The sequence below is a fragment of the Rhipicephalus sanguineus genome, chromosome 6 (genome assembly GCF_013339695.2).
Source record: "Rhipicephalus sanguineus isolate Rsan-2018 chromosome 6, BIME_Rsan_1.4, whole genome shotgun sequence".
NCBI lineage: Eukaryota > Metazoa > Arthropoda > Arachnida > Ixodida > Ixodidae > Rhipicephalus > Rhipicephalus sanguineus.
The window spans coordinates 62100900-62172988 of record NC_051181.1 but is presented as its reverse complement, the minus strand read 5'-3'; the positions used below and the strand labels follow the sequence as shown (position 1 = coordinate 62172988).

The 72089-nt window shown below is 47.3% G+C and overlaps 1 protein-coding gene across 1 annotated transcript; it reads left to right on the top strand.

The window, feature by feature from the left end:
- The first annotated feature begins 16334 nt into the window (after window positions 1–16334).
- LOC119395830 (sal-like protein 3) lies at window positions 16335–62786 on the top strand. The gene is made up of 10 exons (XM_037662840.2): window positions 16335–16697; window positions 31854–32167; window positions 33970–35905; window positions 41499–41651; window positions 45148–45195; window positions 45332–45835; window positions 48896–49080; window positions 49563–50718; window positions 52916–53284; window positions 54567–62786. Exons 1-10 carry the CDS (start codon window positions 16470–16472, stop codon window positions 54741–54743), a joined length of 5070 nt encoding a protein of 1689 aa, XP_037518768.1. The 5' UTR covers window positions 16335–16469; the 3' UTR covers window positions 54744–62786.
- The last annotated feature ends 9303 nt before the right edge of the window (window positions 62787–72089 follow it).

Below are 72089 nucleotides of genomic sequence, written 5' to 3'. Positions count from 1 at the left end.
GCTAATACATTTTCATTTCGAGGGAGTGGGGGCATTTGACCTTAATATTAATATCGATGATGATGATTACTGCGCGGATGTTTAAGGTCTGTAAATATTGATAGTAATAATATCGCTTGCATGCTAGTCAGCGTTTCCTTGTCCTTTCAGGACAAAACGCACTACTGGGAAGCATGACGTGGTACGCCGGCGCTGCAGTCGCGATTCGCTCTCACCGTCACCTTTCCAGGTACGCGGATCTGCGCACGGTTATTCGCGGCGTTGTAGTCTGTACAGGTAGTCGGAGGGAGGTGGTGTCACCCTTTATAGAGTGACGTCACGCATTTATTTATGAAGTCACACGTGACGTGACTGCGCTGCGAAGTGAACAGCATATGTCCTCTCACGCGAGCACATGGAACACTTTGTTATCTTTAACACTTGCTGCGCAGTGTATCTTTACGGTTGACGCGTTGCTCTCACCACGGAGACGATATATAGTGCTTTCGTGAATGCTTCGAATAATCTCGGTCCTGAAGATCCATTCTGCGCCGATGTATGCAGCGCACTGATAAGGGGGATCGATTCAAGTTGCGCGTGTGCATCAGTGATAGCGATGCAAAAGCGTGCCGCGGGTTTCCGGTTCCCGGAGGCCTTAGCTGTCATCGCTTACCGCGTTTTCTTTCATAACCTTGACGTTAATCATGACGTTAATCGGGCAACCTTTCACAAATGCGAAGCTATACAGCGAAGACACGTGTGGGTGATTCCCCTCCATTGGGCGCACATGCGTCGTGCTAATAATATCTTGGGTTTTACGTGTCAAAATCACGTTATGATTATGAGCCACGGTGTAATGGAGGGCTCCCTAAGATTTGGACCACCTGGTGTCCTTTAAGCCTGTCAGACGTCACCTATGAAGAACTGGCTGTCTGTAAACGCGTCAAGTCGATACCTTATTTCGAGACACTCGATATTCTATTGTAAGGAAAATAATGTCACAATAGGCTAATTTATGTGTGTTATAGTAATTATTCCTAATTAAATTGTAATTGAATATTTGTTTATTCTGAAGTCATTCACGCCTTGTTTTCGCATAAATAGAATCGAAGAAATAGCGAATTCGTTTTCGGTTATGTCAGTCTTGAGAAAAGAAAAAGTACACGTGCCTCGCGGGATGCGGCACGTCGAACGGCTCGTCGAACGTGGTCGTGCCTTCAGCAAAGTAATCGTATGCAACGGTACACTGCAAAATGAAGTTAAATGAAAACGAGTTTATTACGCAGAAGGTTCAGTTCATCCAACGGTCAATGTATCTGCCTCTTTCTTAGCCACTAGCCGATACAACTAACAAAAACAAGTGGTCTACTCAATTGCGTACATAGCGTGTCGAAGGATTAACGTGCACTGACATCGTACATTGTACGTGCCTTTAATACTTGGCCTTCATCGAAATGTGACCGCCGCGGCCGGAATGGAACCCGCGACCTTCGGATGAGTAGCCGAGTACCGTCACCACTGTACCACCGATTCTCACGCATATCGTGCTGTCCTGCTCATCCAAATCCGGCTTATTTTCGTTGTTTCGCCCTCGCCGATATGGCCTGCAGAGTGACCGGTATAGGCCTCCGGGCATGCATGCGCGTTTCCAATACTCTAGAATGAAGTACGCGCGTCTTTGCGCCAGTTGTACACACACACATACGCGTGTCTGCGTCCTCTAAGACCCCTTCTGGGGTCGCGTATTTGTGGTCGTGTGTGTGTGTGTTGACGGGCCGATTGGAGAAGCGTGCCTCGAACGGCCTTGCTCGCCGCCGCATCGTGCTTCGCATCACATATACAAATAAACACGCGCACTTTTAACGCATCAAATCAGGGTTGCGTCGTGCCGGCGGAGCGAGCTTACAGTTGGCTCCCTCCAGGGACGGAAGAAAAATTATAACATAATCGCCGGCGCTTATAGAGAGAGAGAGAGAGAGGATTTATGAGAGCAAGGCGGAGAGGCCGGCCTGAAGCTATATGGTGCGGCGCTTATATCTCTGTATACACTTTAAGGCAAACGGGAGCAGTTGGGGCGTCTTTATGCAACACAATGATAATCGTCACCTGCCTCGCTGGCGTTTCCGTTCTCGATAACTGTGCGCTCGATACTTTCCTATCACGAGTGCTATGTCACGTTGATAGCCGCTCGCCGTTCGTGTCCGGGAAGCGAAGGGCGCGCGGCGATAACGCAAGGAGAAAAGGCGCAATAGATGACAGTGATCGTTGCGTGGCAAACTGTCGCCTGAAATAAGCTCTTCTTTTGTCTTAGAGAGTAAGACAAAAAAAAGGCGTATTCAGGGCGTCTTTCTATTGCACAAAAATAATTGTCATCTACCTTGCTAAGACGACGAAACGGGTCGTCTCTGTGTAGAAATTCCAGCAAGGCACGTTGCACCTGCTGCCTTCTTTTTAACACGAAAGCGTTTCATGCTGGGGTCCACCAAGAATTTACGCACGTCATTTCCGTCACGGATCTGGCGTCAGTAAAAGGGCACGCGTGCAGCTCTGCAAGGAATTAAAAAAGAAGTTTGAGTTACCTACACCGGGGAATCAAGCCCCTACTTTACAGTTGAAGAGCACAGAAGCCCGATGCGCAGAGAGAGAGAGAGAGAGAGAGAGAGCTCTTTATTGAAATGCAGAGAATTTAGCCGGCGTGTGTAAATTCGCTGACTTGCTACTCTGCGTGGGGAGGGAAATTGGGGACTGAAAGACACAAAGAGAGAGAGATAGATAGAAAATATATATATATATATATATATATATATATATATATATATATATATATATATATATATATATAAAGTTAAAATAGAATAAAAAAGAGGTAAAAACACAGACTGAGTTTTTTGTATCTTGGGCGACAGAGGCAAGCGATGAAACTACTCTTCAGATATTTAGAGAGCATCGGTCAGCTCGACAAACTTTAATGACACCTTGAGAGCACGTAATGTCACTGTCAGCACACGTCCCCGATGTGCAGACCACTGCGCTACAAACGCAGAACAGGTACCCTAGCGCGAACGCGTCATGTATGCTTCCCGATTGAACATGGGTGGCGCCGCCATTTATGAGCGGTGCGGCAAAGTACTACGCCGAAGCGCTGCGGGAGCGTCTCGGCGCGGCGTAGTCATGAATGCGTTGGACCAGCGAGACGCACGTGAGCGAGAAGTGCTACGCGTTCGTGCGTCCGTGGCTTACACTGCGAACGGTGCCTCTCGCATTCGTGAATTTAGGCGCTGTCAATGACACCAAATGCTCCCCCGATTTATGTAGCAACGGGTGTCAACATGGGTGCATCCGCATCGAAGTCCTGTCATGCCGACCCAATAGCACTACTTCAGGCTGTGCAAATTGTGTTTCTTCACGGTACAGCTGCAGCAATTTGTATACGGAGACGTTTCACTTTCGTGTTATAAATGATTCCTATGAAGGAAGTATTAACAGTATTTTTTGCTAGTCGCGTTCTCTGCTGTCTCAAAACTAAGCTAACCCTTTGTATCCCACGGCCAGTCCACTTGCGTAAGTAAACATTTTTTTGTTTGCGTATATGAACTTGCAATACATACGAAAGTGGGAATAAACCAAAAACCGGGAAATTTTAGCTTTAGTTCTAGAAGAAAACAAGTGTCCACATATGTGGACGCTGGGAACACCCGTTACACTGCGTCCATCATCCTTTTTCATCGTACATGGGGAGTTTGCTTGCCGACGGTTCTGTTCCACTGCTTAATCATTATCATCATCACTGCTTATAACCAACGCCTTCATCATCAGTTCAGCCGTTCATTATTAGTATGATAATCGTCATCATCAGAAACGCTCACGTGGCCGCTTCCTAACGGCTCTGATTGAACACTTTCATCATCATCATCGTTGATTATCGCCATCGTCAACGCGTTAATGCTCATGTTCAACGATTTCATCAGCGCCATCATAAACGCCATTCAAGGCCCATTGCTTGCCCTCAGCTCTCCTTCAACGTGTTCGTCATCATCTTGATGGCCGTTGATCATTATTACGAATGCTTTCATGCTTACGTTCAAACTTAATGCTTTCATCATCAGCAGTAGTATTGTTCGAGAGGCATTTGTTTGTTGATGGCTCTGCTTCAACGCGCTAATTATCGGTGCTCTCCAAATCGGAACATTCGCTTCCGCTAGTCAGCTGGATAATTATGGCGCGTATGTCTTCGTCACTTAATCCACATCCCGAATAAATCAAATGAATTCTAAATGACTTCTAAAAGGCGTATTTAGCTGTATTACAGATAATGTTTTGTGCACAACTGCCCGGCAACGAAGCGGCCGTCCCACTACCGTGCGCCGTTCTACACGAACTCGATATGCCTGGCGTCCACAAACGTGGTAAAAAGTAATGAACGCGGTTAAACCAAGTTTGTCGAGCAAAAACTCGGTTTTGCTTGCGTCGGGAACGGACGAGACGATTGGTTTGCAGGGACTGAACTTTGTGGCATGTCTTGGCTTTTAGGCTAGGACGGCGAGAACTGCACACGCTTCGGCTACACGTCGCGACGAGGGGGCCAACGTGTTCCACTGCACTACACAAGACCAACGCTGAACAGACAGACGCTGCTCTGCGCCGTCGACGCTCTCTGCGGAAACGCGCAGTGAACATGCATGTTCGCAGCCAGCGCCTCTGGCGGCGAACGTGCGATAAGGACAGGCCTGAGGCTAAACGTGTTTGTTCAATATGCGACGAAAAATGCTGGTCTGCGTAAAACGTGGCCGCGAATTTGTAACCAGCCTGTATACCTAATATAGTGCGGTATACGGTGCATGGGATCTCCACATTCATGGTGCGATATCTGCGGCACCCTTCTCGGCCACTCAGGCCGCCGAGGCTTTTGCAGGACATGCATGCATGCTCGTCACGTCGTACGTATTTCGCTGCCATGCAGTGCTGCCAGGAACTGTCGCCTGTTACACAACGAGGTGCCGGGTCGGTTTCGCAAGCCACGCGTGCATGCTGGACAAGGGAAATGGCGTGAGATGGGCGTCGTTCTCGGTGTAGCATTTCTTTTACGCACCAGGCGAGGAGCAGCGGCATGTAGTACCTGCATGTGTGCCGGCTCCGCATGCCCGCTGCGAACTAATTCAGTGTCACTGTGTGAGCGCTGTGCGCCGCCCGCGCGTCTAAATATACCGCGGCGCTGTTTTGGTGTAGTTATAGATAGCGACGACGGTTGGCGGCACCAAGGAACTTTCAGGCGAGTGGGTTTGTTGTTTTCGGTATAGTAGTGGTTCGCTGTCCTTATCGAAATACCGCTTTATTGGATCCGTGAACGGACGGCGCCTCGGACGTCTGGCGAATCTTGCTTTCTCCCGCCAAATCGCCTTGAAGAAATTAGGGCTGTGTGAATCGCGATTTTGAGACAGGATACAAATCGAACATCAAATATTTTTCCAACGTGACCAGCCGTTTTCTGCAGTTCATATCAAACGATGTTCACATTGTTTCTATTCACTAACTGTTGAGGTTATCCGTGCCAAAACCACGATATATGCTTATGAGTAACGCACCTAGTGGAGGGACTCCGGACCGATTTCGACCACCTGTGTTCCTTAACGCGCACCCAATTTCTTTCATCCGCCGTGGTATAGTTTAGCAGGTAGGGTGTCGCTCTGCTAAGCCCGCGGGTGCGGGTTCGACTCCCGGTCACGGCGGTCTCATTTAAATCAGGGCGAAATGCAAGAACACCCGTGTGCTTAGATTGAGGTGCGCGTTAAGGAACTCCAGGTAATGGAAATCAATCCGAAGTGCTTCACCACGGCGTGCCTCTTAATCACATCGTTGTTTTGGCACATAAGACCCCCTAAATTAGGGTAATGCAATAAATAAATAAATAAATAAATACAGGGACTACGAATGAGATATCGCGGTGTAATCTATTTGGTATGCTCGGGGGCATGTCTCTGCGGCTTTTTCCAACAATCCACCCCTCATACAACATAGAATGTCGAAAGGGCTTTGATGTGCTGCGTGACACTGGCCGCGTGCTTGGGGAGCTAACGCGCGGTGAGAGAGAAAGAGAGTGAGGGGTGAGGGGGTGAGGTGAACGTCAGTCTTATCGTGAACGGTCGCGACAGCGTCGCTCGCTTCTTTTTCGGCTGTGACGAAAGCTTAGCAGCAGCAACACAAATCTCCTATCCGCGCCGTGTGCATATCCGCTGCTGTGCTGTTGTCCCGTTCTCGATAAACAACGTGCGTTGGTCAGTGCACTGACTCTTCCCCCCCTTTCCGACGTCTCCGCGGTGCGCGCGCATCCCTTGTACAACCCGCGCAGTGTTTATCGCTCTTGCGCGGCAGCGTCCTTTATCTGGGCGAGTTGGCGCAACTAAATCGGGGTTATCGTCCACGGCAAACAGGGCAGCACGCGTGATTCGGACAAACTCTTCTTCTTCTTCTTTTTTTTTTTTTTTCTGGAGTGCGTGCGTTGCCGCGAACGCTGCCAGCTGCTACTTCCAGCAACTCGCCGTGCTGCCGGAGCAATGGGTTGCAGCAGCGAGCGTCATTTCTTGCCAATGTGTGTGTGCCAGATAACGTTAGCCGAGGCGTTTGTTTTATTTTTTTTCGGTAGCTTTTCTTTCTTCTAATTAGCTTACCCACTTACGCAAGTACAGCACTGTTGGAGAAAGTGGACAGGTAACGAAATAGTGTGCAAGTCTGACAACCACATATCAGACTCGACGTTGCCTGCACCAGAGGAGGCGTTGCTTACACAAACTAAGATTGAACAGTCGGACTCTCCGATGTGCGTACCTTTGGGAGGGCCTAAAACACGTCCTGTGTCAATGTTCCCGATATTACTCACAACGACAGATTACGAAGACAGCCATACATTGTGTGTGTGTGTGTGTGTGTGTGTGTGTGTGTGTGTGTGTGTGTGTGTGTGTGTGCGCGCGCGCGCGTGTGTGTGTGTGTGTGTGTGTGTGTGTGTGTGTGTGTGTGTGTGTGTGTGTGTGTGTGTGTGTGTGTGTGTGTGTGTGTGTGTGTGTGTGTGTGTGTGAGAGATAGTGATTGAGTGAGTGAGTGATCATTGTATACATACCCATAGTCATGACCCGACACCTGGAGTAGCAAGCCAGGCGATAAACCAGGCTAGCATCTCCGAGGATTTATTTATTTATTTATTTATTTATTTATTTATTTATTTATTTATTTATTTATTTATTTATTGCTATCTGTCTATATATCGATATTGTACGTGTTTTTGTTCGTCTTCTCTTTAATCACGGATAAAGTTATCCGGGACAGTCCCTGTGCAGCTGATTCTGTACGCGCTCCAAAAAGCCATGCCGTTCGGCGTTCTGTATACGGTGCATGCGTTCGGCTATAGCTCCTCTGCGCTCCAGCTCGGACCACAACAGTGTCCAGACTGCATGTTCGCAGCAGGCTATTAATGCTCTACCAAGTTTAAAGTCCTTTCACTGGTCGTTTTAACGATCAGAAATAGTGCACGCGTTGCGTGTTAAACGACAAATCATAGCAGCGTGTAAGTGGAGCGCCGTTCACGTACACACTATAGCACACGCAGTCATTCAAGGAACTTAGAGGCGCTCTGACTGAGTGCGTGTGGGCTTACCACATAAACAAGACCACACTAAGTACGTGCGTAGCTTTCGAAGCGTCGTCTACTAAATTACGAAACGCTCAGCCGCTCTCTATAGAGCAGTCGGCGGAGGCCGGAAGCTGTAATCCGTCAGCCCTTTTGTTGTCAACAAGATATGTAAATACAGCCAGACAAACAAGACGCCCATCCACCGCTATCGCGACGACAGACAGCGCGTTAGCATGTGTCAACTACGGTGGCAGCGTGACCAAAATCGTGGCGGATCTTTGCCGCGCTTTCAGGTTCAAGGTGAAAGCGCCTCGGGGCTTTTCCGAAAGAACAACGCGGATGTGTGCGTGGGAACTCTCGATTTCGATCAGCCGATCGTAACGTGAGGCGTAGGGGCGCCGTGAAACCACCAGCAGACTGCATGATGTCGTTGAAATGCTGCGGACTCGAAGTTATGAAATGGGCAGGATATATAGTGTGGTTTCGAGGACGAAAGGTTAGTAGCCGGTATTCTATAGTCGATACTCAGATATATATAGCTGGGCGGACCATGTAATTGCGTTGGGCAGAAAAACCGTTCGTCTTTCGAATAGCGTCAAGGTGGGAGCCGACGGATGGAAACACAAAGTGCGCATAGCTTCAACGAGTAGGAGGAAGTGCCTCAGGCAGCAAGGCCGACGTTTCGATAGGAGGACATATCATAGGTCCACCTATCGAAACGTCGGCCAGCCTGTCCGAGGCATTTCTTCCAGGTCATTCACCTTATCCACGCTTTCATATAGTGTAACATAAAGGTATACCGCTGTGGAACGGAAAGCCAGACGAGCGTGGCGGAGGAATTAGGTGTGATGAAATCGGGAAGTTTGCAGGCAGAGTCAAAGAGATGCGTTCTTTAATAAGTATTGGAGAGGTCGAGAAAAGCTGTAAAAAACACATCAAGCAAGACGGGGGTAACAGGAAATCGCTGGTAGGAGGCGGGGAGGTTATCCAGGGGTTGAACACGATTGGCTGCCGGGGAAGAAGAAAAAACTAACAAACAAAAAAAAAACGTTTAGAGGAGAAGAGAAAGGTCAGTATTGTTGCCGCCGACGTATAGTTCCGTGGTTGACGGGACGGACGGTCAGTGAATAATAATAATAATAATAATAATAATAATAATAATAATAATAATAATAATAATAATAATCCAGCGGTAACACCATTGAACGAGTCCAGAAAAAATTCCTCAGCATATATAACCATCGCTTTGCTAAAAATGACTCTGGATCTCGTTCAAGTACTGCTGAATTATTATCACTGCCATCACTTCACTGCCGACGAAATCGCTCTGATCTCTTATTTCTTTACAAGCTAGTCCACGGTATCATATCCTGCCCTGTACTTCTCAATTGTGTTAATTTTCGAATTCCGCGTAAGTTAACCAGAGAGAACAGGCCGTTTCATGTACCCGCCTGCTTCTTCCAACACTCTACCGTTCACAGAATACAAAGTCTTTATAATATTAATTTTCTTGATCTTGACGTTTTTCATAGCCCACAATCATTGTTTTTATCCGAGCTTTGCACTGTTTTGACATAGTGTGGCACAATGTACAAAGTCTTCCCTTCTCCGTCTTTCCACATAGTTGTATATATGCAATCTAATTTTTTATGCCCCGTCAATATTTCTCGTGTTGTCTTATTTTACTCCTCCCCTTTTGTGTTCATTTCTCTTTGTCTACGTGTTTTTGCTCTTTTTATTTCTGAAAACTGTCTGTATTGTATTGTTTATTTTTATTGTTTTTTTTGCGTGCGCCAGCACAAGGACCTTACGGTTGTTCCTGGGCACGTTAAATAAATCATTGATTGATTGATTGATTGATTGATTGATTGATTGATTGATTGATTGATTGATTGATTATTATATTCAGGGGCTTTACGTGCCGCAAACACGGTGTGATTATGAGGCACGCCGTAGTGGAGGGCTCCGGAAATTTCTGCCACCTGGTGTTCTCTAAACGTGCACTGACATCGCACAGTACACGGGCCTCTAGCATTTCGCCTCCATCGAAATGCGAGCGCCGCAGCCAGACGGTCAGTCAAGACGGTAACCTTCAGAAATTGCAGCAGCGCTTGTTTTTTTTCTTCTCGCAACTGTGACGCGCAGTCCCACGCGTGGTCCAAAGATCTTGTTGACGGTGAAGGCATTTCCGTTTATAAGTGATCTAGAGTTGTTAGGAAGTGAAGTCTTTCGTTTGCAAAAGACCAGCAGCACTGCAGGATATGTTCGCCGCGACGGCGCAGCCGTTGCACTCGGCGCTATCGGCCACTTCAACGTCTTATTATAATGAATATGCGTTGGTGATTGCTACACCCCGGTGCAGACGGCACACTGAGCTGGTTGTGGCCTTCGTCCTGCAGTGGACCTAAACATACGCTGATAGTGATGCTTATCATGATAGGCGTTCGCGCGGGGAGGAGGGGGCGGATCACAAAGTCTGCCCCATAGCGTTACCTGTCCCGTCATTCTTTAAAAAGCAGGGTTACGGCCACGCAGGTTTTTTTTTGGCTATAACGGCGTTCAAAGACCCCCGATGTTGCATTCGAATAACTGTTTGCCCTCAAACCTCATCATGACAAAGTCGCATCTGACACGAAAATAAGTTCGTAATATCCGAAAATTCGTCGTAAAAGTATATTTGTAACACTGTATCCATGACAAGACAATTCTTCATTTACTTCGTTTTAACCGATAATTCGTTATATACGTGTTCGTTATATCGAGGTTTGAGTGTATATACTTCCCATATACGCATTTGCTTCATTTTCATTTTCTTTTTTTTTTCATTCATTGTGAAGCACGTTGTGCTTCACAATGAATTTTTTTCATTCATTGTGAAGCACTTAAGGAGCCTACATGACTGGCCGTTATATAGGCTCCCTAACCCTGCCCACCCTCGGCTCCTAATGGGAAACCCTTCGCACAAAGCTGGGAGCGCGCGCGCCTCGCCTTTGAGACAGCTTTTCCGAGCTCGCTGACCGCTTGGCATATGCGCATGCCGTTGCCTAGCCGTTTCCGAGAAAACCTTTGTCGGACTTGTTTATACCTACCGTTTTTTCGCAGCTGTGTACTGGTCCGCACGGAGGTTTTTCGACGCCGTCGCCATTCAGCCCCGGTGCTGCTGCTGTTGCGCGGTAGTCGCGTTGCACGAAATTCGACCAGGTGGGGAAAACACAATTCTCGCGCACGCAGGAACGGGAAGAACAACAGGCAGCCGAACACGCGAGACAATCAGAAGTGAATGACGTTCTTTTTTTCAACGCGTGCGCGCCGTTGTTTACGCGACTAAGAAGTGCGCTCGATCGCGTGCAGTATTATATACGCGTACTTTTTTTTTTCTTTTTCCAGCGGCTATTCCAACCTGTGCAAACCGTGATGACGTGTACTGCATGACGATTGTGACGTAGACGGCGCTCTCCACTGTCGTCACTGCCGCGGAGCTGATTGGGAATCCTTGTCTCAAAGACAAAGAATCGCTCGCTGTCTAGACCTGTGCTGTTTTTTTTTTCTTGCTATTTCTTTTTGTCTGCCGTCGACGCGGACGATCATCTCGTGTGCTTCGCCAGCGGCGTCGCGTGAAACGTTCGTTGTTATACCTGTTATGACTTGCATTATGTCATCGTATTGTTATCCTGAAAATGGCGTGGTGGGAATTAACGGTATCTCTGTAATTTTTGTTTCTTTATTTCTCCGCTAAAGTAATTTCGCAGCGTCGTCAGCGTATGTCAGTAATTAATCTCTTGTAGGCTGATTTATTATTATTATTATTATTATTATTATTATTATTATTATTATTATTATTATTATTATTATTAGATCTTGCTATGTTGCCGTAAATCGCCAGACCTCCTCTTTGTATACAGTGACTAGTGGGGTCCCTCAAAGGTCGGTATTAGGCCCACTCCTATTTTTAATTTACGTTAATTATGTTTCTTTTGCCATTCGTAATTCTTCTTTCCTCTTGTGTGCCGATGACATCAAGATATTTAAGGAAATTCATTCAGTTAACGACTGTCGCTTGCTGCAGTCAGATTTGTGTTCTTTTTCCGAATGGTGCAACGGCAATAACCTTTCTCTGAATACCTCAAAGACAGAATTCATGTCTATCACTCGCAAAACATCTGGCGTGTCATTTCAGTGCTCTGTCAATTCTGTGCCGTTATGCAAGGTTTATGACATCAGTGATCTTGGTGTTGTTGTTGACAGCTCGTTAAACTTTTCTTCTCACGTTAAGCGTGCTGCTATGCGGGGCCTTCGTTCTCTCGGATGTGTTTGTAGAATATCTCGAGAATTCAGGTCTCCCATGGACCTACACAAATTGTACACGGCAATATGTCTTCCGCAACTTGAGTATGCGTCCGTGATATGGAATGGCATTGCTCATTCCAGCGGTAACACCATTGAACGAGTCCAGGAAAAATTCCTCAGCATATATAACCATCGCTTTGCTAAAAATGACTCTGGATCTCGTTCAAATACTGCTGAATCAATATCGCTGCCATCACTTCACTGCCGACGAAATCGTTCTGATCTCTTATTTCTCTACAAGCTAGTCCACGGTATCATATCCTGCCCTGTACTTCTCAACTCTGTAAATTTTCGAATTCCGCGTAAGTTAACCAGAGAGAACAGACCGTTTCATGTACCCGCCTGCTTCTTCCAACACTCTACCGTTCACAGAATACAAAGTTGTATATGTGCAATCTCATTTTTTATTCCCCTTCAATATTTCTCATATTGTCTTATTTTACTCCTCCCCTTTTGTGTTCATTTCTCTTTGTCTACGTGTTTTTGCTATTTTTATTTCTGAAGACTGTCTGTATTGTATTGTTTATTTTTATTGATTTTTTTTTGCGTGCGCCTGCACAAAGACCTCACGGTTGTTCCTGGGCACGTTAAATAAATGATTGATTGATTGATTGATTGATTGATTGATTGATTGATTGATTGATTGATTGATTGACTGATTATTATTCAACCCGAGAATTTCGTTTCCTTTGTTGTGTTGGCATCTCGCTTCCGTGAGGTAACTTAATCCTCTTTTATTTCAGTGTAATTTGTAAGAGAAATTCCTGACCCGGCCATGGTCGTCTAGTGGTCATGTGGCTCGACTGCTAACCCGAAGGCCGCGGGTTCGAATCCCGGCCGCATTTTTGATGGAGGCGAAAATGCTAGACACCCGTGTGCTTAGATTCAGGAGCATGTTAAATAACCCGCAGGTGTTCGAAATTTCCGGAGCCCTCCACTACGGCGTCGATCCCTCATAATCATATATATATCGTGGTTCTGGGACGTTAAACCCCAACAAATATTAATATTACTACTATTAAACATTTTCCTTTCTGCCTTGAATAACATATACGTTCTATTATTGCACAACTTTATTGCCGTTGTTAATTAACCCCTTAAGTGGCGATTGAATTACAAAAAAGTGTTCCAAAATTGCCAAATTTTTACGACATGAAATGCTTCAGTAACATGTTCAAAACAGAAAACTTGAGAAAATATTTTACAGCTTATAAAAATGCTTTATTCATCATATTTCGCACCGTCATGTAATACCCAAGCCCGTAGCCAGGAAAAGTGACAACTTCTCATGACGAGCTCAGCTCGTCATAAGCCTTTAAGTGGTTAAGCTAACGCCTACGTATAAACCATGGTTTGTTATCTCTGTTCGCAAACTCTCTTAGTCAGCGAGCCATTCAAGTTTCTTGGATAGGCCTGCATATCATGTGTTTATCGAAACTGTACACAAAGACTATTATTAGTATTCTAATGAGGTTTATTGGGCAAGCCTAAGAAACCGGCGGTAGATCGGAAATTAACGCAGGGCGAAGAGGACGGTGGTGTTAGAACGCAGATCTCGTGGTGCCTCCGCTCGTGTTGATGATCGTTGAGCCCATGCCATTGTCTTCGGTCCTTCGTTATATTATGCATGATTATTTTTGCTTAATTTTACATGCGCGTCATCGGATTCTTAATCAATAATTGTGCCTGTACTTCACGTCATTTTACCGCCTTTTTGTTTTTGTACATTGTGGATCATTTCGCTGAAGTGGATGATTGGGCGAATTCGATGTGTGGCATTACGAGGGCTTCTGAGCTGTCTCTGGGCCCTTTAGTAGACGCTCGTATTTATCTATTTAGTTAGTTATCGAAATGCAATTACGTTAGCAGAAGCTAATCATTATTAACCTGTAGCCCTAATTATTGTCATGAAGGAATTCCGCGAGACGTATTAAATAAGATCGGTGTTATAATTCTTCATATTTTAATATCGGAACATTTTCTATTCTCACTTGCGGCACCTTACAAAATCATATCTGGCCGGGATATGTGGTCTCTCTAAAACAATAACAGAAGGACCGTTCCGGCACAATAACATTAACTATAGAAATAATGAACTTTTTTTTTACGTATTGTACTTAACCATCGCTTAGTTTTAAAATACCGTGAGGAAGCCCCTCGTTGATCTCCGAGCATTGCTTATGTTTCTACGCGCGTTAGTTTACTCGTCCAGGTAACCATAAAAAAAAAAGTATAATATCAATGTACTTCGAGCCAACGCGCTTAACACCTTGAGGAAGAATTAAAAAAAAAAATGGAAGCGCGAAAGTAACTAGGACGATAAGAGAATATTGCATAACTGACGATAGCCCCATGTGTGACAAAACATACCTGAATAAACCGTTTTAATAAAAAACAATACGTAGCGTTCCGCGCGTTTCAAAATAGTTCTCACTACGCCTGTACAACATTGCGAAACCGGATTGTGTCAGTAATCCTAAAAAAGTTATTTAACTCTCTCATAATTCAACAAAAATTCGTTATATATATATATATATATATATATATATATATATATATATATATATATATATATATATATATATGCATGCTATCGCTACCTTGTATCCTACAGCGCACACAAGGGCCGAAGACAAAAAAAAAAACTATCTGTTCCCGCACACCTCGCTTACTCAGCGATATAAATACCGGCGCAGACATTTTTTTTCTCAAAACAATGATGTAACAAAGGAACACCAGCATGCAATAGTTAAATCAAGGTTAGGTACAATTATTAATTGTCAGCGACTGCGTGCGTGGTCGATGAAAATAGTTGGAGGCGGCCCAAAATGTTTTTTTTTTTTTTTAACCAAGACTTGACAGCCCCAGTTCATATCAGAAAGTAATGCTGCATGTATATAAAACGCGCGCGCAAGTGGGATGCGTCACCCATCGCAACACGTCCAAGCCAGCCAATATTCGTGTCAAGCCTGTTTTGTTTTAAGTTACAATAGGTTAGCTAGGGCGCCTACACACGAGACATGCATGTATAGGCTTCGTTGAAAAAAAAAAAAAATTCTTGAGCTACGTAGCACGCGTACAGACATGAATCTTGTGTATATAGTACTTGAAAGTGTTTCTCGAGGAATGACTCACTGATGCGTTCGTGGACAGTGCTAGGACGACGACTGACTCGGCGCGATGCTCGACCTTTCAGAAGCAGCGTGTTTAGTACCGAACTTCGAAATAGCACTGCACTAAGAAGTATTAGGACGTCGACACAAGCTTGATGTCGTCCTTAAAATCCCGGCTGACGAGGGCTCAATATTAATAAAGTTCTTCTGCATGAATAAACAGTCCTAATATCTGAACAATAATACACTGCGTAGATATTAATAAGCATGGGCCCTTATTAACCGGTAAATGCGTTGGGTTACTCGTTGGTTGTGCACTACTGCTTGTTCTTTTAAATTATCGCCTCGTCACACTTCTCTCATATTCATAGCGCACACCTTTGCAGTTATGTCTCTAATACTTTTGAGTTTTAGGCCTGTACATATAAATATGTCAAGTCAACCACCATTGAACACTCATTGGTACGCAAATGCTACGGTTTCGTAGCATTTGCGTTGCTTGTGTACGTATACGCTATTTTCGAAATGTAACGTTCGTATACCCAAAGGGTCAACATATGACGCATGCGCATTGGCAACAAACGCTGACCGCAAACGCTTTTGCGTACCTTATTCAGTCGCTATGACGCTCTTTGGCCATCATTATATCACCGTCAGGTGCGAGCCCTTGGCCCTTTATTAAGAAAAGGAGGAGGGGGGCAGGAAGAGACGCGTGACTCCATCGTCTTCTCTGTCATCGACGAAGGCGACCGTGCGTAGTCGGGAGTGGAAATATCTCAAGAGAGAGCGCGCGCGCTCTTTTTTACGTTTTTTTTTTCGATCACCGCGGGGTCTGTTGCGCAACACGCGACGACCTTTCCACGTGCGCCTGATGCTTGCGTTCCGTTGGAGGCGGGAAAGGGGAAGAGCGCGGGGACGCCCGCAGAGGGTGCTGGTAGAAAAGAAAGAAAGAACAGGCCTGGAGGGTGAGTGAGGGGGTTGCGACATAGCAGCAGCAGTATGACGTGAGCTGGATCGGTCGGTTGCGCCCGAGTAGCACACGGGCCGGACGGTATCGCCCTGCTGCCGCTGTAGCTAGGCGCAGGCGGAAGAGCGCGTGGAGAGCTCGCAAACGACGTAGCGCTTACGTCGTACGTCCGTGTGCGCGCAGTCTGTGGCGTCTTTCTTGGGCGGACGAGCAAAACCTGCGAAAATGCGTTATGCTCGCTTTATTTATTTCGGCCCCCTCTCTCTCGTTTCGCTCGCTCGCGAACACAAACAGCTGTTCGCAAAGGCTGCGATCGGTCAGTCGTGCGTGCGGACTCCGCGAGTGCGGGCGCCGCGCTGTTCTTTCCTCCTCCCTGGTGAAAGCTATGCCTGCGTCTTCGACGCAACGCCGACGTTCGAGGACGCCGTGGTGAACGCAGAAAATGCGGGCCGAGGCCGCGGCTTTCCTCTTCCCTCGCGCCACCGACGACGCGATGTCCTTTCGCGAGGTGGTGGCCAGTCGACCTTGGGGGTCGTCTCGCGGCGCCAAACCCGTTCAGCTGGTGGATAACGCAGATCACGTGACTGGGCCAGCGGTGGCGGCCGCCCCCCTGTGGATGACTAATGGAGGCTGCGGTGGATACTACCAGTGCAGGCAGTGCCAGATGGGAGTGAGTATGGTCGCGCTTTCCCCCTGGATGAACGTCCATATGCTAACGCGCGCGGCTGCGTTCGAACGCTGGTCCTTCGCGAACGCTTGATGGAACGGCTCGAACAGATAATATCCAGTGTCAGCTCGTACTTTAGGACGTTCCCAAGGCTCAGTGAGCGCGATATGTCTACAGCAGTATAAGATCATGCAGTAAACGCTTGGCTACTGCGTACATTTTGTCTCTGCGTTTGCAACAGTGCGAATGTTTAGTGGGCGTGTGTGTTTATTTGGTGTTTACGGTGGTTGTAGAGGCGTGCTCACGTGATAAACAAAGAACGTTTGCGTTTCCCGTCGAACGCTGATTTGTTGCGGATATGCGCTGTCGGAGGCGTCAGTTGCTACTGCATGCAGACGTTCCTCGGAGAAATGTACGAGGGAGCTAGATGCAGAAATAAATAGCTGTACGCTGCATAGTAAACATCGGAGTCGCCCCTTAATCATGGCAGGGGAATCTCGCTTGCAGGTCTTTATGTTGAACGCTGGCCTGAAAGCTCAACCGTTTGTTGTGAACGCTTGAAGCGCCATCTCTCGTCGTGTTTTTAACATCGGCCACGATAGAGTAGTTCACTTGGCTCTGTAGCCAAGGTTACTCACGCCTCCGATTCGGGACTTGTAAACAACGTTCACTTAAGGATTCGGTGTTGCTATATTTGGGACCGGAATCGAGTGCTGCCACGTGTCGGTAACGTTCATTACACACTGCTCTTTCTCTCTTTGTTACGGTGCGCATTCGCAAAATGCGTGCTGTATCGCATCCGGCTGGGCAAAAACAGTGGGATCATTTTTTTTTTCCTCATACGCGACGCTTCTTCGCGGTGAACGTGATGAGCTGGTAGAAAGAAACATCAGCTGGAATACGACCGCTTAGTCTGGGAAAAGTTTCACAGCCTCCTCAGACCCAACATACGTATCTGGTGACGCAATAGCTGTTAAAAACCCGTCATGGTAGCTTAGCGCGTAAGTTGTCGCGGTGCTATGCTCGAGGACGCGAGTTCGAATCCTGGTCACGGCGGCCGCATTTCAATGGGTGCGAAATACAAAGAGCACACACCGGTGTGCCTAGGTTTAGGTGAACGTTAAAGAACCCCATGTGGTCCAAATTTGTCCGGAATCCCCAACCAAGGCGTGCCTCGTAATCATGTCGTGGTTTTGTGTCGTATTGTTTGTTATTAATAATACTTGTTAAAGTTTTTCGTTAGAACTGTTAGAGTTAGTCAATAGCGTTAAAGTGCGCTGCTGTGTGGTAATCTTTCGCTTTCGAAACTGAACAGCTATTTACTTTCTATCAAATGGCACATGTGTACACAAGGAGTTTGAAAAAGAAATAACGCTGGAGTGAAAATTATATCTCTAAAGACAAGCCTCACCTCTGCCATCTTACCATGGGCACGACAGAACGTTATAGGTTATGGCAAAGAAAATACAGCGGTTCCCTGAAACACCGTATCTGTTTAAGAGGGTTAATTGTTCCGAACAGATACTGCTGAACATGCATCTTTGTGTTACTGGTTTCCTGAAGCCTCAAAGACTTGGTAAATATTACTAAATATCACGACACCAGTGCTCATCCGGACGCATTAATATTGTCGAAAACGGCGATCTCTTATTTGATAATTAACCTATCATTTACATTAACACAACAAGATCTTTTTATATCTAATTGGTCATCAGACTCGTAACACTAGAAGGCTATTTTTTTTAGCTAAATTGAAGGCAAATGCTGGCTTCAAATTTGCTGCCGACAAGTTGCGAGAGCTTCCACACTTCATAAAACCTCCTCCTATTTGTGTGTCCATATAATGCAATTGCTCACAGCAGCACGTCCGCGCGTGCGGACAATGGACCCATCTGTCCAGTTTGTTCAACTGAAAGAGGCCTTTGTTTGCCTTAACGCTCACGGAAAGGTTAACGTTAAGCAGAGCGGCTCGTTGCGTTCGCTTTTATTTTTTTGTTTCATTATATACAGCCACGTAGTCCGGTAGCGTTTGAAGTGGTTATCAGTCATTTCTGCTAGGTAGTGGCAATATACAGCTGCGCGTCTCGCACTATGTACCAGTGTTCTAAAAAAAAAACTATCACAGCAAAATGATTGCCTGTCATCTATAGTCGGTTAGAACTTAATAAATGCGAGCTCCGCCCACTTGGCCTCGGGTAGCCTGTCCTTCACCTACTGTAAGAAGGTCGTGCCAGCTGGCTTTCGTTCGAGGCGAAAGCACTTTGTTCCTGCTAATTTAAATACTAGGCACATTGAAAAATAAAAGTTCGTCGTTTCTGACTAAAATATGACCTTTGTCGGAGTACTGATGCAAGGATGTTTGATAAAATTTGTCGGTACGTTCGAGTTTTCCTATCGATAACGAGTGACGGAAACGTGTATGTGTATGGTAACATTCGACCATGCTAAACACAATGCAAATTGCGTTTAACTTCGCAAAAATAAGTGAAGTTAATTTGCGCGGGATGGGGGAGGCTGCGCGCGGAGCTCCTTTTTATGATTTGGTAGTGACCCGTCATAGTTTCGGTTTTGTGTAAGGTTATGTCACACCAGAATGTAGTTTTTTCGTTTAACTTGAATTAGACACACTCTCTCACTGTCTTTGATACCTGCGCTTGCCTCGGCCGAAGTGAATAACACTTCAACGTGTAGGCTTCACGGTTTTCCCGTCTTGCATGCAACAACGGTAAATGCCATCTGTGCACTTCCTCCATCGTATAGTTTAGTCCTGAAGCCACTTACAGCCATGACCTCGTTAAAGCAAACGGCTGCCCTACCGTCTCACATTTTTGCATCTCATGTCATCGTGGATCTGTACCCCAAAAGAAATTGAAAATAGGACGAGTTAACAGAAGATAAATCGCGAATATTGATAAGCACCATCTGGAATGTGGGGAGCTATGATAACGGATAGAGCCGATTTGTGCCCGTTATCGAGCAGTATTGCACATGCCACTTTCCGAACACGCAATCTACTATATACTTTAAAAAGGCTCAAGAAATTTCGCATGGCGCCTGCTCAGCTGTTGCGTGGAATTCGCACATGACGTGTCTTCTCATGCCGTAACTGCATGATTTAACAAGAACAACAGATATTGTCACGGGCGCTAGCGTGACGAAACAAGGGACACTATACGGTAATATAAAAGGGGCCACACAGTGCGTCACTGTACACTGTAGCCTCGCGTTTCGAACTTTTTTTCTGCTTCGCGTTACAAAGGTCGCGTATTTTTTTTCGCAGTGTGAGTGTACACATTGTCTTGTCTTCCCGCGTGAAGCGCCGGTTAATTGTCGCGTGCGTCATAATTGATGTAGGTCGCAAGACACGCGCATCTGTATAGCTTGGCTGCAATCCTGCGGTATTGTCGCTATACACAGAGGTCAAGTCCCCTTTACGTCTCTCCCCGTAGTGTTTCCATACCGTTTGTTTACGTCTGTCCCTCGTTGGCTTTTGTTTTTGTCGCTGCATGAAATAGGCCGTCGCTTACTGTATACGCACAACGCAGCTTCTTCCGTCCCCTATCCATCTCGCTTGACCATGCATATGTCGCAAGGTCCGCCTGTATCGAGAGCGGTGCTTCTCCTCGTGAGAATCGCGACGTTCGGACCGTTGCGCTGACGCAAACACGCTGGATTGTTCGGGGAAAAGACAGCCAGAGAGGCCGCACGGCCTGTCGTCAAACGATAAACCCCGGACGATGTAGATTACGCAGTTACTGTATATAGGCCCCTTTAAAGGACAGTAACTCTAATGCAGATTGTTGAGACGCGTCGCGGTGGCCTTGAGCGTGTCGCTGCTTAGAACGCGCGACGGAGTCGTAGCCAGGGAGGGTCTTTCGGTGTCGGAACGCTACCCGAAGTTTTCTTAGCGCTGCGTACCCCCCCCCCCCCCCCCCTCGCGTCCTTCTTTTAGGAGAATAAATTTCCTTTACGAATCAAGTCCTCGAAGTCACTAGGCAAGAACATGCTGAGGTTCCAGATTGCAAGGACCACTTTCTCTCTTCCAACGAGCTAACCAAGCACTTCTACCTAGGACGCAGGGTCTTCCCCCTTCCGCACGGTAAACTAAATAGAGCTCAGGCCATTATATATACGCTAAGGCTCTTACAAACAAGAACCTGCCCGAACCCTACGTGTTAATTAACAAGATTTATCCGGAGTTCTCTACTCCTACAGCATGCGACAAATGCCACGACATATATAGATCTCACTCATATGCTCTGGCGTTGTTCCGCGTTACGCAGCGACAAGGAAAACACTGAATAGCGGTGAGACGCAGCCCTGCGCATTCGGACATTAGAGGGACAGTTATGGGCAGTCCAACGGGCCCGCGAAGCGGCCGCAAAGCTATAGGTCTTTCGGTCCCAACGTGGGAGCGGCCCGCTTCGGGCTAGGAAATTAGCGTCGTATTGTACCCAAATAAACTTCTTCCATCCATACATCCATTGTTTGGGCGCTGGCTCTCTCTTTTTATGTTTTATGGAGGTGAAATGCTCGAGGCTCGTGTTCTTAGATTTAGGTGCACCTTAAGGAACCCCAGGTGGTCGGAATTTCCGGAGCCCTCCACTATGCGGCCTCCTTCATAATCATATCGTGGTTTTGGGACGTTAAGCCCCAACAATTATATTATTATGATTTGATTATTTTTTTTTTACAGTAGAATCCCCCCTCTCCTCCGCCCGAAAAATATTTCTGGCTACACCACTGACGCGCGAGGTCGTGGAATCGAATCCCCGCAGCATTTTCATTGGGATTAAATGAGACAGTTTTTTTTTATTGCGTTAGTTTGCCCTGAGACAGTTACCGCGCCCATGCATGCACCGTGAATTGGGTGCACGTTAAAGAACACCGTGATGGTCAAACGTAATCCGGTTATGAGGCACTGCGACGTTAGCGCTATGTTAGTGATCAGTTTGTGCTCGGCACGTATATGGTCCCTAGGGACCCTAGGCACGTAGACACCGCGTGTAAAATTTAGTCGCACTGTTAAAAGCGCACTCACGCGTGCGATGAGCGATTACAGGGAACACACTTGAGATGGTATATTACAGTATATGGCCTTTCGAAACGACCCTCACATGCATCTGTGACGGATATATGCACTAGTCATGGTAGGTAATACATCTCTAATCATCTGCTCTGCATTCGTTTTCCACCATTGAGAGAGAGAGAGAGAGAATCTTTATTGAAAAAACAGAGATTTTTACCGGCGTCAGTATATAACCGCTGGCATGCTTCCACCATTGAGAAGTGATTGATCCCACAAAAGCCAATAGATAGCGAATGACGGCCTATTCCGCATACGAAGGAGGCACAGGAAAACCTTCATTTGACGAAAGGACAGATCAGTTTGAATAGTTATACGTTGCATTCAAAATGACGGAGATGTAAAAGTTGTATTCGGAATATCGTGTGCTGTTTCTTTGTTAACATTAAAGCAGTCTGAAAGCACATACGCACTCACGCGCTAAACGATAAAAGCAATTGAATTGACAGGCTCGCCGATCGCAATGTTCTCTCGAACTCTGTTGATCGTTTAAAGTGGGCATATTTGTTGCGCTGTGCAACCACTTTGCAAAGGCGCCAACGTTTCCGTAAATACGACATTTCGAAGTTCGCGCTAGTTACATGACCTTGCCATTGTAAAACGCAAGGTCTTTTATGGAGTTTTGGGTTGGTGGTGACGTAGACACGTGGAATCTCGTTGGTGGCGCCACCTTGTGGCGCAGATCTCAACTAGCGAGGACGCGCAGAGAGGTTTAGCTGCTAGTGTAGCATTGTGGTTGCGCAGATGGTCACCAGATGTCTCTACGAACGTTGCGACTGCCGCTCCCGTAAACCGGAATTCAGTGAAGGTTAACAACATATGTTGTGTGGGAACGGAAATGCTTTTAATTCTGTGGGTTAATGCTCTGGCTAACGAAACGTAAGTCTAACTACATAAATACATGCAAACACACACACACACATACACGCGTACTATTGCGCTCAGTATGAGCTACATCACGCAAGCGCGTGGCCGAGCGCTCTGCGAGGTTTTACGGTGGCGCCGATCCTGGCATATTTTCCAGTTACCGGGAGAGAGTTTGGCTGCTCGTGCGAGCGCGCATCGCCCCACTTGCTTCCCTTCATCTTCGAAGTTATCATTTTCAAAGCTGATATAACCGAAGGGCTAAACGAGGGCGAGGTTGAAAGCAAATGGAGGCGATGCGCGCTCGCAGGGACAGCCAAACTCTCTCCCGATAACTCGAAGATATGCCATGATCGGCGCCACTGTACAACCTTGCGGAGCGCTCGGCCACGCGCTCGCGTGATGTAGCTCATACTGAGCGCGATAGTACGTACGTGCATACATATTTCAGATTAGTACACGAATTTTAGGTCACCTAAATCATGAATGACTTGAAAGCCCGCCCCTATCTGGCAGACAGCAAGAATCCGCCTCTTTCACGATGCCACGGCGCATGCGCCCTTCCCCTAGCGGAAATGTCGCAAAATGTCTCTTGATCTCGGAGGCTCTCCTTCTGACAGCACCGGATATCCCAGTCCCTACATTAACGGCACAGTGCAGCGCAGCAAAATGAAAAAAAAAAAAAGGCAGATTGCCAAATTGCGAAAGTTGCATGTTTCGTGTGCGGAGAATCGTGCAATGCGTTCGGTGTCATCGCTCCAGCGACTGCTGGACTTTGTATATAAATACCACGTTGAACGTTGAACAAAGAAGGTCGTGTCGCTTTCGGATTCGCAAAACAACGTCTGCTCTCGCAGCAGGTGCTTCCGGGTAGAAATTCCTGATATGCCCGGGCATTGTATATATACGTACTCTCCACGTGTTTTCGATGAGGTTCCTATATATATATATATATATATATGTGTGTGTGTGTGTGTGTGTGTGTGTGTGTGTGTGTGTGTGTGTGTGTGTGTGTGTGTGTGTGTGTGTGTGTGTGTGTGTGTAAGTAAGCGAAGTACAGGCTGCTCCAGGTGCAAGCCTCCTATAGCTTCAGCGAAAACTCAGGATCGACGACTGCGGAGCTGACTTCCCGGCGTCATATTTATATATTAATCTCCGAGTAACTTCAGAGGCGCTCTTGGGACGTCGTCAGAAGGTTGTCGATCTTCTTAGCGATATTTAGTGTGGTGCCTTTTTCTACGCTTGCATGACAACTTGTCTTCGCTGTTGAGACTCTTATTTAATGTTACAAAAAAGAACACGTTTTTTTTTTTCTAATGGATGAGGAGTGGCAAGAATGAGTTGGCAGACAACTGAGTTATTGTATTCAGGTTGAATGAAAATGATGTTTAATTTCTTAATTTTTTTGATGTATTAGCTTTTGCATGGTATTTTTAATTTTCTATAATTTCGTTTTACCTGCTTATTCTTTCTGTTTTTATATTTCTTGTCTTTATGTCTCTCTTCGTGCTCTTTATGTCGGTGAGATATCGCACGTCGTATACCACAGCACAGAATATGGGTGGAACACAGCAGGTCTACAGATAGACCAGTAAGCCTGAATAATCCATGTGCACAAGCGTACGGAAATGGCAAGTCGGGCTAAGGGCGTGTCACGAATACACGACCTGCGAATCGTTCATCGTTGTATATTACGTGTTCCTTAAAATCTGGCAACATATCACGTCGCGTCAGTTGAACGGTCCTGTAATACAAAGCCTGAACACAATGTTGTGCCGTATATGCAGGTAACCTTGATTGACCTTCTCTCCCGACCGGGTGCAACGTGAACAATGTCTGGTCTGAACTGTTCCACCTGCTTCAAATCGCCACCCTCTTAAATGTAAAATATCTTTGTGAAGCTTCGGAAGTGGCAAGCACCCTTAAGTCAAAGCCCGGGATCGCGGCACAGTACATGTACTGCTAATGGTCGCCATTCTGACTGTGATCGTGGAAATGCATGTTCGATTCAGTTACACAGGGCTGGCGCGAATTATTCATTCTTTTTGAAAAAGCTATGTTTTCCAAAGTATTACACGTACACACGTGAAATATACATGAAAAGAACCACAAGGTCACCAAGTTCCCACATCCCAGTTCATGACTACCTAAACGATGAACTTCCGCATCGCTTGACTGGGCGTATTGGTGAGAATCACCTAGCTTTGTACCCCTGGCCTCCCCTGAGTTAACGCCCTGCGACTTCTTCCTGTGTGGGTACGTTAAGGACCCTGTTTGCGCACTTCCACTACCGCAATCCTTAGTCGAGCTCAAAAGAACGCATCAGTTCTGCAGTGCAGACAATTACTAGTAGTACTAAGCCAGTACTAAGCTACAAAATGTGTGGAATGAGCTCGATTATGGCCTGCACCTGTGCCGTGTCGCCAGAGGGGTACATATGCAACGTTTGTATAAGAGGGTGTACACATTTCGTGAGTTTGTGGTTCTTTTCATATATCCTTCACGTGCGCATGTGAAATACTTTTGAAAATATAGGCTTTTCAAACGGAATGAATTATTTATCATGTTATCCCCGTATATTGAAGCTCCGTCAATGATCGCGGCGACGGATATCGAAGACGAATTCGAAGAACGGTTTCAGTGACGTCAAGGCGGATACGGATGACGTCGGCGTTTCTCGGGCACTGTGCACTTGAGTGTCAAAGTAGCCGAGAGGGCACCACTTGCGCCGTGTTTTCTTCTGGGCAAAACAGCTTGCGTCGAATTCTCGGAAAATCTCTGTCCAACCCGCACAATCTCTTCACCTCATCACTGCCAATTGTTTGTTTTTTTTTCTTTCGTTTTCCTTGTTTTCCATATAGCGTCCTCGCTGCTTGTTCTGCATCGGGCCAGGCTTTTCTTCCTTTTTTTTTTCTTTAGCCCCGCTGCTAACGGGTGCACCTGTTCAAAGTACCGCACGAGTGTTTCGTCGCTGCAGCTGTATGCAAGTTTCGCAACCTATTTAGAACAGAAACACGGTGCCCGATGCTATACATTTCAACAGCCGCGTTTACTGTGATGAAATCACGCATTGCGCTGCGCATCCAGGCAGTTGCTGTTGTCATGAATCGAGTGATTAATTCTGCAGCACAGACAACGCCACACATTCTTTCCGTTTACGAAACTGTGGCGTTAATTGCAGTGATGTATCGACGTCTTCAGAATGCTCTCGCCATGACTATAGTGCCTAGAATATATTCTAGGCGCTATACCATGACTTTAGGGGGGTCGCAAAACTTCATTTTACGCTCACGTGCTATTCACCGACTTGTGACGTCACCCGGCACTCCCGACATTGTGGGGCATGCGTATAAGCGACAAACGCAGGAGAGTGCAGAGATTAAATGGAGCGCACCATGGCTTACGTTGTGTGAACTAGTTTTGTTTGTGCTAATATGTGATCATATAAAAAAATCACAGGGTCCCTTGTGCATTCTCCTAAGACGAGTCGAAGGCGAAAGCCATCTTCTTTTTCTTCTCAGTCGATGTATTAGGGAGCCTACATAAACGGCCGGTCATGTATACGTCCCCTATATGTATTTACCCCGCCCCACCACCCTCCAAAACCTTTGTGCACTTAGCGTGGTATCGCACTGCCTCCAGCATCGGAGGCACCTCGCCTGGTTTTGCACTGCCTTCGTGACCAGCCCACCTTTGACCAGGCTACGATGTCATGTGATGACGGTGTAGGCTTATGCCACAGGAGCGAAGGAACGAGACGGCTGAACCAGAATCGACGCCAGCAGGGAACACGAGCCGTGGCTTCACGTGCCACTGCGAAGCGCCGTCTTTATTTTCTTCTCTTGAGGTCGCCCGCTCTCCGGTTTTGTTCGCCGCCCAAAGGAAGGTGCTATAACGGCATTATGTGGCATTACGTCACACGACATCGTGCCAGAATTTGTGACGCCATGATGACGTCACAAATTTTTGCGATCTGTGACGCCATAACTTGATTATGATTTTTTGCACCAATCGTCCCCGACGCCGCAGGACGCGAGACGCTGACGACGACGCGGGACGCCGACGGCCAAACTTCGTGTTTAGTGAGGCATATAAGCCTTTCGCCTTACTATATGTATAACATGTGGTATTTTATGTGCCAAAACCACGATATGATAGGCACGCCGTAGGGGAACGTTCCGGATGATTTCGACCACCTTGGGCTCTTGACCGTGCACCAACGTTGCACAGCACGAGGGCCTCTAGCATTTCGCCTTCATCGAAATGCAGCTGCCGCGGCCGGAATCGAACCCGCGACTTCTGGGTCAGCAGAAGTCGCGCGAACACCGCAGCCACTGCGCCATTGCGGCAGACATATCCGTTTGAGTTAAGGCCTGACCACACGTATACGCGTTGCAGCGTGTCAGCGCTTGTTTTTTTGACGCGTCGCCGCGTCAAAAGGTCACGCGCTGACCTTTTCTCTCGAAGTCTCGAACTAAAATAAATGCGTTAAAAAAAAGTGTATTCCGACACAAGACGAACATTGAGGCACGCCGACGGTATACAATACCGATAAACATTATAGAGATATTTAGAATTGTGTTTGTAACGTTTGCGTTGCTTACGGTACGTACGCTATTTCTGGAATATAACGCGCTCAACCAGAGGATTAGCGTTGGGTATACCCTGTTTTAAAACTGCCTGATAACATACACGAAGATATGCATGTCACATCTTCACGGGAATGTCCAAACCCGCAGGTTGTCACTAAAAATATATGCGTGTTTGAAGAAAATGGTTAAGTGATCGGAGTACTACTTTGTAATCCACTGTGGGAAGCGATAGACCGTCCCTAAAACGGAGGACTTGCCTTCGTTGGGGCGTTGGCGTTCACAACACTGATTATTGCATGGTATCACCGTACAGCTAAACATCTTGGGAATGTTCATAGTGACAAACCAGTATGCGTCGGTTGCGCTTTGCCAACCTAAACAGCCATCGTTCTAGTTCGAGCTTCCTCTTTTGTAGTGTCCACTTATTTTTCATGCGACTCTGAGCAGCACGCAGCCCATGTCGAATGTGCCGGCAGTTTATTTGTCGATGTATGGCTTTTGACCTACTTTGTATAATAATAATAATAATAATAATAATAATAATAATAATAATAATAATAATAATAATAATAATAATAATAATAATAATAATAATATCTGGGGTTTAACGTTCCAAAACCACGATATGATCATGAGAGACGCCGTAGTGGAGGGCTCCGGAAATTTCGACCACCTGGGGTTCTTTAACGTCCACCTAAATCTAAGTACACGGGCCTCAAACATTTTCGCCTTCATCGAAAAGGCAGCCGCCGCGGCGACCTACTTTGTCTAAAGAGAGCTTATTTTTTTTTTATTCATACCCCCTTTCTCTGCTTTGTTTTTTAATGACAAATAACGCTGCTGCCCAATTCGTTTCACCTGTGACACCGGTTACAGGTAAAACGAATTTGCTTAAATTATGTATCTGCAACACAATGTTAGTGACACCATAGCTTACAATGCACTATGAAATTTTGAAATATAAATATATTGTGAGTGGAGCGCATTTAAAATAAAGGCAGTGCTTTATCAATGCCAAATGAGGCACAAAAGACCCAGCTGCAGAAAGTCCGCTTTGCCGAGATAACACGGAGGTCAGCTTGTAATACACACGCGTTCAAACGTTTGTTGAGAAGGAAAAACACCACGCTCACAGCCATAGGCACTGTAGCTCACGTGAATGATCACATTCATTGTTGTGGGAATAAGCTCCACGCACTGGGCTGTCAACTGGATAATAAATAGCGAGCCAGCCAAAAGGGAGCTAATTTCGCGAGAGGAAAAAAACGGGTATGCAACTCAGCCCGCGATTTGAGATGGAATGAAGACAATAATGGCGTTATTACAGAGGACAAGCAGCATTAGCAGATATTAGGCAACGCTATAGCCAGCGTTTTCCATAATTGGGTTGCTATTCGGGGTGGGAGAGAGTATGTGCACCTGAACAGGTCAGGGTCACGTGACCTGAGCAAAAAGGTCAATATGACGTCATTGGTTGAGAGCCCCCCCCCCCTCCCGTCCAGTTACACGAGTCAACTACTGGGTGCTATCCTGCACACTGTCAAATTCCGCCATCTTGTCAGATTTCATAATGACGGCATTTTAAGCCAATCGGAGGGGCCGTAGCAGCCCTCCGGGCCAATCAGACTTGACCAATGGCGGAATTTGGCAATGGCGGAACGTTGTGACGTCACGTTAGTGTTATCATTACATCGCATGCTCGTTCTTTCGATATTTATGCACAGAGGCCGAATAATAACGTTCCAGCTACGTCGTTATCACACGAAAGCGGGTCAATGGCCGCGTGGTTATGCCTTGGCGTCATCTTATTCTAGTACACTGTAGCGTCATCTAAGCCGCCATGTTGGAGCCATGCTGTGCGTCCATGACGTCACGCGCGAGCTATCGTGACGTCATACCCGACGTTTCTGCTCAGGTCACGTGACCCCTTAGCTGTTGACGTGCTAATAAACTCTCTTGTTCTGGACACTGTCGAATTTTAGCCATGTAATCGAATTCGCCATCTTGTCAACTCTGATTGGCTTAAAATGCCGCCATTACGTAACGTGACAAGATGGCGGAATCTGACAGTGCGCAGAATAGCACCCGTGGTAGTATAGGTACACTGTACTAGAATATAATATAGGCGAGAAATGTATTAGCGGACATTAGCCAATATTAGCCGGAACTGGTAGCATGCGACTAAGTTCGGCACCTCTATTCTAATCGAGCATAGCAATGCGTTAAAATGGCGATACCCTCCGTTCCTGATATTGGCGCAGGCCGATTGGCTGCAGCCTGCAGGCGACCGTGAGCAGGCGCCCTGTCGGTGGGCTTCCACACTGCACACGGTGCTCCTGTAGCTGTACAAAGCACTGCACCGCAGAACAAATCGATAATCGGCGTTTGTGTTGTCCGGTTCTGGTCCTTTGTGTTCGTTGTGTGCACGCCTTATATTCTATTACAGCAGCACGATCCGTATTATCACTGTATCGGCCGTCAGCCATGCTTCCGCAAGTGTTAATGTCATGAGGTGGCGCCGCTCTCTCCTCCTCCAATTACTACTGCGAACGTAGCATTGCTATCATCGCGGCGGTGGTTTTGCGGTGGTTTGTTGGTCGATTTTGGTCATCCATGACCTTTAGTGCGCTTGTACACACACACACACACACACACACACACACACACACACACACACACACACACACACACACACACACACACACACACACACACACACACACACACACACACACACACACACACACACACACACACACACACACACGCGCGCGCGCGCGCGCTCCGAACTGGGTCAAAGCCGAGGGAAAGAGCTGTTACTCGTCTTTGTCTCCTAGCTCAACAGTCCATGGGGCGTCCATTCTTTTCTTTAGAGCGCTATTTTTAATCGTGTTGTTTTTTCCACCCGTTTCGTCGCCGCCGGACATCGTCCGACCAGCGCGTCGGCGCCGGGATCGCGTGTTTGTACGCGTTCGTGCGCTTCTTTCTCTCTTCCGTGCTTCTCCGTTCCTCCCGCTGTTGTCGCCGGCGAGGCGTCTCTCGGACGCCGGCTACGCCGCCGCCGCCGCCGCCGAGCGCACAGCTGGCGTGCCGAGCGACACGTGTGTGCACAGCGCGGATGCTTGTCGCCCTGAAGGTCCTGTCCCCCACCTCTCGCCCACTCTCGTGTCTCTGTTGCAGCCATCATCTCTCACTCTGTCTCTCTGTCGCGGCTCCAGCACCAAAACAACTGTTACAGTGTTTCCCTGTGGGCATTGTGCGTTGCCAGCATACTATGGTGGCACGTGCGAAAAACAATGTTTTCTATTGTGAACCTCTCTTTCCTGCAAGCGGGGTTGTTCGTTTATTTTACAGCCGTTGCGGGTGATTGTCCCAAGACCCGAAGCACCATCCATATCCTGCCAGCGGAAGCCGTGACCGTCGCACTCTTCCTCGTCTTGAAAAGCTTTTCTGGGTTTCTCTTGCCTTGAAATTAACTGTTGCGTGTGAATTTCGGGAGTACTCTTCCCTACATTGAGAACAAAGCTGCGTCGCCTCTCGAACCAAAGATTCCAGAAGATGATGTGTTCGTAGAAGCTTATCTTGTTTGTTTATAATGGTACGTCGATCTTGTGCCTTGACGTTTGTTTGTTTGTGCGTTTATACTAAGAAGCTGTTGCTTCATTATTATAACGATGTTGAAGCTCTGAAGGATTAACACTGCTTCCAGGTCCACAGCTTGCACTCAACAATTAATACGGGATGAACGACAGTGAGTGCTGCATGAGGCGCAGCAACAGGATGGCGTGTTTGCATGAGGATGTCTGGTAGACTTGTGCCTTAAGGTTGTCTTCTCTTAAGGCCCAGTCTTCCGCTTGGTGTCTGTTCCATCCGACCGGCTGTTAGTATCCAGGAATACGTTGGCTGTGTGTGTGTGTGTGTGCGTGTGTGTGTGTGTGTGTGTGTGTGTGTGTGTGTGTTTGTGTGTGTGTGTGTGTACCGTTACGGCGAGTAGATCTTGTTCCATGCGCCGAACAGATTGTTTATATGCTATAAGGAACACGCTGCCGCCGCTATTGGGGACTGTTCGGGAACCACGTGGGGGCGTGTGGGTTTCCGGGAGGTCGCGTAGCATCGTTGTGAACGGTGGTGAACATGTTGATGCTTCAACTTTACGGCACGATCGAGTGCACAGAGGCCTGTGCTGCTGCCGGCCACACATACTTCGAATGCTGCGTCGGGGCATGACGCGCGGTGTCGCTGTATATAGGTACCCTACCGCGCGTCACCGCGCGGTAGGGTACCTCAGGTGCCAGAATCAGTCCTCCCTCATGAGTCATAACACCTCTGCGCAGTTTAAACAACCGACACTTAGTGTCTTTCTCACTGTAGTGAAGGCGAGAAACGTTTTTGTGTGCATATGTTGTCATTACATATGCCGTAGTCGTCTCCCGACACCCGGAGTCGCAAGCCAGGCGATAAACTATAGGCTGACATCACCGGGGTTATCACTGAAAATGACTATCTCTCTAAGCCTTCCCCAACTCGGCGATGTGTGCGTGCCGAAGCTGCGCAATGCGATGTTGTCGTCGTATTACGCCGTACATTCACCTTCTCCTCCTCCCGTTCACCATGCAGGCGGTGAATCGTCGATCGCCGGTGGTGATCGCTGCCCTCCTGACCCGTGAGGAGGGGCTGGCAGGCGGCCGCGCCATGAACGGCCCCGAAGGGGGCGGCCCCGCCGCCCCCGTCGCCTCGGGGGGCCAGCTGCCCTGGGCGCCCCCTCGACACACCGTGCCCAAGCGCAAGATGGCCGTCGTGCACGGACCCCTGGTGCCGCGAAACGCGTCGCCTGGGCAGGAGCTCAGGCCGTGCGCCGAGATGCTCCCGGGCGGACTTCTGGTCGCCGGAGACCTGGCCTCGTCCGCCAGGGACCCAGCGACGACGTCTAGGTGAGTCCTTAGTGTGCACGTGAAAGTTTTGTGAACACGTGCGGTGTGTCGCTGGAGCCGGCGTTTCGACAAGCGGACTTGTCTTCTTCAAGGCTGCAGCAGAGATCACTTGCAGCCTTGAAGAAGACCGTGAGTCCGCTTGTCGAAACGTCGGCACCAGCGACACCCCGTGTTCACGAATTTTCGTCTCTTCAAGCTTCCATTTTTCCCTGAACTTCTGCCCTAGTGTGTACGTGTACGATAACGCTAGACCGATGCACCTGCCCAGAGGAATTGGCCGGAGGACGGGGCACACTCGAGAATGCAGATGAGAAGGAAAAACAGGGCTATGATTAAATAGTGCTGGCAGGCCACCCTGCGCTACAGGAAGGAGTCAAGGGAATAAAAGTGATAAGGTAAGGAGGATAGAAGGAAGACAGGGAGGTACTTAGCCTATTCTGAGACCGTCTGGCTACGCTCTGATAAGGAAATGAGGTGATAGTATTAATAGAGAATAGTGAAGAGACCTCCAGAAATCAGTGAAGAGACCTTGAGAAATCAAAGAAAAGAAGGAAGAAAAAAAAAAGAACGAAAGGGGATTACCAGACTAGTTAAACTCTGTCACTCAAGGCCAGTTTTCTGTAAGAGAGCGCCGATTTCAAAGCCTTGTGTGCTGAAGACGGTCTCGGCCAGTGTCTCAGGACCCTCTCCTCTGACAAAGGGCGATCGTCAACTCTGTTTCTGTTTAATGCATTTGAAAGTTCTTTTGTGGCCGCACTGAAACGGGGACACTTCCAGAGAGGATGGGCGAACGTTTCCTCGCGGCTACAACTGTCGCATTGGCCATTCGGATCCAAAATGAGTAGGTTTTTGTGATAGAGAAAGAGGAATTCACTCACGGAATGAGGTGTATTCTTAGAGGGCGTCTGTTGTCTTTTGCGATGGCGCCGGGCTACGCTGGATGTCTTTTCCTGAGAATGCATGCAAGTATAGATTAAAACATGCACCTGTAACGGTCTATTCAACCCAGTGTTGCAGTCCCTACATTTGACAATAATTCACCAGAGCAATAGAGATCCCGGAACGGCAAAATGTTGAGCTTAGTTGATAGGGGTTCATCGTGGAAGTAAAGCAGGGCGTGCACAGCAGGACAAAAAGGAAGGGAGAGTAGTAATGCAAGTTAAAACGCAGCGGCGTTTGCGTTGTCTGTTTCTCTTCTCTTGTGTCCGCGTTGTGCACGCCTTTACTTTCTTCTACGAAGAGATCCCAGGTGCGCCGAGCCAACTCGCCCAAGGTTCGTTCCACTCTTGACAGCAATATAAGCTTCAATGAAGCCCCGCAGCCAATATCCGGCACATTGACGTCAGTACTGACCTCTAGCATAACCTAACCATAGCCTAGAGTGCCAGAGCGGTAAATCTGCCCATCGCGCTCCGAAAATTGTTAGTCCAATTTAAACCTGTCAGAGGCAGTAGCCGAAATACCGTTTCGCGAAGACCATGGTTACCGCGTGGGGCGTACCAGTGTGCGCACTTCGCGTGCCCCGGGGTGTTGCACGAAGCGAACGCACGAGACTGCAGCGGAGTTCCCACCGTGACATCGCTCCCGAAGGGCTCCATTGGAATATCGATAGCTTCCTTCAAACTCTCGGCGCTGTGAGCGTGCAGGAGGAGGAAAACAAAACTATGCAGTTCGCTGCTCCGCGTAGCAGTACGCACGGAGATGATTATACATATATTTACACCGCCTAAGACTCGCAACAAACTAGTCTTGTCTCGCTAAACTTAACGTCATTGACGCCGGATTGATTCCATTGCTTCCAGAGACCTTCTACTTCCCGGTGGAGCGTGCCGAGTGACGTCACCACGCGAGTTCCACCGGCCTTCCAGGGAACACCGATCATCGAGGGATTCTCGAGACCTGCCGCTGAGGATAGACGTGGGCGCAACCTCCAGAGACTGTAATCTCTCATCGTCCCCCAGTGAATTCTGCTTTCCCCCGAGGGACGTCACCAGAGACGTCGTGAACTCTTCGCCCTCGGCGAGGCTCTCCCGGAGCGGCGGCGACTCGGCCCGTCCCAAGGACTCCACGACCTCGTCATCCTGCAGTGGAAACAGCGCCATCATGAGTGTCTGCTCCTCGTCGTCCTCGGTGACTCCCGTCGTGACTCCGGTGACCCCGCCCGCGGCGGTGACCGGCTGTAGCGGTGACGTGAACATGCCCAGCACGGTGTACGGCTCCAGTCCTGGCCGCAAGCTGGAGGACACGCTGGCCGGACTGAGGCTGGCGCCGCCGCGCGAGAGCGTGCTGGTTCGCGGTCCGGGACTGTCGTCCGCGACGACGAGGCCGCAGGTGACCAGTCCGCAGATCCTCGAGCAGCACATTAGCAAGATCATCTCCGAAAATGCGGCCATCGTGGAGACACTCGACCCGCTGTGGACCAAGCGCTACATGCGCCACAACAGCAGTTCGAGCAGCAACGGTTCCTCCGCGAGCAGCGGCTTCTGCAGCGGCGACTCGTCGCGAAGCGGAAGCCTAGGCAGCAGCACCGGCAGTAGCTCGCGAAAGTGGAGCCTCGACCCTTCTTCGATGGGGATGCGCGGTCGCTCAAACCCGCGCAGGGTCTCCGAGAGCGCCCTGGTGCGCGCGACCGCGCCTCCTTCGTCGTCGGCGGTCCTCGCCGCGTCTCCCGCATCTCCGGCGGTCACTTCAGCAGCGTCTACCATCACCGTCTCGGCGTCGTCGCCTCCGGACGCCCCCGACGGCAGCATCATCCGTGACCTGCTGCTGCGCCACCGGGGCGAAGGCGGAGGTGCCGCCGACGGTGCCGCGTGCCCCAAGTGCGGCATCTGGTTCCGGAGCGCGGCCACCCTGGAGGTGCACCTCGAGCACTATTGCAAGGCGCCCAACCCGCCGCCCAAGAAGCGCAAGATATCCGAACCCGTGCTCTCGTCGCACCACGCGGCGGCCGCATCGCGCTTCACGTTTCCCCCTGTGTCGACCAGGGCCGCCGACGACATGATGACCGGGCGGGTCGCTGGCAATTCCGTCGCTGGCGGAAGCTGTAGAAGCAATAGCGTCGCTTCATTCCTGCCTGGCCCGTCGAGCTTCGACAACAAGGCACCGCCACCGCTGCCGGGACCACCGCAACCCGCCGCGTTGGCGCCACCCTCGGCGCTGGCGCTTCCACCTCTTCCGCCCCTGGTGGCATCCTCTCCGCCCGCTATGTCGCCTCCGGTCCAGACGTCTGCGCCCGTGGTGACCAGCTCGGCGGCCCTTCCGGCGACCACCAGCCTTCTGGCGCCGCCCCTACGGGCGAACAGGCCCACGTCGCTCGCCCTGGGCGGCGGGGCGTCGACCCTGGTCGGCTCTACTCTCGTCAGTCCCGAGACTCCGCGGCCTAAGAAGACGTGTCAGCAGCTGTACATCAACGGCCACGCGTACACCTACCTGGGACTCAAGTGCTCCACGCGCTCCACCTACTGTTGCATCTACCGGCCGCAGCCCATGTACGTGGCGCAGGAGGCGGCGCCTCCGGGGCTCTCCATGTACTCGGACTGGCGCGTAGTGCCCGTTGCCGACCCAGTGCCTGGCGTGACGCACGTGCGCCTCCTGACGCACTACGACTCGCGCCAGTGGCTTCACACGGGTGGCAGCCATACCACCATGAGTGCCTGTGGGGCGGCAGCACCCTTGGTGACCCACTCCAGTTACTGGCTCTACCGCAGCCGCGCACCTCCTAAGGAGTCGCCGAGCGAGGTGAGTGGTCCGGCATCTGCCGCATGTGGTGTGACTTAATCCCATTACCCATTACAAAAATGCTCGGGCATAATTTCATCATCATCAGCCACAGCATCAGCAAAGTGCGCACCTCTGTAGCTGCATGTATTGCACCTTACAGATGCTTGTTGGGTGCTTAGCTAGTTCACCAAGTGATGAAATAAGGTGTACGGGGGCACTTTGCAACTGTACTTGCAGTAGGCATTGTGTAAGAGCGTAAAAAAGGCCAATCTTATGCACAGACATTCTTTTCATCATGGCATGGTTGAGGTGTCCACTGAAAAGTGAAGTGCAGCAAGCGAATGACAAGACGGTGGGAATGAGCCCAATTACGCTATTGCGTTACATTCTTAAAGGCGAAGCTGAAGGATCCTCCAAGGTTTTTGGGATGCGAGGTTGAGCCACCAAACTGGTACATGGGATGGCTGGGCACGAGCCAAGCCTGGACTTATTACCATGGGCTCGAGCTTCAAGCGGGCTTGGGCCGTAACATTTGGCCCATGCAATGCTCTAGTACATACTAGCTCTGGAGAACTTCATAACGTGTTTGAAGTCACTCAAAACAGTAATGTTGTCAGCCACCTGAGATTAGGGTTGCCTTGCTGCAATAACAATTAGGCACAGTGCTATTCTTTATTTGACAAAAACAATAAACAGCCACATGTGGGTCACGGTTATGACAACATTTGCCCTGTCATGCAGAGTGACAGCTTTTACAATATGTCTGTGTAAGAGCCCTCATGTGATGAGCTGTCAGGCAAAACATAAATTTTGTGAAAAGGTCACGGGTCCCGCACGTGCATCGGTCAGCATCTGTATGGCTGGCCAGGCTGTTGAGAACAGCTGGAAAGCTTGCAGAGGCCCATCGGTCATAGGACCGGCGCCTGTATGATATTGCCAAGCTGAAAACAACATTTCAATCCTCCCCACACTTCAGAATATTGTGGCTAATCAGTGGATCACATGCTGCCTGAATCGTCTGCTCTGTTTATCATTGATGCTGCATCCATCTTTGTTGAAATTGTAAATACTCTGGGAACCCATGCACTTCTCTGGATTTGGGCTTATTGCTGTTGCTGGGTCTCTCATAAAGTCTTTCTGGTTTTTTTAAATCCGAAAGCTCACCCTTAGGTATAGCACCTCAGGCATAGTCATTTGCTGGTTGTGAAAGTGGACGTTAAAGAAGTGTAGACACCAAAATCAGATGGTAACCTGGCATGAAACTGACTACAGCATCAGCTTTATGTGCTTGCAAGGAAGGCTGTGACAAATTTTGACAGAGAACGGATGACTGAAAGCTAATTAATTTGAATTCTGAAGTCTGGAAACGAAGAGTGGCTCCTTTTCCACTTTTCGCTATAACCATTGGGGAAAACGTCCAAAGAGAGCTGCAAAATGCATGACATTGTAGACAGACGTGATGACTACGGCCACGTGTAGTACATGTGACAAAATTTCAGTGTCCAATGCAAAAGGATCAAAAACGGAATGGTTTTCCACCTTCACTTGCTCCCGTCCAGGCTCATGGTCTGATTCCCCTGACGCCAATAGGGGAGACACCGCTGTGTGTCTTGGTTGAACTAGTGCCACAATGTGGACGTGTATGTGTGAAATGTAGCAGACAACATGTTGGTTTGTTAACATCCCCACCTTGCTACTCCAGGTGGTGATTCTTTTTTCAAGTCAATCAATCAGTTTTCAATCAATCAATCAGTGAGTGTCCTGTTGCTGTCTAGTACTTCGGGACAGTCATCTCTATATTTTATGCATTGTAATTGTCCTATTATGTAATAATGAAACTGATTGACTGATTGATTGATTAATTAATTGATTGATTGATCGATCGATCGATCGATCGATTGATTTTGCTCTCACATGAAACTAATTTATGTTGTCACACAGAGGTTTTCTACATCTTGGCGAGAGTTTTTGAAACCATCATAGGAAGATTTTGCTGTCCACACTCCTTCAAATTTTCTCCTTGCGACACTTTTCACGCCTTCATGTTTTCATAATGCAAGAAAAGGCACAACATAAAGCAAGGTCCCCACAATATTACTCTCTGGAGTACTTCTTCAAACTCATAAATATATTAAAGATTATTCAATATATTCAAGACCCGTAACTATTGCTGCCATTTTTTAGCACGTGGAAGTACTAAATCATGATTCTCACCAGCTTTCTTGTCATTCTGTCACTGCTAACAACAAATCTGGTAACCTCTGAAAGCTGATATAGAAATAGAACTTGCAAATAACATTTGATCCAGATCATATTGGTACCCCCTGCAGTGGCACCCTGGCTATGTTGATCTAAATGCAGTGGTGGTGAATGACTGAGGTCTCCTATAACAAACAGTATCTGGGCCATGGGAGATGTTTCTAGTGTACTAACGGAATGAAAAAGTACCGTAAAATCCTCAGCAAGCGCTCCCCACCTTCCCCTCCTGCCATTTTCACTGTTTTATTTACTGTTTTGGAAACTGAATGTATGTGTATTCAATAAAACATATCATTAGAAGCACGGGTGTGCATTTTTTTATTCTTAGGGGCTCTTCTGCCGCCATCTTGAATTTTGATTCTGGACCGAGCAAGGGTCCCCTCTTCAAATCTTATCGGACTATCTTTCACCGTAGGGGTGGTGGGGGAGCTTGCTCGGGACTTTACGGTAATGTTTTATCTTTGGTGTAGTATATACTACCATTCCAGCAAAACACGCTGGCTTCGCTTGGGAAACCGTGGCAAATTCTCGTTTAATAATCAGCTCTAAGGGCACGGCGAGCCTATGTGTAGGCAGGGCACTCGGCCGCTATCTCCGTGCTCTTGTGGAGATTAGAGCCTCCCCGAACTGTGCTTATCTTGGCTGTTATCAGCTCAAAAGGTGACTCAGCTTGCAAGCTCGCAGCGAGGTGCTTCTGAGGTTTCTTGTACGGAATTGTCTGATGTCCAGATGCGTCATGATGACCCTAGTTGTGCATACGGATGCCAGGTCTGCTTTACTTTATTAACGTATCACAGCTTACTTTATTAACGTATCACAGCGAAGCCGTGTGATCCTAGGGTTCCGTGTATATTTCTTGTGCATCATAAAAAATGTATGTGCCACACAAACAGAGCAAACCCCGCTGCTCGCCATCGGTCCACTAAAAATGGAGAAGGGAACACTTCAGGCAGCAAACGCCAATTAACTTTGTGTTCGAAACGCGAAGAGCATGCGGCAAGCCAGGCAAGATGACGCATGCCACGAAACGGAGAGATTCAGCAAAAAGATGCGTTCTGCTCAAAGTCAAGAAGGACTTTCTGGATCGACATTTTGGATTTATTGGCAGGGTGTGTCACCTCTGTGTTGTGTGCTAAACAACTTCACTAGTGTTCCACCTTCACTGAGTGCAATGGTTGCTTAATTTTATGGTGTATTTTTTATATTTCATACCACTGAGGTTCAGAAAAGAATGATGCAGCATTGGAGACGTAATTGGCAGTTAGGGCTCCCACTTGGACGAGTTATAGTGATGAGAAGCTGTGTGGCAGTAATTGATGTGCAAGACCAGTCTTTGAACAGCAGAATTAGCTGCATTGTCATAGTATATTGGAAATTAGAGTGCTTTCTTTGACTCGTTGGTTCATAATTGACACATAATGATAAATCCTTAAATTTTAAACTGTGGTAAACCCATTGCACAGGAAAGGAGTGACTTGAAGGCCTTTATTGGTGAGCAGGTCGAGTAAGAAGAAAGGGGCAAGGTAACCAAGCGACAGGCATAACCACGTGACTGCATGCAGTGTCTTCAGGCTCGGCTGCCTCGTTGTTCAGTCATGGAAAGTTTAGAGAGACGTCTCAAGGCATTTCTGCTGGATGTTTTCGAAGTGGGGTGCCACTCCTATTTCCTATCTGTGTTTAGTTTTCGCTCGAGCACCTGTGCAGCACGTCAGGCTAGCGACCATTGTTGTAGGGGCAGCAGCATCACTGTCGTGCAAGTCCTTTGTCCACTCCTTCCACTGGCGTTGTCCTGTTGCTCACTTTTCTAGACTGAGGTGCTATGGTGCTGTAAACGAAAGAGCAACAACAGTTACTCCTAGTCGGTACTGGTCCCTGTCAGTCTTTAGGACATTGGCGTTTTCCTCGACCTATTCCACTGTTTCAAAAGTCAGTATTGAAGGAAAATGTTATTCTATGCGCGCTCAATTTTGGAACTGCTTTCACTTGCCTTGCATGCACTCACTTTAGAAGTAGCGCATGCAAGGCAAGTCTAAGGTTAAAAAATAACCAGCAAATTTATCGTAAAAATCTTTGAAAACAATAAAAAGGCACAAGTTATGAGTGGACATACGCTTGACTACATGGCTACGGATCTTATTGTCACAAAGCAGCCAAGACATACACAAAACATAAACCTCCCATGTTGCAATAAAAAGGTGGCTCGAAGATATTTTTTTTTGCCCCGTCTTGTGTGGCGTCTTCTTTTGAGTCATTAGCTTGCGTCGTGTCCAACGCAGTATTGCCTGACGGTATGTAAGGTAAACATTCTTTGTCCAAGAGATAGCAAGCCTGAAAATCATGTTTTTTTTTACTTCTTCCAACGTGGTGTTATCGCATTGCTTAACGGTTTATTGAGTAAAGGGTAGATGCAAACGGGCGGTATTTTTTAAAACTCCATAGTAGAGCTTTTGTGGCAGTAAAATGCACTGTACATCTCTGTGCTACTTGAGAACACAAGGGAAGAAAAAAAAAAAACAGGCTATAGGCTTCTGTTAGCAGAAAAAAAGTGGACGGAATGCGAAATGAGAAAAGTGAGAGCAAACGAAAAAGATCTATAAGGGAAAAAAAAAAACACCTGGATAGAAAACAAAAAACGATGAACATCCAACAGTACTGTGCATGCACTAGAAACAATTGCAGCACATGGCTCATTGTCTGTTGCACAAGTTCACACACTACATTTGTGGAGAGCAAAAAAAGAAAAAGCTATTCTTTTCAAAATAAGAAGCCTGTGCCTGTGCCACGCTTTTGTATCATATAAAACCGTCTTGAAAAAAAAAGAAAGTTATTGTTAGTGGTCGACAAAGTGGAAGAGTAATGCGGTAGTTACAGATTGGTAGCACTGGGCAGTAAATGTGAGTTGTTTGCAAAAAATTGAAATGAGGAAACGACTTCAACTTATAGGAGTGGCAGTGAGGTTTTTACTTCGGCAACCCTGTGGACATTTGCTGGCCTAAAAAACAGCTCATTCAGTGGATGGAGAGTGAGCGAAGGCAACATTGGTGTTACAGCAGCGAATAACCACTGGAAGTAGTCAATTTTAGCCATCGGTCAGCCAACACTCACTGATATTAGCCACTGCTAATGACCTCTGGTAGTATGCAAGCAAATATGGAATTATTTTCTTGAAATTATGTGGCTTAGTGCGACGCTTCGTTAGGCCGAAGCACAGTTTTCCAGTGATCAGCCCATGTCTTCAGTGAAAATCATGCCTGTTACAGAATCGTAGTGGTAGAAGCCTAAGAAGATGTAGTCCTGAAGAGTTGTGACCTGTTGCTTAGATTGTGACCACTGTTGCTTGCACTGTGTGCAGGCCACAGCTATGGAGTCTGAGACTAGTGCTGCATCTCCGCAAGCCAGCGTTGCCATGGACGACGAGCCCATGCCGTCGGAGGCTCCACCAGCGGAGGAGCCGATGATGCAGTCCAATCCAGATGCCTGTGTGGCCACTGCAGAGCCTCCTCAGGTGAGGACTTGTTCGAAGCTTAGTAACGGAGCGTTTTGGGTGTGTTCGTATGACATGATGAGGCTTATGGCGCACAAGAAAATACTGATAAAGAAAGGCGTGGCACACACAGGCACTAACTTGCAACAATGTTTACTTCAAAACCGGGAAGCACATCGTTTTGCAGTCATCATCACGATGCGCGGTTTACAAACTCAACAATTTTTACGCAGATAGGCTAACTCTTTACAGGAGAGGGCAATCAATGGTGACATGGTGAGGCTTATAAAGAAATGAGACCGATGCCATGGCTGCCCCGTCTTCTTCCCCTTTTGCTCTTAAAGCCTCCTGGGCAGACACTACCAAAAAAACTCGGCATTCTGGCCTCGCGAATCTTCTATAGACCATTATAGCGTAGTTTCATCAGGCAGCCAGGTGCACAGCAGGTGGTTTTAAAGGTCAATGTTCCGTGATCAGGATTCAGTATATTAATCACCTATAGGGTATTGAGTATCAGAGCCACCTTCGTTGTGGTAGTTTGCACCTGCGCTTCATCTTCCTGCTGCTTCAAAGGCTGGGCCTATAGGACGGGTGTCGGGACAGAAATTCGTCGCCCTGGCCTCGCACGTCTTGAAGTTCTCATCGATGAGAAAATCTAGTAATGGGCGGAGGTACCTTTCACTGGGCGGAGTGCAGGGCTGTGGAGATGTTCGTCTCTATGTGCACGTCCAAGCCTTGCAAACCTCAGGCCGTCGTCGTGAAGGGCGAGTCAGTACGAAGCCGAAGTAGACGTGTGGGCTCCCGTCTCGCGAGCCTCCAGACAACGCCTGCAGTCACGTGGCTGGGCTCCATGGACTGTCTTGCCTTGCGAACATGAACATAGGGCCATCGTTGGGAAGGGCGAGTCAGTACGGAGCCGAAGTAGACGTGAGGACTCCCGTCTCGCGAGCCTCCAGACGACGCCTGCATTCACTTCAGTCCATGGGTGCCCCTAGCGGTCTCAGTTCCAACCTTCAACATCTTCAACATCATGCTTCAACATCAGCGGCACCTGGTAGCGCCCATCTAACTTGATGATGCTCTCTTCAAATGCCTCAAGTTCTGGCAGAGCCATGTCCTTTTCTTCAGTAGGTTCTTTGATTCTGATGATGTCGAGACGCCACATCGCAGAAGGATCGCAGTTAGGAAGGGAAGTCGGGCTGCAGTTCAGGAAGAGAGCGCTCGTAGGTGAACTTCCTGCGACTTCCATTATTCCCTGAATGGTCCATCCAAACTTTGTTTCCACGGCCGTCAGATCGCTGGTCAAGTGATCGATCCTTCCAGTTAGTACCTTCCAGTACACATTGGAACCAATGTGTCGGAATGAAAGTTGTCTGCAACGTCATAGTTTTTCTCGCACAGAAGCTCCAAGACTGTACTGTTGATCGACGGGCTTGTGACCGTACACACTTCAGGGACCTCCAAGGCCTCCACGGTTACCGCTATGTCCCTACGTTGGCCTCGAAGAGTCAGAACTACCGGTCGACTGCACATTACTTCGCGGAGCTTCGAGTGGCCAAACGTAACCAAAGAAAGTTCTTCGTTTCCAATAACCGGGCATCTGAGGTGCTTTGAGAGATCCGCTCGAATAAATGTGCGCTGGACTGCCACTGTCTAGAAGAATGCGTACGAGACGCCTTCGTGACCCGCTGTCAGTCCACACTTGTCCTGTCTGGAGAAGGACTGCGTTGACTCCGCTCAAGGCGCTTGGGGCAGATGTCACTGGAGGCGTGTTCGTGCTTCGCCCGGCGATACATGGCTCATCCTGATCAACAGTGGTCGCGTTTGCACGGGTTGGTGCAGCTGACTGAAACAATTCACAGAGGATGGTCAGATGTCGACGATGGTACTTGCTGCACATGATGCTGCCCGCACGCCGACAAAAGCGAGCCATGTGGTTGCTCCTGCCGCAACGGTAGCAGCATCGAGCACTGCGCAAGCGAGCCCTTTTTTCATCCGCTGAGAGCTGGATGCTGCATTCCGCGATGGTGGGATGACAACTGTTGCATAAGGGGCACGCTTCTTCCGTAACTGCAACAGACTCGGCAGCGAGTGCGGACGCCGTTGGCAGATGCGGCACTGGTGCTGGCGGATATTGGGCGTCCTCTTCAGGTATCAAATGCAAGGAAGCTGAGGCCGTTCGTCCTGGTCTGCCTTCCTCCCTTATCTCAACCTGGACGCACAGAACACGTAGCATTTCTGCAGCCTGTCGAGCTCTCTCTTCAGGTGTCGCGATACCTAATGTATCCTGCGGCGTTTCCTTCGCCTTCTGGCGATAAGGCTTATAGTGCACGGAAAAACATTGACAAAGAAAGGTGCGACACACACAGGCACTAACTTGTTAGTGCCTGTGTGTGTCACGTCTTCCTTTGTCTATGTTTTTTCATGCACTATAAGCGTCACCTTGTTCCAAGACTGTATGGAGAATGTACAGTGAATCAGTAATTGATTGTTCAGCTTAGTAAGCTGATCTGCTCAATTGTAAGATGGTAACTGTTGGCCCTAGCACCTGTTATAAGAGGGTAACTTTGCATTGTTAATTGCTTTTAAGGAAATTAATGTATAGAAAACGGAAGAAATGTGGAAGGAAATAATGATGGTGATAGGGAGATTTTAAACTACAACCTTACGCTCAGGGCTCATACACAGGTCACTCGGCCATTTGTGACTGGTGACCAAAATGCGACACAAGGTGACCGCTGTTCGCAACTGCGGGCGACCTATACTGGTCACCATGAGGAATTCGTGTTGGCTTGCATTGCCATTGCCTTTCAAAATAAGCTGACGTGCCGTTCCTGCACATCTGAGTGGTTCAGAGGTTTACGACTGCACTCACGCAACTGAAAAAAGATCGAGTGGGGAGCGACCAAGCCAAAGCAGTCGCTTTGCGACCAAAGCGGGAATTTGCGCCTAACTTGGTCACGCAACGTGTGCGAGTCGTGGGTGTGGACAAGCTTGCTGCATGTCTTACACTGTGGACTGAACCAGAGCCTCTTGTCTAGCAGTGTCTCGTCATGCAAGGCATCGGTGGCTTCCGGTGCTCACACAGCAGGATGCTGCTTGCTGGCTCCGGTGTTCAATTGGACATTCAATTGGAGTTCAATCCTACAACTCTTAGAAGTTCCTTTAGGTGTCCTCGGATTTTTTCATCCGTCATTCATTGTGCCATTGCCAACTTATCGTCAAGCTGTCTCACTAAGCAGGTCAGTAGTATATATATATTGGTTGAATGCAACGAACGCGAGTCATGACTCGGTAATTCTTCCATGTGCACTCGTGTGCACCCTACCACTGTTGCTTCCAAGGAAAGGTGATGGTGTCTACTGTGTCTGCAAATGCACGAGAGTGTGTGACATGTGAGGTTCACGAAGCCAGTGTAGTTTTGCTTGTAAAAATTGTTGCGATGAAACCTTGGCAGCCTTTGTTGTCCGCTGCACGTGTTTACCTTGTGCTAGCCCACGTAATTGTCTTCCTGCAGGTGGTGCAGCCAGTTGTGCCTTCAGTACCAGTACCAGCCATGCCTCAGGTAATGACCATCACAACAGCTATGATGCTCTTGTAACGATACTCTGATGAAAAGTTTCCCTGGGGTTACGCGGATGCCCCTTACTTGTGGCATGCTCCATATTATATTGAGCACCTTTCCTTTTGTTGTCCATTAGACGGCGCCACTCCTGCCGCCGACGCTACCCCCACCACCAGTGCCTCCTGCCGCACCAATGCCGATGGCAGCATCATCCGAGGGTCCGGGCAGTCCGATGCAAACGGATCAGGTGGCAGTGTCGAAGGAGGATGCCGTGGTCGCCGTGCCCGACGGAAACGGAACCAGCGGCAGCCCGAAACGAGTCCGCATCTTCGAAGGGGGCTTCAAGTCCAACGAGGCGTACACGTACGTGCGCGGTCGCGGGCGTGGCAAGTACGTCTGCGAGGAGTGCGGCATTCGGTGCAAGAAGCCATCGATGCTCAAGAAGCACATCCGGACGCACACGGACCTGCGGCCTTTCTCCTGCCACCACTGCTGCTTTGCCTTCAAGACCAAGGGCAACCTGACCAAGCACATGAAGTCCAAGGCTCACCACAAGAAGTGCACCGAGCTGGGCATTCTCCCAGTGCCCACCACGGTGGACGACTCGACCCAAGTGGACCCGGACACGCTCGCACGACAGGTATGTGACTCTGATGGCTTACCTGCACCTGTGTTTATCCCCTAAGATCTTTAAAGGGACTTTAAAGCGAAACACCGAATCAATCTAGACTGATGAATTACTCTATGAGCACCTTTGACATGATAGAAATAAAAAAGGAAATGCCGGCCGAAATGGGGTTGTTAAAAAATGTTGCGGCTTTCACACAGAAGCCTTGTTCGTTAGGCCAAGAAGCCGACTCTTTTGTTTCTGTCATACCATTTCTTCCCAACCAGACGAGATTTCGTCCAGTCCTCGATTTCAAGGATTCTTATTGTTGTTAGGTGTGTGAATAGCGACTTTGAGACCAAAACGAATAGTGCCAGAAGCAAATTGAATCGTATATAGCGCATGTTTTGAATAGTTTCTGAATGTTGAGCAGCCGCCTTTTACAAATAATAAAGAACAATATTGATGCCTTAGCACCGTTTACGTAGCATCAAAAGCACAAACGGAGCATTTGGAGCAAATAAGCAGATTCCGCAGGTGCGCCGAACTAAGAAAGGGTGAGCACGCATCATTGAGCTTAGCACTGCGATGCCTTAGCTGCTGACTTACCATGGCAGGTAATGTCATCACTAAGTCAAGTGATGTGCAAATAATGTATACTGATTGCTTCCAAATACGTATCGTACTTTCTGGTGTGTAAGTCGCACCTTTGTATAAGACGCATCCCCCACTTTTTACAACTTTCACGGGAAGAAATTCTATATAAGACATACGTTTGTATAAGATGCATCGATTTTAACGCGATAGCGTTGAAGAGCTTTTATCGCAGAAATTCCGCCGTCGGCGTTGGTGTCAGCGCCGTTGGTTGTGAGCGAAAAATCATCGTCTTGTCCGTGACCGAAAAATCGAAAAAGCTGCAAATAAAATAAATAATGAAAATGTTGGGTCCGAGTGAGAATCGAACCCAGGCCGTCTGCGTGGCAAGCAGGTGTTCTACCACACAGCCACACCTCTGCTTGAAGCTGCATTGAAAGTAACTTTGATGCTTCCCAAAAATACGCGTCCTGTATACAGGTGTCACAGTACGAGATGCAATATCGCAGTATAATATTGCGTGGTACAAGCGTACATTGCCATTGGGTGTCATACCATGTCAATATCGTAAAGACTTTGTGGTTTAAAGACAGCCACCCATTACAAAAGGCACACACATTACTGAGCGTATTTCCTTAAGACCACGTAGTGGGTGCATCGAAACTTCGAAAAAGTTTCTCGCGCATAATTGCTCCTGGTTTAAAGCATGCTACCCATTACATAAGGCACACACCTTAGTGCACGCCATTCTGTTAAACACTCGTCGTGTTCGAAGTGCGCACTAGGGGCAGGATATCGCTATCGTGTTCAACTCTTAAAGGCGAAGCTTAAGTGTCCCCCATTTTTTAACTCTGTCAACATGATAAAACACAATAATGCACGCAGAGTACATTCATTGGAAATGCGTAGTCACGCATGGCACTGAATTTCTGTAAGCAGCAGTATAAAACTTGTATATAACGCTGTCTTAAAGGCCAACTCTGGCGATTTTTTGGCCATGTCAAAGTAATGGTGCTTTTATGTTCCTGAGACGCTCCTGTTACGGGCCCGATAGCAGAAATACTCGGCAAATTGGAGAATAATTTTAAATAAGCAAAAAAAGCACAATACCGAAACCCAACCGAGTGTACTGTCTACGTATGACATAGACGTTGTTACGAATGAACCGGAAGTCGTGCAAGGCATGCCAGTCACGCCGGCGCGGAGTATGAAAACTGTGACAGCCGAGACGACCAGCGAAGCGCCGGCCAAACCAACGCTGTCTGTCGCCTTGTGCACAGCAGACACTCGCTGTAGCGGCCGAAGCGCCGAAGTTAGCGGTGCCCTCGGCTGCGTCACTTCCGCCGCCTTGCCAATACTGACGTCACAGACGCAATGTTGCCAATAATTGTGGGAAGTCAGGAGGGCGTTTGCAGACAATATTTAAAATTCATTTGCAAACAATCTGCGCATGTCTCAAGGCTGTAATTTGGCATAAATGACGGAAACGTGCCACGGAACGTACCCAGTGAATTTCACTGAGATCCATCGACCTCGAAAAATCGCCGGAGTTGGCCTTTAAGGGATAGAAAACCACTATTAATTTCACTGGATTCAAAGCCACATCCTCCAGCTCACTGTCAAAAGTTCTTCCGCCTCGGTTGGCAGCATCATTGGGTTGCCGTTGTCCGCCTTTCAGTAACCTTTACGTGACGTTGTAAGAACCTTGAGGCACATCACTGGCGTTGCCTCTACTATGGTGGCTACCATACCACTACAGCACTACAAGGCTTGGTGGGAACACATAAACAATGAACGTGTTGCACGGTTACCACCTACACACACGCATACAGAACGTAAATGGCGACCGGAAGCAGGAAGTTGCAACTACTGCTGGACTGCAGCAACGTCTCACACGGAAACTGATGATAGTGATAACGAAGTGGTACTTTCGCTTTTGTAACTGATATTGTGGGTGCTACAACATTACAATGAATCGTTGTGGTGCCTTTTTTCATTTATTGCCTCAGTTCCATGGGTCAATGTTTCTTTTAAGAACAAACAATTCGTAATGGGGCGCGCGACGGTGCTGGATTTTATTACGGCCGTACTCTCCGTGGTCGCTGCACTGCTCGAACAGGAAGTAGCTGACATCTAAGACCACAGTCACGTCATTGTTATAACAAAATGAGATATATTTTTACGAATGCTCTCTCGCTCAGTTTATCATACTCGCGAATTAAATACATATTGGTCTTGCAGAATCGCATGACTTTTTGCGTATAGAAGACGCACCAGCAAAAATATCGGAAGAAAGGTACGCCTTACACACCATAAAATACGGTACTTTCTATTTTCTAGAGGAAACTAACGGTTAAGAGCACACTTCAGGTCACACCTCTGTGTCTATTTGCATTCAGGCTCTGTATTTATACTAGCTCACAAGTTGCGTGTGTATTGAGCCCGCCTCAAAGCTTTCCTTGGCCTCATTTGTGCTGACACACGCGTGCTGCATTACAGGAGCAGCAGCAAAGGGAACGGCCCGCTTCAGAGGATGATGAAGAGGAGGAAGAGGAGGAGGAGGAAGAGGAAGAAGACGATGAGGAGGAGGAGGAAGAAGAGGAGGAGGAAGAGGACGATGAAGGAACACCCATTGGCTTGTTGGCCATGGCAGCACCATCGGCACTGCCACAACCTTTAGCCAGGTGAGATTGCCCTGCATCCAAACCTCTCTTGGACTCGTGTTGCTGCCGAGTGGCTGTGCCCTCGGCTAGTCATTTCTGGGGATATAGTACGTACTATCGCCTTTAATGAGCCACATTTATTGCTTAAGCCCGGAGACACGATTTCCTATCTCTTCATTATGCTGGACGTGAAAGTCCCAAGTATCTTCCAAGAAATTGTTTGCCAAGAAGTATGTTTTTTTTACAAACTAGTCGGTCCATACTGAAATTGTTGCTGTATTGTGTGAAACAATAGGAAAGGCTAAAAAAAAAATAAAAGTGGTAAGAAACTGCATCCTAGGATACTGCGCTCACTCCCATCGTGTCTCCTTTTATGACCTTACAAAAAAAATTGCTTCACTAGTACACTAACAATTTTGGTGGTATGCTTGCTATTCTTCCTCTTTGCTGCATTGACGTAGTTGCCACTTGTGCTCCTTTCTAATTTTGATAATATTTTGCAGCGGCCCTCCTCCACCAAGCATTGCCTGCAACATCCCAGTGATCACTCTGACTGGTCCGCCCGACAGTTGCTCGTCACTGGCGCCTCCACCGATCGCAGTCATGACGGCAACCTGCCAAGTCTCTGAAGAGCAGGAAGCCGCACGTAGCCTGCTGCACCTATCCGCTCACGTTCCCGAAGGTGCCACATGGCCAGGTGACGGAGGACCGGTGATGCCTCCTGTGTCGAGATCTTCTCCGATCTCCATCGCGGCCAGCACCGGTCCGATGGTCGGACCGTCCACGTTTGTCGGCGGAGCCGGGTCCTCCAGCAACACCGGAGCCTCCACCGAGCTCACCATTCCGGAAGCTGGCTCGTGGCCGCAGGGTGGCCTTCCGTGGCTGAGCAGCCCTCCAGCTGGGCACAGGCCTCGCTCTTTCTCCATGGAGATGCACGAGAGAGCCGCCGGCATTGCCGAGGCGGAACCGACCCGGCGCTACTCCATGTCGTCGCTTGGCCGGCACCCTGACGAGGGTCCCATGGACCTGAGCACGGCCAGGCAGCGGCGCCTGGAGATCCTTCCGGGCGGCTACGTCTCGGGCCACAACGTGCGCTCGTACGCCCGGGAAGGCGGCCTGCTGGGAGCGTGCCTCGAGCTGGGAGGCCCCGGATCTGCCGGCGTCCCGCCCCATCCCCAGGGGGTGCCCATGGTGGCCCCGAGTAGCGAGGCCCTCGGGTCTGCCACGAGTGGCAGCGAGGAAGGCCGCTGTGGGATCTGTCATAAGAGCTTCACCAAGGCCAGTCAGCTGCGGATGCACGTCAACATCCACTACTTTGAGCGGCCATTCCGGTGCGAGGCGTGCGCCGTGTCGTTCCGGACTCGGGGGCACTTGCAGAAGCACCGGCGCTCGGTGGGCCACTACAACCGGCTCAACATGAATCTGGCGTTTGGTGCCCCGTCGGCCGACAACCCGCGGCCGTTCAAGTGCGCCGACTGCCAGATCGCCTTCCGCATTCACGGCCACCTGGCCAAGCATCTGCGCTCCAAGATGCACATCCTAAAGCTGGAGTGCCTGGGCAAGCTGCCCTTTGGCATGTACGCCGAGATGGAGCGCTCGGGTGTCAACCTCAACGAGATCGACACCTCCGATTGTGACAACTCGCTCGAGAGCCTGCAGGTGAGCCAATTGGTCTGGCTCATAATTGAATAGTGTTAGGTCACTGTACACAGATGCAAACACGATAGTGAAGAAATGTGGGCTGATGAACACCAGCATCAGACTCTCTGTATTTCTCCTTGGCCATTCTCATGTTTCTATTTCAATTCTTTAATGACCACCAACGAGGTTGACTCACGCTCACTATTTGTGGCACTTCTTTCAATGACTGGCTACGTAAGCTCTACCACGTTATAAGAGGAAGTTGAACCTGCCAAAGTGGCTACGTTGCAGTGAAAGTTAAACACAAAAAAATATGTTTGTGTGCATGGATTTGTGTGCACATTGGACCCCAGCTGGCCAAAATCGTAGTCCGTAACCCCTTAATGTGGTGTCCCTCGTAGCCAGAGCACTTTTGAGACAAAAGAGCACTTTGCATTTTATTCGATGTACCGTATAAACGCGTGTAAGGGCCGCACTTTTTTTTTTCAAGAAATGAGGGCCAATTTTCAGGGTGCGGCCCATACACGCGAAATTTTTTTTTTTTAAGCAAAAACGCACCATTTAGCGAACGAAGAGCGTTTATTGCAGTATGCGACATTTCTTGCGACATACGTGCTCAATCGTCGTCACTCGGCGAGTCCTCAGACTTGCCGAGTGACGAGATGAGATGGTGTGCTGCGAAGCGCCGTCACCCCACAAACAGTCATCTTCCGTGTCATCCAAGCTGTTAAGATATCCCGACGACTTTAAAACTTCGGGACACAATGTCCGTCGACACCGAGCTCCACGCAGATAGGATCCACCCAAGTACAGTCGCCAAGGCTAGTCCCTTCACACGCAGCATGTCCGTTGTGAGTGCAAGACCATCATTCCGCACTTCAGTCACATAGCGGAGCAAGTCTTCCAAATCGAGAAACTTGCACTGCTCTCCTCGGAAAGCGCGCTTAGTGCTGTTGGTGTTTCGCAAGGCTTCTTTTTGAGCACACCAACGTTGAACACACTTCTCGTCAACGTCGAATTTTCTGCCGGCGGCACGTTTCCCATGCTCGAGAGCAAACTCGATCACCTTCAACTTATAGCCAGCAGTGTAGCTATTCAGGTACTTGCCCATCTTGCCAAAACGTGAACGCCGTGTAGAAAACAAGCTAGCACGAAGGTCATCAAACAGTGCAGAAAACTACAGCAAATGGCTGGCTGAACTCCACTGTAGCTGAACTGCACAAACCGAACAACGCGAACGCCATGCCAAAGTTGGTGATGCTAATGCCGATATGGATAGCGCCGATAGCGCGTTTGTATAGAGATGTGAGAAGCTAAAGATAAAATCCTGCTTTAACCTTTAGTTGGCGGGTCTATGAATACTAATAAAATAGTTAAAATTTTTAGCCTACTTCACGAACATCTTAACACGAATAAAATCCAAAATATATATATACATACTCTGGTGACGATGATGATGATCGCGTTTCCTTGCGCCATCTATCGACTACGCCTAGAAGCTTACGCGCGCACGCATTTTGAATACGTATTGGCTGAGGAAAGTGTGGGTGCGGCCCTCACGCGGATTTTTTTTTTTTTTTTTTTTTAGAATATGCACTTCAAAAAACGGCGTGCGGCCCTTACACGGGTGCGGCCCTTACACGGGTTTATACGGTATTCCTTATCTAAAGCAAACTGAATTCACTTGTGGTTACGGAACTTGACACTATCTGTGCCAAGTTCGGTACAAACTGTACAATTTCAGCTAGTATCTGCAAAATGTATTGTAGCGCATGTAATATGCTATTACCAGTGTTGTTTTCATGAGTGGCTCTGTTGGTGGTGCCATCTTGTGGTGTAGGATTTAAGCACATAAGCCACAGAGCTATTATCATTGTTACCAATGATTGGTAACATGCAGTCTGTTACCAGTGCATTTTTACAGCAGTAACAAGCAGCAGTAACAACACCACTGCATTGTTAACGTACAGTTCATTAATTGTTTTTTCTTTTGAGAACACCTACATAATAAAAAATACATATCATGCGGTTCAACAAAGTGGGGCAATGCACCATATAGTACCGATTTGTGGTCAGGCTCTGTTACGTGTGATGAAGGTTTATCCCATAGCTTTTGAACCTGGAATGGAGAATAGAGAGATTAGAATAAAAGGAAGGCAGAAGGGAGAATATCGTCCTCACCCCCTTGGCACAACTTGTGCATCCATGGATGCAGGTGATGGCACAAAAGCTGTACCAGCACGGCGAACCTTCCTTGGCATCGCCAGTGGGCGTTGCGGACCCCGTCAGCCCATTGAGGGCGGGCGTAACCAGCAGCCCACCGCCCGTCATCGAGGCACCGCCCCCTCCCTCCTCCTGGGAGAGCGGGGCGCTGCGGCCCTGCCACTTGTGTGGCCGCCTCCTCAAGAGCGCCAAGTCGCTCCAGGTGCACCTGCACTGCGACCACCCGTCGGGGGCAGGGCTCCAGCAAGAGGACGAAGAGGTGGCCTCCACCATCACCCAGGTCCACTCACCTCCCCTTGCCACACCCTGGCTCTGCTCCATCTGCCAGAAGGCATTCCCATCGCAAGCACTGCTCCAGCAGGTCCGTAATCGCAGCGCATCCAAAAGGAACTACACTCAAGCCTCGATATAACGATCATGGATATAACAAATTGTTGGTTATAACGAAGTAAATGAAGAATAGTCTTGTCATATGTACAGTGTTACAAATATACATTTATAACGAATTTTCGGATATAACGAACTTATTTTCATATCAGACGCAACTTTGTTATAATGAGGGTTGAATGTAGTACACTCAAACCTCATTATAACAAAGTCGCATCTGCCACGATAATAACTTCGTTATATCCGAAAAATTCGTTATAAACGTTTATTTGTAACACTGCAGCTATGACAAGACTATTCTTCATTTACTTCGTTATAACCAACAATTTGTTATATCCATGATCGTTAATCGAGGCTTGAGTGTAGTCCACGTGTCAGTACTTCGTAAGACTTCGCTCAAAGTGCAGCGTAACGGCTACTCACTGACTGCTTTGCACAAAATTGATTCCCGCAATGCATGAAATCTGCCACATTTTTTTAAATAGACATGATTCCAATTTTTTCTCCAGTATCAACATGCACATGCTTATTATGATGGGGTTAGATTTTATTTTCAGGCGTATTTTTGTTTCCTGACCGCATTGTTAAAAGCCATATGCAGTGGATTTTCACATTGTCCAAATTTTTTGTGTGTGCATCGCATACCACTGACCAACCTTGGCAAAGCCGCAGGTCTGGTAATATGTATGGTGTAGTAGGTTTTTTTTTGGCAGCCACAGCACATAAGCACATAGCATATGCACCCTGACAATTGTTGCTACGATGTATATGTCCTGGCTCCTGAGATGGAGGGGAGAGGAAGGGGGGGGGGGTTCTCCTTATCTCGGAACACATGAATTCTAGCTATATAGGTAATGTCATGTGTCATTTCTAGCAAGCAGTGATGGAAGTGCCGTTTTTCAGTTTGAATATCGAAAACAAGTATCTTTGTGAGCTGCTCCTGACACTCCCGCTTACATTTTAAATGTTAAGCATAGCCCAGGGGCTTTTCTTTGTGTTTTTCGTGCATGCTTTTGTGTCTCATTAGAATGCTGCAGTCGTTGCCCATGTATAACCAACTAGCATCAATTTTCTAGATCAACTTCTACAATCTTCTAGCTCAACTACACTATGTGAAACTAGGCTTTCTATGCAGTAAAATATTTCATTGCTGTCGAAGTGATGTAAAAAAGCACGCTATTATGGTATTCGCTTAGAGAAAAAAAGTTTGCCGTTTAAATGCTCAAATGTGTTTCTTTTACTATTCTTTCTTGCAGCACTTTGTATCACACACACAGCCGAGGCCGTACGTGTGTGACCAGTGCGACGCCGGCTTCACTTCGGCTCTGCTCCTGGCCAATCACGTTGCAAACAGCCACCCAACTGCAGCCGACAGCAACGTCCTCCCACCTCGAGTGCCCCTCGTTCAGAGCCCCGTCCTGTCCACCGTATGAGCACCGCCTCGTGTTAGTACGGACATTCGCCGCCTCGAGCAGCAAGGTGAAGAGACGACGGCACAAGCTCAAAACGGCGGTGGGCGACGCAGCCGCAAGTGGTCCCAGCGGCATCTGTCATGTCACCTCGTCCAACTCCGAGCAAAAACTATGGCAGCGGTGAATGTCAAGTACCATTACCATTTCCCGCTGTGTGTTGACCACCGCACTGTCCCCTACAGGGTCGTCCACTCTTAGGGTGAAGCGTGGCTGTGCCGGATGCACTGGTGTTCCACAAAAAGCAGCCACGCTAAGCCACGTCCACCCTACGAGTGGACGACCGTGTACGTGTTCCTCCGAAGATTCCAACTCGTCTTGCGACGCTTCGGCGCGTCACGTCGTGCCATGATGGACAGTGTGCTCAGTGACGAGGGCGCATCGACTGTAAATGCAATCCCTGGTGTTTGTATGGCCTGCTTTTTCTTTTGCGAGCGTCAGTTTCCCTGGCAGTGCACCATTTCAACGAAGGGCACTGCATCGGTGCACGTCTCGCATACCGCTCGTTATTCCTGAGCACTCATTGGCCGGTTCGTCTAGGCGGGTCTGCGCACCATCGCTCGGTGTCGTCGAAACATCTCGTGCCGGCACTGCGTGATGGTGTGCATTGCCCTGTTCGATGAGCCAGCATTACGTTGGGGGCCGAACTTAGTAAGTGACGTACCATCAAGCTGCCAGCTCTAGTTATGGGAGGCTCACAGACACGGTGGTTTGTTGTGTGTTCAACCTGGCCGTTATCGGCGAACAATTTCAGAGAGCAAGTGCCTGTGCTTCCCCGAAGTGCGGAGAGTATCCCGGTGTGATGGTGGGCACCGAGCGTGACTTGTGCTATTCGTAGGGTTTGAGTTCCCGTAGTCGAAACGCTTTGTCGTGCACCCGCCTTCGAATTAAGGCTGAAGCGACGACAAGATTGTCCGCACACATTTTTTGTGCCGCAAATCGTGTGCACAGTCTTTCTCGTGTTTCCCTGCACGCCACTTCTGAGGCAAGGGAAGAACGGGCCTCTGGTACCGTTGGCAGGGAATTGGTGTCACGTTTGCCAAGCAGTAGGTAGTCGCCATCTGAAGTGTGGGGCAAGGTGTTATGTAAAATAACAGTACCGCCCGCTGTTTCTGTGCTTTTTGTTTCTCGTGTGGGAGATTTGCCCGGTACCTAAATGTGTTGCATCAACACAGAACTGCTGCGGTTCACAACAGACTGTGTTTCCTGGCGTGCCATTTGGAGGTGTGTATCCTTGACCGCTGTGCCAGGCGCACCATTTTTTTTTTGTCCATTGTAGCCGCCCCTGTACAGTGTTTGTTTGTTTTTTTTTTGCTCTCGGTGCAACACGCAGGTGCCTTGCACCTGGACTCACAGTTCTACACTAGTCCCCAAATGTGGCACGCAACCCCCCCCCCCCCCCCCCCAGAGCCTCGGTTTAGGTTTTTAAAGCCCTCTGGGGGGGGGTGACGGCCTGCCTCATTACTATGTACAGAATGTTACCGTTTTGTTTGCTCGGTTCTCGTGGGGAAGTGTGTTTTACATTATGACAGTGGAGTCTGTCTTCGCAAACCTCCCGCAATCCTCTCCCCCTTGCGTCCTACATTTAGTGGACCACAAATGCCTTTCTTCTTTTTATCTTTCTGGTAAGCCAACCTGGTTTTCATGTTTATTGCATTTTTACGGCCACGTGTTGGAGTTCTTCATTTTCGCGTGCTGTACTTGGAAACATTACTGATCTTCCCGGCCTTTTCTGTGTATGACCACACCAGCCTCGTTTGTTATCTTGCTTAGGCTTTCTTGGGACGTTGTTGCTATGGTGACTGATTACGAGTCTTTGCTATTATGTGTTGTCCTGGTATTATACACTGTGCACTGTTTGTAAGTCACGGGCTCAAGGAAGGATTTGGATGTTGTGCAGTGAGACGTCCACTCGCAATACTTCTGTTTTTGCACCGACTTGGCGTTCACGATTGACCTAAGCATCAATTTTATCATTCGCGCTTTGTCCATTTGCTGTTATGACCTGCGCCACATGCAGTCAAGGTGAAGATTGTCCGGCTCCCTGATTGGAGGGCACTCTTCACTTACGTGTGTTTAGAGTTGCCACGTATGGCTTCCTTAAGTTGTGCAATCGTTTTCCATTTGCTGCTAGTAAAGCCATTTGGCAAATGTGATCACGCGCTTGCAAAAGCAATCGCGCATCGCAGAGACGCTGCCGCTAAGGCACAGATGAACAAAAATTGGGGACGGCAACGCCACGGCTGTCCCCCTCCAGTTCGGCACTTGCCTCAGTAGCTAACGTCCGGGTAACTTCTTTCGGAAAGTCTCGTCTGTTTTTATTTTCTTTCTCTTGACACCGAAACTGCACGATAGACACCCTTTTCTTCTGTATCTTAAGTTCGTTCAGGGCTGTGGGTTGGCGGGCATTTCGATGAATAGCGTCAACGAGCTGTGTGCAATGAGTAATGCTACGTCATGCCTTGGAACAAGCAGTTGCACTTTCTGTTGCTTCGGAAGAAATCGAGCAACTACCCTAGCTGGCACTGCAAGCTTGTAGTGAAGTACACCTCGATTGTTGAAGATGAAGCGCAAGTCGACAGCGATTGTTCAGTTGTGTCGAGCCAGGCTTCTGTGATTGTGGTGTGCGGCTTTTCCTCAAAATTCTACTAGAAAGTATTCTATTGGAACACCAGACCGCAGACCTTTGTGCAAGTGCACATGCACGTGGAGCAGGTACACTTTACACACACAGCAGTGGTCCAGTCATTTGCAGCTCTCTTTGTTGTTACACGTGGAAGAAATTCACGAAGTTTCAGTAGTCGTAGCCCATGTTCCGTCTGACATGACTGCTAAGACACATTGTGCACTGCTCCACCTTGTCACTGTGAACATCGTTATTAATTTATAATTGTTTTTGCAGACACTGCAAACTGAATCACATGATCAACTAATGGCCCATCACCCTTCTTGATATTGTTTTGTATGCGTACACTACGTTTGCCCGGTGAAGTTAGAGAAGCAATTAATTTTTATTTGTAAATACTGGCCGTCGGGAAAGCGGAAACGGTGCTGCCACATGCAACGGAAAGAAGCACGTTCATCAGTTGTCTCGTCTCTTCCTTCTTTTCTCAGTGGCCTTTCTCTACACCCCATCATTTGTTTTTACTTTTGAAGTTCACTCCGTTCCTAACTGCAATCAAAACGCACGGGAAAGTTTTTACCACTCGTGTGCGATACCCGACCGGATGTGTTCGAGCGCATTATGTGCCGGTTGTGTGACGGATTCGAGCGTCTCGAATGCATGCCGCCGCAAAAGGCCCAAGTTCACTGCCGTACTTGCTGTAACTCGCACGCTCCGCTCGTGCGCATTGTGTGTAGGCCAGTGTTGTGTTTGGCGAATGCTTAGGGTTCGCTGTGGTATAGTTAGTATTTGAATGAGATGTGTGTGAGGACGTTGGATTTGTGTTGCCGTACACATTTGTATGTGCTCGAGTGTCTGTGTGGCAAGGATGGTCGACATAACAACTAGCGCACCTGTCTGCAAAGTGGGGGAAATGTGTGCGTCAGTAAGGGTATCGCTTACAAGCGAGCGAGATTTTTCTGGTTTGATTTCAACATCTGTGGGAGCTAAGGAAGCTAAATTATCTGTGGACGCTTAAGTTGAGCATTTGCTATAAGACGAAACCTAGCTCTTAAACGATACTCTCATAGAAAAGAAGATAACTGCATTCCCAAACATTACTTCAGCAATGTCCTAATCTTGTTCTATGCAGCAAACTCTAGATGAAACTCTCCAAAAAGTTTCACCGCCTTCATCCGCACAGTTCACGTTCTAGGAAAGCTTTCCTCTCAATACACCCATAAAGATCGATTGAAATGAGATTGGTGACCTCTGGTGGCAAGAACTAGAATCAAATCAACTCTGGCTCGTCTGATGTGCCTCACACGACAAGTCACTTAAATCTTGTCATGAATTGAGGCCATGTTCAGGGTACTTTGCTCACCACGAGCTGTCCAAAAAGCCAGCTGTTCTACATTATTTGTGTGTTAGCTGCAGCCGTTGTTTTGTGACTGCATAGCGTGAAAGGCCATGGGCGCATGTTGAATGTAAACCAAAGTTGTGTGAAGTAGGGCTCTTGACAGACTGATCCGTGATGTGGTCCGTGGTGTCTTTTATGAACCTTGGTATTGTCTTGATAGGTGGCTTGTGCACAGGCTGATGCGTGAAGAGGTTGATCGCACAATCCCTGTGCTGCCAGTTTGCTTCCTGTGAAGGATCCATGCGCATCCAATGCATTTAGAGTTACTGAGACAGATAGTGCACGAAATTCAAGGCAGGCTTGTTCGCTGTTATAGATGCCACAAGGTCATCACTGGCCATCGTAAACTTCAACTTTGTGAGATAGGCATGCCATCGTTTGAGTTTTAAACATTGTTATACAATTTCTTCTTAAGTTCTTATTGGCATTTGTAAACCACAACGTTAGCTTTGTCAGTTGTCTGTTTTTCACTGCAGGCTAGTGTCCATTTAAAACTTCAGCCACTTTCTACTCGGACGGCGTAATCAGTCAGCACAACACATATACAGTTACGTCTAATTGTGCGCAATTATTTCACTGGTAGGGCTGTTTTTCCTATGTTGCCAGACCTCAATGTAGGTTTTTTTTTTTTAGAACACAGTGCAGAGAAACCTCAGTGCTTGTCTGAAACACGTGCCATAAAATAAGTACAATAATCCGGGATCAAATGTTCGATACCTGTTAGGAACATGCCGGTTACTACGTGAGGTTACTCTATATCATTTTGAGCCATGCAGTTGAGTTTGTGAAGCGCACAGTAAAAAAAAAACCAGTGTACCTTCCATGAGCTCATGTAATTGTTTGTTGCAGAGGTTATTGACCTTCATTACCTTATGCAGATATGTTGTGTCTTGCATGGATCAGTCAAATTGTGGCTGCAGTGTGAACTAATTGAAGATTACTTCAATAATTTGCTTTCTTCTTACAGCAGCCTCTTGAAATGAAAATTGAAATGAAAACCTGTTTAGTATTCAGTCTCTACTGGGAACTGACAAGGAATTTTGAGCAATGATTAGAAACATACTTGACATGTCACTTCCACTCGGAACAACATAGCCGTGGCTTCATCTGCAAGTCTGTGGCCTGAGCGCAACGCAGCTACAGTAGGTGCAGTTTATACTGTGCACATTACGTGCTGAAGTTTTCACTAAGACAACTGTCTGGCTCTCGTGGAGTTGTATCCCTCATAGTATTTCATAGTTCGAAGCTTCCACGTTGTCCACTGCTCGTGGACAGTTCAGTTACGAGACTCGTATCTAGCTGAAATTATTCAAATTCTGGCTGCCGACCATAGGCGTGCGCAAGGGGGCAGCCGCCCCCCCCCTCCTGAAGGGGAACCCTGCGCACACCTATGCTGTCGACTATAGGAGTACGCGGACTGTTGTCATGGCAACTAACAATTCAAGGCCACTGAATACATGGGGTCGATCCTTTGACAGTTAGTTAGCAGACTCGGTCTTATAGGCAGCAAGTTTTGAGTCTGCCAGGGGGGCTGCTGCCCAATTTGGGCTCAACTTCTTGGGGGGAGAATAGCCCCCCCCCCCCCCTGAAAATTTTAGGGGTGTGGAGGTGGAAGAGGGGGTTTGACCTTTCCAGCCCCCCCATAACAGCCACCTATGCTCTGTCTGCCATTTTGTTTTTATCCGACAACCGTTAAATGTCTGGCCTGGAGTTTTCACCAGGCAATACTAGGTATACAGTTTGTGGAAGCACTGTGTGTCTGTTGGCTGTTGTGGTTGGCTTCACCAAGGAAGGACACTCAGTCTGGTGCGCAGGTCACCAGCTGATTGTGGTTGTGCTGCTGTTGCATCTCCGAGTGTGTCGCGTCAAGAGTTGTGGGTTGGCTGACGTGAGAGGTGAATGCGGTGCGCAGTGTTTGGCTGTTGATCAGACAGGGTATAAAATGGGGATTCCGTAAATCCTTACGTATGGTTGGTCATGGTGTGCGTGCATTTCAAAAAGCCAAAAGGGGGTGTGGTGAACCACGAAACGGGTGTGTTGCAATAGCCTGTCTGTTAGCCACCACCAACAACCTTGTTTGACTGTGGTATGGCTGTGGTGTGGCCTAGGCTGAATTCGCTGTTAATGCAATTGATGGCTGCAGCGTAAGTGGCGTGACAGACAAGTAGCAGTTAAAATTAAATGGGCGACCCCTGAGCGCCGTCACGCATTTTAAAAACGAGATGTAGCTTTGCCATATGATGCTACCTGTTGTCAGACTGTTGTTTTCCTGTGCATTTAATTTGCTCACTGTTTTGCGCCTTGCGCTTTCTCATACTGTTGTTCACACATTGAATGTCACTGAGAAGCATTGATTGCAAGAGTTTCTGATAGCTTGTAGTGCGAAGTGTACATTGTGAAAGGTGTGTGTATTTCCTACGACAGCAAACGTACTGTGACATTAATTACAACTATGTAATTAACGGTAACGACTAAAGCGGCTGCGTATGTACAGTTGTGCACATTCGTACATGAATTACCTGGTCGTCGATGTCTGGTCATAGAAGAATGAATCCGAGAGATTGCTGCTGATTTCGTTAGTGCAATATCGAGAAATCGATGGGGAAGATTGCTCGGACCTAGCGGAAGTAATTGTTGCAGTGTTTGTCATCCGCAGGCGTTAAAGAAAACGTTGCTCACACGTTTGGAAATCTCGATTAGCAACTGCAACGTTATGGCACTTTTCAGCTCGTCACAACGGACGCCAGCTTACAGCTGTTGCCGCAGTGAAGCGACGCCTACCTTTTTTTTTTTGGCAAGTAAAAAGTAGCGCGCACGTCAGAGCCTTACAGGTGCGACACGTGCACCATTCCGAAGATCACGTTAAAGTGTGATTCACGAAAGTTGAAGCAGCAGTGGTCGCCAAACCAGAGTGTAAATATTGTCGGTGGAATGTTCCCGCATTGTTTCCTTGACTTCATCGCGTCTTGCTTGCACAGTGTTATACATTCATCGTGCCAGCTTTTTATGCCATTTCAATCAAATGTAACATGTTTTTACCTGATTATAACACATCCTCCCTCACACCCCCTTTCTCGAGCAAGTTGGTGAGAGAGCGCACCTTTTTTTTTTCCCCTCATTGTCACGAGCTGTTATGACTCTTTTAATTCCTGTTATTTGTTGGTTATTGTTATTTACTTTTTGACATGCTTGAGCACGTTTACCTTTGCTGCCATGAGGAGGGATGCTTTTGAAGCACAGATTGCACAAAGAATGTTTGTACACATTGAATTTGTCACGTCTACGCCGACCGAGCCGCATGCCGCGATTTTTTTTATTTCGTTACTTTTTAAAAGTGGGTTTGTGTGTGCGCTCGGTTAGGTGCCCCATTGAAACCGGTGATGACGTCGTCGAGGTCATTTCGACGTCGCGTTTTTATTTGTTGCGTTAAAAAAAAAAAAAGTGGACCGTGGTGGCCAGCGTTTTGGCGTATGTAGCCAAAGCGCTATGGCTTCCGCGAAAGCGTTCTCGAGTCGGGAACGAAGCTGTTTGATGTTGTGTACCGTGTGTGTTTGGCCACCCCTCCCACGAGCACAAAACACATGCTTTTGGGAAAGCACTGTCGCGGACAAAAAAAAAAAAACGTTGCCGCGTTGCATTGTACAGAAATAAAAAAAAAGTTTACTATTGTAAAGGGTTCCAGCACCTCCTCGTACTCACTCACCCCGAAGCCATGTCCTTTTTTTTTTTTTGCCCCCCACGTTCCGTGCTGAAAGTCTTTGTACATAAAGGGCCACCACACATCGTTGATCCTTCCCTCTCTGTCGTTTTTCTATCAGCTCTGTTACTCGGCCCGAAATGCATTCAGCAGGGATCCATACATGTCGGTCTGGGGTGTGTGCTTGTGTGTGGGGAGCTGGGTACTTTCATTTTTTTTTGGCTGTAATGTTATATAGGCTGTTAGAGTACTAGGACCACCAATAAAGACCTGTTTCTGCCTTTGGAAGTCTGTGTTCTTGTCTCGTGTATTGCATGTTCTTTTTTGTATCACGCAAAACATCTATGTGCATGTGTGTGTGAAAGGTGTATACATGTTTGCATGTGTGCGCTACAGTCACCATGTGAATGCCTGGCTGCCCCCAGACCCTGCTGTCTTTTAAGCTGTGTTGACTCGGAAGCCAGCAACGGAGGAATGAAATCTCACCAACGCTGTTCACGGGATGATTTAAAAGAAGAATTCTGACGACTGCACTGGGAAACAATAGGCATGAAGATTAATGGAGAAAACTCTCAGCAATGATATACAATAAACTTACTGAAGACCTCAACCAAGAAAATAAGAAAATGCTGTTTGGTGGCCCAGGAAGAGAATGAGATTTCATGATTGGCAGCCATACCCTAGAGTCAGTACAAGAGTATGTATGTATATGTAGGTCATTTACAAACAGGGGGCTCTTGTAAAGAAAATTCACCAAAGAATAAGGATAAAATGGAGAGCATACGGCAAACATTTCCAAACCTTGGCAGGCAATTTACTGGTGTCCCTAAAAGAGGAAAGTATACATACTACATTCTGCAAGTGCTGTCACATCGGGCAGAAACTTGGGAAAATGATTAAGTCGAGAAGAAGTTGAGGACCACACAGCATGCGACGTAAGAGAAAATGACAGGCGTAGCATTAAAAAGCTAGGAAGACAGCACAGCGGATCGGAGAACAAAGAGAGGTAGCCGATAACCTCGTTGACATTAAGAAAAAAAAACGCACCTGTGCGGATCACGTAATGAGTTGTCCAGGTAACCGATGGTCTGAGATTGATGGAATGATTACCAAGGGATGGCAAATACTGACAAAGATTGTAGTTGCTTAGGTGGGGAATGAGACAAAGAAATGTGTGGACATACATAAAAGGCATCGGCTAGCAGAGGACAAGGTAAATGGGAGATTGCTAGGAGAGGCTTTCGTCCCGCAGTGAGCATGAAATAGGCTGCTGCTCCTAATGACGGCACAATGATTCGACAGATCCCAAAAGCTGGCCGCAAAGACGGGCGTTGGTTCGCTGGTTTTTGAGCTCTATCCAATCAATATGCGTTGATGATAGGTCGACAAAAACATTGGAGCTCCCTCAGACTCGCTCAAGAAATATACAGTAAAAGCTCGTTAATTGAAACTCGAAGGGGACCATAAAATTGTTCGAATTAAGCGGAGTTCGAATTAGCGGGCGGGCGATAACATGAACAGACATCGCGCCACACCGTGCGGAGAGAACCCAGAGAAGCCACCTCTGGACTCGTTCCCGCAAATTAGGCGATACTACACATTTGTGGCAGGTAATTCCATAAATTAAGTTCATGCTCAAACAGCAAACAAAATTCATTGATCAGTCAGTGACACACCAGAAACAACCAGCGACTTGCATTCACATGAGCAGTGATCCCTTATGCCAAAATATACGAAGCTATTTGTGCTCCAAAACACATTCATTTACTTGGCACAGTTAACGCAATCAAAATTTAAGGTCTTTCTTTCTTAGTTTATAGAACAATATAGAAATTGTCCAAGGGGACATGGCTAAAGGCAAACATTGTGTGACTGGGCCGTGCCACCCATGCAGCAGTAGCAGCAGACAGACGACATTTACAACCATAAAATCATACATGGAAATCAATCACTACACTTGTTTTACACAGATGAAAGTAACGAGTAATTTGGGTGGTCATTATAGCCCGATTTCTGTGTGGAGGGACGAAAGCCAGAGGGCTCCCAGTTCGAATTAACCATTGTAGATACCGACGCGTTCGTATTATCGGGAGTTTTCCCCACAGAAATACATAGCGCTGTGCCCGGACCAGGACGTCAGTTCAAATTACCAGTAAATTCAAATTAAAGAAGTTTGAATTAACGATCTTTTACTGTATCTTGCTGTGAGGGATCACTCGGACTCAGACTCACCAAAAGCTTCCTCAACCGGACTCACTCAGACTCAGACTCGCTAAGCTCTTTCTCAACCGGACTCGCTCAGACTCAACCTCGCCAACATATTACTCAGCCGGACTCACTGAGACTCACGGCTTCACTTGAGTCAGAGTGAGCCTGAGTGAGTTGACTCGTGAATCCGTTGGCGTAAAATTACCTTTTTCGATCATGGTGTCGATGCTTTTTAACGCCAATATCTTACATAATCAGTGCTCTATGATACACCTTTTGGTCTTGTACTTTCAAATACAAGTTGTCATCATATCTCACCATTATCATATATCAATCCAGTAAGGACATCTTTATGAAATACGCGACTCACGCGAGACATTTTTATCAAGAACATCGCATGAAAGAGATTGCAGGGAAGGTCATGGCACCCCTTTCCCTAACTCACGCATCTGATCAATAAATATTGAGGTGGCGCATGAATGCTAGTGTGCCGAGATAAGTGTAAATAGATTTGAGTACAAACATAAGCCAATATAAGGCTGATACTAATAATGCTGATGATGAGTAGATAGGACCATAAGTCAGCAACAAGAGGTGGAGCTCACTCGGACTCACTCAAATATATTTTGCGCTTTGGAGCTCACTCGGACTCACTCAAATATATTTTGCGCTTGGAGCTCACTCGGACTCAGACTCACCAATATTTTCCTCAACTGGACTCACTCAGACTCAGACTCATGGCCCGATCTGAGTCTGAATGAGTCTCAGTGAGTCGACTCATGAGTAAGTTTGCCGACCTATGGCGTTCATATAAACATTGCACATAGTGGACACTTACAGGATGGCCCACCTGTAAAGCTATGTACTAGCATCGTTGCGTGGAAGTCTCTCATGCTAAACATCAGCAGGAATAAAATTGAAAAAAAAAAGGTCGTATTCAGAAGAAAATAATGTCTGTCAAGAAGTCTACCTTGGCCATCAGTAATTTGATTTTTACCAGCTAGTTTGCTATTAAACAATTTGAATAAACAGTTTTAAACCATTCAGTCACTCACTGAAGGAGGTAGCAGTAGGAAAGATTCACAGATGCCTGTGTCTCAGTGGCTGTATATTGACTTGTTCTGATAGCTCTTGCATGAAACGGAAAGAAGACTTCTTTTACCTGGGTCCTGTGTACCCTGGACTACTCATTACATGACCAGCACAGGTACGTTTTTATTCCTTGATGTCAACTAACATATCGGCTACCTCTGTTTGTTCTCTGACCTGTTGTGCTGCCTTCCTATATTTTAATGTTACGCCTGTCATTTTGTGTTACATCGCATGCTGTATGGTCCTTATCTTCTTCTCGACCTAATTATTTTCCGAGTTTTTGCCCGATGTGACAGTGGCTCTAACGAGTTTTAAATTTTTAACGAGGCATTAGGTGTCCAAAATCAAAATATTAGCCACCCCTGAGTATGCTTCTGGGCCTGCTGAATTGAGTGAATTCGTGTTCATACACGAAATGCTAATACAACAAAACATTGATAGTGAGCACACCAACTCGCCCTAGTGTGCAACCCTCTACAAAACATTGAAGTTTGATCCACATTAAGGGGGGAAAAAAATTGGCTCCCAAGTATTTTATTAGTTTTGTCATTTCTGAATGTAGCTGACACCCTTGTATTTCACGCCTCAGTCACAGCACTTTTGTGAACTTTCTAATGTTAAAAGAAAAAAAAATGCTAAGCTAGCTTTATGATGTAGAGCCATTATGCCTCAGAAAATTGAGTTTTCACCAGTACTGTGACGAAACGTTAGTGTGTGCCACTGATGGTGTACTGAAGATCATGGCAAAATGTTTACGCATATCCAATGCACATGTTGGACTAAAGTTGGCATGTTGTTCCATGTTCAATAATTTGTAGAATACACGGAACCCAGGTAAAAGAAGTCTTCGTTCCCTTTCACGCAAAAGCTATCGGAACAAGTCAATATACAGGTTATTTTACAAATAGAAACGCTCGTCTGTTGCTAAAGGCAGAGAGAGGGTGCCCGCCTAACCATTACTCACAAAGCTTTTGATTTCATACAAAAAGCTTGGAGGTCACTTGAGCTTTGCCTTCAAGAGTAAAACGCAATAGCATAAACGTTTTGACGCCTGGAGCGATTCTACACTTTTGCCACATAATTTTACACCTGTCAAGGAGACTCCTTGTACTACATGGCATTCGTACATGGATTTTATTTTGAAAACAGTTTCAAGCACTGGCGTGGCTCTGTGGCAGAACACCTGCTTGCCATGCAAAAAAACTTGGTATGAATTCCCACTAGGACTGAAGATTTTTATTTAAGAATTTTCGCCACGGACAATGCAGATTTTTTGCTCACAACCAATGATGCTGACACTGGAATTTCTATGAAACGAGCTCTTTAACGTTATTGCGTTACAAGTCTACAGCCATCCTCCATCTCATCCTGCGTGTTTCTTGGTCTGTGCCTTTCTATTCTAGCAATATAGTTAAACGTGCCTGAATACTAAAATTCACATCCTGAAACATATACGAAGCAAATCGATTAACGAAATCGTTATTGAACCGTTCATCTCCTGGATATGTTTTGCAACATAGCGAATGACCTCCTTGCCGAGAAAATTGGCAGCACAGGGAAACTCCCACCATTTACTCATGCGATAGTCAATTGGTGCAATAGTATACTGCTGTTATTCGATACCTTTTTTCTTAATTCGCGAGAAACCTCTTCAAGACTTGCCAGAAATAATTGCAACTTCATCACCTTAGCTAAAATAGCGAAAAAATGCCCCCGATACTGGGGCCAACTAGAGGCAGCTGCTTAAAAATAAAATCTTTGGGGATTTTTCAAAAAGATAACTTTAGCTTTCAGTGGATGAATAGTACTATCGGTTTACATTTTCAGATTATAAATTCGGTGAGTACTGTGCATTAACCCCTTCAGGGTTTTCGCCGTACATGTACGGCAGAAGCTTCCTGGTACCAAAGGGTTTTCGTCGTACATGTACGGCATAGCGTTTATTTTTAAAACGCGCGCCTTTCTCGATCATTTCTCTTGCTTGGCCTGTGCTGCCACACTTCGGGAATACGTGGAATTTTTTTCATGCGCCGATGTCTCTCCGTTGTATTTTTTTTTTCGCTTCCCAAAACGGCGCGCCGCGTATAGCTTGCCCATCCGAGCGCGTTCGCGGGGCAGCTGGTTTAAAGCGCGCGCCTTTTTTGATCATTTCTCTTGCTTGGCATGTGCTGCCATGCTTCGGGAATACGTGGAATTTTTTTCATGCGCCGATGTCTCTCCGTTGTTGCTTTTTTTATGCTTCGCAAAATGGCGCGCCGCGCGCCGGCTATCGCTTGCGCAACCGAGAGCGCCCGCGGCGCGGTTGGTTTCAAAAGCGCGCCTTCTCCCATTTCTCTTGCTTGGAATGTGCTGCCACGCTTCGGGATTACGTGTAATTTTTTTAATGCGCCAATGTCTCTCCGTCTTTTTTTTTTTGCTTTCCAAAGAGGCGCGGCGGCTTGTAGTCTCGCATCAGAACGCGCGCACGCGGTCCGGCTGGTTTCGGTTTCGTCCTTCGGGTGGTTTGCGCTTCTTGCGCCCGCAAAGCTGATGGCTGTTTGGTTTCTAATCTCTCAAAGGGTGACCGCTTGTTTCTCAAAGGGTGACCGCTTGTTACTTGCTCATTTATTGCTCCCCGGCGCGCGATTACATCTGTTTCCGTGCGGCGCTAAATTACACAAACGACGCCGCCGTGATTGCGTGTCCTGTTTCGGGGTCTCGGAAAACTAACTACGTCTTGTTGGCGATAAGACGAAGTATTACTGTGGCTTTTTCACTCGTTTTTCTTTACGGACGGGCGCACAACCATAGTTTTCTTCCGTGCGCTCACTGACGCAGTTCGCTTACGCTATGGAAGCGCGCGCTGGTTGCGCTGCTGCCGGTGAGTTGAGCAGCGATTCTTCCGATGCGGACTATTCCCCAAGTGCCGAATCAGAATCTGATTCATTGGATTTCAGTTCGTCAGACGAGGATTTTTTGACGAGTTCAGACTCCGATGACGATCAAGGAGCGAGATCTGAAACGCGTACGCGGCGAGCCATGCTTCAAAGACTATCACACGCTGAAAAGTTTCTAGTGTTAGAGCACAAACGTTTTTAACCGGAAATGTACTCTGGTGCGCTTATTTTCGCATGTCTGTGAGCTATGTTAATACAATGCAGAATTTGTATTCATAAAAAACTGTGAAGCTTTTTTTTTTAGGATTCTGCTTGATTTTACTACGAATAAACCATATGTATGTAACAACAAAACTCATTTTTTTGTCACTTTACGGTCACGAAAAAAAATTTTAGACAATTTTTTTCTTAAATAGAATCGTCTGGAGAACTTATTTCAGCAATAAAAAAATTACACATTTTTGGACTGGATTTCGCGAAAAAATTCGACCCTCAAAGGGTTAATATTGGAGTGATAGGCCAGCAAAGTCATAAAATCTGCATTAAAAAAAAAGTGCTTTCTTGTACCTGTAGTGAAATATGAACTTCTGAGAAATCTGTGCCGAGTTTCATGTAATGAAGCTTCCCTCCTTTCTACAGAGACATTTTTTTCACCTAAACTTAAAATATTGCGTTAAAAATAAAAATATCCGGCATTCCTCTTAGTCTGTTTTAATCTGAAGATGCCCTTTGGTATATTGCAAGGCCAGTCAGCAAGATAAGCATGGCTTCACAGCATCGGGTTCAACATGCCTTATTGCTTACAACATTTTTTTTAGCAGACTTTTATGAAAATTTCACAGCTTATGTACTTTTATGTGCCAATTTCAGTTATGCAATTATTTTGCTAACATTGCATATAGTTTTCTCATATTACAAAGTTTGCCCAATGGTATACACAATTAAATAATGTAAGAATTGTTGAGGCTCTACAACCCAAACCCACAATATAATTATGAGGGATGCCGGAGTGGAGGGCTCTGGAAATTTCGATCACCTGGGGTTCATTAAAGGGACACTAAAGAGAAACAATGAATTGGTTTAGACTTATAAATTGTGCTCTGAGAACACCAATATCGTTAATTTCACCATAATAGGTTTATTAACCCTTTGAGGCGCCACCTAGGAAGAACTGTCTGCAAATGCATCAAACTTACACAGCGTCATTTCAAGGCACTCAATATTCTATTGCAACAAAAATCATGTCATAATATATTAATTTATGTGTGTTGAAGTAATGAATCGTAACTATATAGTAAATAAATATCTATTTATTCAGAAGCCATTCATGCTCTGTTATTACATAAATAGAAGCAAATTCCAGGCTAGAAATATGGTGCAAATTCGTTTTCGGTTATGTCCATGTTGAGCAAAGAAAAATTATACTTTTGCCATGGCTTGCGGGAAGCGGCACGTCAACCGACTCGTCCAACGTGGTAGTGCCTTCAGCAAAGTGATCATATGCAACAGTACACTGAAAAATGAAGTAAATGAAGACAAATTTATTATGCAGGAAGTTCAATTCATCCAAACCTCAATGTGTCTTGCTCTTTGTTAGCCACTAGTCGATGCAACTAGCAGCAACAACTTGTGCACACAATCGTGTACATAGCGCCTCAGAGGGTAATAAAGAACAAATTCAAGTTGAAAGTTTCATTTTTAAATTTCGCGCCGAAATCTTCCCGCGTGACATCACGGATTTCAAAGTGTATTTATCGTATTTTGGCGCCACTGGCTCAACAAAATTACCCGAAACTTGGTACGTTAAGTCTATGGCCCCCTCAGAGGACAATGTACTTCATTTTTACCGATTAGCAGCTACGTAGTCCCTAGTAGGCGCCGTCAAAACATGCGACGTCACGGCGAATGGTGCGGAAACTTCAAGGTGGCGTCGCCACCCACGTTTTGTTTTTGCACGTTTTCTCGCTTACTAAGCATCTTCTCGCAGCAAGTGTGGTGTTTTTATCGTGAAAGAGTACTTTACTAATATGAGAAAAATCGTTTTGCTCTTTAGTGTCCCTTTAACGTGAACCGAAATCTACGTACACAGGCCTCCAGCATTTCGCTTCCATAGAAATGCAGCCGCCGCAGCCGGGATTCAATCCCGCGACCTTTGGGTCAGTAGTCAAGCACCATAACCACTACACCACCATGATGGGTACAAAATTAAATATATAATTGGAGGCTGGTCCCTGCGATGACATCAAGCGTACTCTATGGCCGGGCCCACAGAGCCACGAGTCATAGTCCACTGGTCTCATTGGATGAAAGCCTACTATATTTGCAGGTAGCGCCATCGTTATCTGGTTCAGGCCAGGTCATATGTCCATAACAGGTGCTCGATCGTAGCCGTGGACATTTGAGTTGATCAATATGGGCAGGTATCCCCAAATGGTCCATGGAGATGTGGCCAGGCACAGGTGACCGATGGAGTAAATGTCACATCCCACGAGGGATCTTCGCAATGCCACATCCTTCCGGCAGATAAGCCTGCCTGGGAGGTTTGAACCGCATGATGTGGAATTACTCTTGAGGTTCAGCAGAGAATCTCCTTGCGGTGGAGGAAAACACACCGGGGGTCACTTGGGAAAGGTGCTTCCAGAGTGGGTGGCAGTGTCAGCTTGTGTGTGAGCAGACATAGCGTCCCGTGGAATGCACTGTATCCGAAGCTGACTGGGCATCTGTACAGTTATTTAATGTACTTCACCTGCGAAAAGGTGGGCGCTGTATAACCTTGGGGACCTGCTTTATGGATGAGGTAGAGTTGGTGTGTAGTATTACAACCGATGCCGGCAATGCAGAAGCAACTTTGCACCACAGTGGATGTATAACCACCTGCTTGTTCGTGCAGTTCACATTGGTACAGGCCACCAGTGAGCCTGTCAGAAGTGCAGCACATGCTTCTTCAACATGGTGCTGAAAGGTAGCCGTTTGCTTTAAAGTATCAGTTATTTTTTTGTTCCTAAACGGAAAACTTTCTTTGATACTGTTACAGTTACGAAGCAAATTAACACATCACAATAAACTGGACTGAGAAATGTATGCATTAAACAAGGATGGATGAACAGCAGTCACGGCATATTGAACATATGCGAGGGAGTCAACGTCAAGCCGGCATTTCGATTACAAAAACAAATAAGGATGCGTATAAAGCATAGATCCCCCGTAAGCAGAAGCTTCAGTTGTTAGATACAGCACTGTATTCAGAATTGAATGTTCTGAAGGACTTGCAGCATGTTTTATTGGTGACAGGCCCGTAACTAGGGGGGGGGTTGAGGGGGTTCTGACCCCCCCCGAAATTTTTTTGATGCTTTAACTTTTCGGGTGATACTAAAATATTTACACGCCTTCACAGCGACCCCCAGCTGCCAAAGTT

Coding starts and splice junctions, on each gene's coding strand:
- LOC119395830 (XM_037662840.2), top strand. CDS start 16,470: ATGCGGGCCGAGGCCGCGGCTTTCCTCTTCCCTCGCGCCACCGACGAC. Junction 50,719..52,915: donor ACTCGCTCGAGAGCCTGCAG/GTGAGCCAATTG, acceptor CCATGGATGCAG/GTGATGGCACAAAAGCTGTA. Junction 53,285..54,566: donor CGCAAGCACTGCTCCAGCAG/GTCCGTAATCGC, acceptor TCTTTCTTGCAG/CACTTTGTATCACACACACA.